This window comes from Coturnix japonica, unplaced genomic scaffold (genome assembly GCF_054131305.1).
Source record: "Coturnix japonica strain WE unplaced genomic scaffold, WE-NBRP24 Scf066, whole genome shotgun sequence".
Taxonomy (NCBI): domain Eukaryota; kingdom Metazoa; phylum Chordata; class Aves; order Galliformes; family Phasianidae; genus Coturnix; species Coturnix japonica.
This window is the reverse complement of record NW_028188969.1, coordinates 434,341-504,849: the sequence shown is the minus strand read 5'-3', so window position 1 is coordinate 504,849 and position 70,509 is coordinate 434,341.

Below are 70,509 nucleotides of genomic sequence, written 5' to 3'. Positions count from 1 at the left end.
TGAAGTGGGTCAAATCAAAGGGGCAGAGCTGCTGTTGGGAACATGTGGGTCAGATCTATGGGGCAGGAGCTGCTGTGGGGCTGATGTTGGTCTGATCTATGGGGCAGGAGCTGCTGCGGGGCTGATTTGGGTCAGATCTATGGGGCAGGAGCTGCTGTGGGGCTGATGTGGGTCAGATCTATGGGGCAGGAGCTGCTGTGGGGCTGATGTTGGTCTGATCTATGGGGCAGGAGCTGCTGTGGGGCTGATGTAGGTCAGATCTATGGGGCAGGAGCTACTGTAGGGCTGATGTTGGTCTGATCTATGGGGCAGGAGCTGCTGCGGGGCTGATTTGGGTCAGATCTATGGGGCAGGAGCTGCTGTGGGGCTGATGTGGGTTAGATCTATGGGGCAGGAGCTGTTGTGGGGCTGATGGGGGTCAGATCTATGGGGCAGGAGCTACTGTGGGTCAGATTTATGAGTCAGGAGCTGCTGTGGGGCTGTCGTGGGTCAGATCTATGGGGCAGGAGCTGCTGTGGTTAAGATCTATTTGGTAGGATCTGCTGTGCGACAGATTTGGGTCAGATCTATGGGGCAGGAGCTGCAGTGGAGATGATGTACGTCAGATCTATGGGGCAGGAGCTGCTGTGGGGCTGCTGTGGGTTAGATCTATGGGGCAGGAGCTGTTGTGGGTCATATCTATTGGGCAGCAGCTGCTTTACATATGATGTGTGTCAGATCTATGGGGCCGGAGCTGCAGTGGGGCTGATGGGGGTCAGATCTATGGGGCAGGAGCTACTGTGGGTCTGAAGTGGGTCAAATCAATGGGGCAGAGCTGCTCTTGGGAACATGTGGGTCAGATCTATGGGGCAGGAGCTGCTGTGGGGCTGATGTGGGTCAGATCTATGGGGCAGGAGCTACTGTGGGTCAGATTTATGAGTCAGGAGCTGCTGTGTGGCTGATGTGGGTCAGATCTATGGGGCAGGAGCTGCTGTGGGGCATATGTGGGTCAGATCTATATGGCAGGAGCTGCTGTGGGGCACATGTGGGTCAGACCTATGGGGCAGGAGTTGCTGTGGGGCAGATGAGGGACATATCTATGGTGCAAAATCTGCTGTTGGACTGATGTGGGTCAGATCTATGAGTTTGGAGCTGCTGTGGGGCACATGTGGGTCAGATCAATGGGCCAGGAGCTGCTGTGGGTCTGATGTGGGACAGATCTATGGGGCAGGAGCTGCTGTGGGGCTGCTGTGGGTTAGATCTATGGGGCAGGAGCTGTTGTGGGTCATATCTATTGGGCAGCAGCTGCTTTACATATGATGTGTGTCAGATCTATGGGGCCGGAGCTGCAGTGGGGCTGATGGGGGTCAGATCTATGGGGCAGGAGCTACTCTGGGGCTGATGTGGGTCAAATCAATGGGGCAGAGCTGCTCTTGGGAACATGTGGGTCAGATCTATGGGGCAGGAGATGCTGTGTGTCAGATCTATGGGGCAGGAACAGATGTGGGCCTGATGTTGGTCAGATTTATGGAGCAGGAGCTGCTGTGTTGCAGATGTGGGTCAGAGCTATGGGGCAGGAGCTGCTGTGGGGCAGAAGTGGGTAAGATCTATGGGGTAGGAGATGGTGTGTGGCAGATGTGGGTCAGATCTATGGTGTAGGAGCTGCTGTGGGGCTGATGTGGGTCAGATCTATGGGGCAGGAGCTGCTGTGGTTAAGATCTATTTGGCAGGATCTGCTGTGGGGCAGATTTGGGTCAGATCTATGGGGCAGGAGCTGCAGTGGAGATGATGTACGTCAGATCTATGGGGCAGGAGCTGCTGTGGGGCTGCTGTGGGTTAGATCTATGGGGCAGGAGCTGTTGTGGGTCATATCTATTGGGCAGCAGCTGCTTTACATATGATGTGTGTCAGATCTATGGGGCCGGAGCTGTAGTGGGGCTGATGGGGGTCAGATCTCTGGGGCAGGAGCTACTGTGGGGGTGATGTGGGTCAAATCAATGGGGCAGAGCTGCTCTAGGGAACATGTGGGTCAGATCTATGGGGCAGGAGCTGCTGTGGGGATGATGTGGGTCAGATCTATAGGGCAGGAGCTGCTGTGCGACAGATGTGGTTCAGATCTATGGGGCAGGAGCTGCTGTGGGGCTGATGTGGGTCAGGTCCTTGGGTCTGAAGCTCCTGTGGGTCATATCTATTGGGCAGCAGCTGCTTTACATATGATGTGTGTCAGATCTATGGGGCAGGAGCTGCTGTGGGGCTGATGTGGGTCAGATCTATGGGGCAGGAGCTGTTGTGGGGCTGATGTGGGTCAGATCTATGGGGCAGGAGCTGCTGTGGGGCTGATGTTGGTCTGATCTTTGGGGCAGGAGCTGCTGCGGGGCTGATGGGGGTCAGATCTATGGGGCAGGAGCTGCTGTGGGGCTGATGTGGGTCAGATCTATGGGGCAGGAGCTGTTGTGGGGCTGATGTGGGTCAGATCTATGGGGCAGGAGATGCTGTGGGTCAGATCTATGGGGCAGGAGCTGCTGTGGGGCTGATGTGGGTCAGATCTATGGGGCAGGAGCTACTGTGGGGCTGATGTTGGTCTGATCTATGGGGCAGGAGCTGCTGCGGGGCTGATTTGGGTCAGATCTATGGGGCAGGAGCTGCTGTGGGGCTGATGTGGGTTAGATCTATGGGGCAGGAGCTGTTGTGGGGCTGATGGGGGTCAGATCTATGGGGCAGGAGCTACTGTGGGTCAGATTTATGAGTCAGGAGCTCCTGTGGGGCTTATGTGGGTTAGATCTATGTGGTAGGAGCAGTTGTGGGGCTGATGGGGTCGGATCTATGGGGCAGGAGCTGCTGCGGGGCTGATTTGGGTAAGATCTATGGGGCAGGAGCTGCTGTGGGGCTGATGTGCGTTAGATCTAAGGGGCAGGAGCTGTTGTGGAGCTGATGGGGGTCAGATCTATGGGGCAGGAGATGCTGTGGGTCAGATCTCTGGGGCAGGAGCTGCTGTGGGGAACATGTGGGTCAGGTCTAAGGGGCAGGAGCTGCTGTGGGGCAGATGTGAGCAGATCTATGGGGCAGAAGCTGCTGTGGGTCAGATCTATGGGGCAGGAACAGATGTGGGCCTGATGTTGGTCAGATTTATGGAGCAGGAGCTGCTGTGTTGCAGATGTGGGTCAGATCTATGGTGCAGGAGCTGCTGTGGGGCAGATGTAGGGCATTTCTATGGGGCAGGAGCTGCTGTGAGGCTGATGGGTGTTAGATCTATTGGGAGGAGCTGCTGTGGTGCAGATGTGGGTCAGAGCTATGGGGCAGGAGCTGCTGTGGGGCAGATGTGGGTCAGATCTATGGTGTAGGATCTGCTGTGGGGCTGATGTGGGTCAGATCTATGGGGCAGGAGCTGCTGTGGTTAAGATCTATTTGGCAGGATCTGCTGTGGGGCAGATTTGGGTCAGATCTATGGGGCAGGAGCTGCAGTGGAGATGATGTACGTCAGATCTATGGGGTAGGAGCTGCTGTGGGGCTGCTGTGGGTTAGATCGATGGGGCAGGAGCTGTTTTGGGTCATATCTATTGGGCAGCAGCTGCTTTACATATGATGTGTGTCAGATCTATGGGGCCGGAGCTGCAGTGGGGCTGATGGGGGTCAGATCTATGGGGAGGAGCTACTGTGGGGCTGATGTGGGTCAAATCAATGGGGCAGAGCTGCTCTTGGGAACATGTGGGTCAGATCTATGGGGCAGGAGCTGCTGTGGGGCTGATGCGGGTCAGATCTATAGGGCAGGAGCTGCTGTGCGACAGATGTGAGTCAGATCTATGGGGCAGGAGCTGCTGTGGGGCTGCTGTGGGTCAGATCCTTGGGGCTGAAGCTGCTGTGGGTCATATCTATTGGGCAGCAGCTGCTTTACATATGATGTGTGTCAGATCTATGGGGCAGGAGCTGCTGTGGGGCTGATGTGGGTTAGATCTATGGGGCAGGAGATGCTGTGGGTCAGATCTATAGGGCAGGAGCTGCTGTGGGGAACATGTGGGTCAGGTCTATGGGGCAGGAGCTGCTGTTGGGCAGATGTGGGTCAGATCTATGCGTCAGCAGCTGCTGTGGGTCTGATGTGGGTCAGATCTATGGGGCAGGATCTGCTGTGGGGCTGATGTGGGTTAGATCTATGGGGCAGGAGCTGTTGTGGGGCTGATGGGGGTCAGATCTATGGGGCAGGAGCTACTGTGGGGCACATGTGGGTCAGACCTATGGGGCAGAAGCTGCAGAGGGGATGATGTAGGTCAGATCTATGGGGCAGGAGTTGCTGTGGGGCAGATGAGGGACATATCTATGGTGCAATATCTGCTGTTGGACTGATGTTGGTCAGATCTATGAGTTTGGAGCTGCTGTGGGGCACATGTGGGTCAGAGCTATGGGGCAGGAGCTGATGTGGGGCAGAAGTGGGTAAGATCTATGGGGTAGGAGATGGTGTGTGGCAGATGTGGGTCAGATCTATGGTGTAGGAGCTGCTGTGGGGCTGATGTGGGTCAGATTTATGGGGCAGGAGCTTCTGTGGTTAAGATCTATTTGGCAAGATCTGCTGTGGGGCAGATTTGGGTCAGATCTATGGGGCAGGAGCTGCTGTGTGGCAAATGTGGGTCAGATCTATGGGGCAGGAGCTGCTGTGGGTCAGATCTCTGGGGCAGGAACAGATGTGGGCCTGATGTTGGTCAGATTTATGGAGCAGGAGCTGCTGTGTTGCAGATGTGGGTCAGATCTATGGTGCAGGAGCTGCTGTGGGGCAGATGTAGGGCTTATCTATGGGGCAGGAGCTGCTGTGAGGCTGATGGGTGTTAGATCTATAGGGAGGAGCTGCTGTGGGGCTGATGTGGGTCAGAGCTATGGGGCAGGAGCTGCTGTGTGGCAGATGTGGGTCAGATCTATGGTGTAGGAGCTGCTGTGGGGCTTATGTGGATCAGATCCTTGGGGCTGAAGCTGCTGTGGGTCATGTCTATTGTGCAGCAGCTGCTTTACATATGATGTGTGACAGATCTATGGGGCAGGAGCTGCTGTGGGGCTGATGTGGGTTAGAGCTATGGGGCAGTAGCTGTTGTGGGGCTGATGGGGGTCAGATCTATGGGGCAGGAGCTACTGTGGGGCACATGTGGGTCAGACCTATGGGGCAGAAGCTGCAGAGGGGATGATGTAGGTCAGATCTATGGGGCAGGAGTTGCTGTGGGGCAGATGAGGGACATATCTATGGTGCAAAATCTGCTGTTGGACTGTAGTGGGTCAGATCTATGAGTTTGGAGCTGCTGTGGGGCACATGTGGGTCAGATCTATGGGCAGGAGCTGCTGTGGGGCGGATTTGGGTCAGATCTATGAGGCAGGAGCTGCTGTGGGGCTGATGTGGGTCAGATCTATGGGGCAGGAGCTGCTGTGGGTCAGATCTATGGGGCAGGAACAGATGTGGGCCTGATGTTGGTCAGATTTATGGAGCAGGAGCTGCTGTGTTGCAGATGTGGGTCAGATCTATGGTGCAGGAGCTGCTGTGGGGCAGATGTAGGGCACATCTATGGGGCAGGAGCTGCTGTGAGGCTGATGGGTGTTAGATCTATGGGGAGGAGCTGCTGTGGTGCAGATGTGGGTCAGAGCTATGGGGCAGGAGCTGCTTTACATATGATGTGTGTCAGATCTATGGGGCAGGAGCTGCTGTAGGGCTGATGTGGGTTAGATCTATGGGGCAGGAGCTGTTGTGGGGCATATGTGGGTCAGATCTCTGGGGCAGGAGCTACTGTGGGGCACATGTGGGTCAGACCTATGGGGCAGAAGATGCAGAGGGGATGATGTAGGTCAGATCTATGGGGCAGGAGTTGCTGTGGGGCAGATGAGGGACATATCTATGGTGCAAAATCTGCTGTTGGACTGATGTGGGTCAGATCTATGAGTTTGGAGCTGCTGTGGGGCTGATGTGGGTCAGATCTATGGGGCAGGAGCTGCTGTGGTTAAGATCTATTTGGCAGGATCTGCTGTGGGGCAGATTTGGGTCAGATCTATGGGGCAGGAGCTGCTGTGTGGCAAATGTTGGTCAGATCTATGGGGCAGGAGCTGCTGTGGGTCAGATCTATGGGGCAGGAACAGATGTGGGCCTGATGTTGGTCAGATTTATGGAGCAGGAGCTGCTGTGTTGCAGATGTGGGTCAGATCTATGGTGCAGGAGCTGCTGTGGGGCAGATGTAGGGCTTATCTATTGGGCAGGAGCTGCTGTGAGGCTGATGGGTGTTAGATCTATGGGGAGGAGCTGCTGTGGTGCAGATGTGGGTAAGAGCTATGGGGCAGGAGCTGCTGTGTGGCAGATGTGGGTCAGATCTATGGTGTAGGAGCTGCTGTGAGGCTGATGTGGGTCAGATCTATGGGGCAGGTGCTGCTGTGCGACAGATGTGGGTCAGATCTATGGGGCAGGAGCTGCTGTGGGGCTGATGTGTGTCAGATCCTTGGGGCTGAAGCTGCTGTGGGTCATATCTATTGGGCAGCAGCTGCTTTACATATGATGTGTGTCAGATCTATGGGGCCGGAGCTGCTGTGGGGCTGATGTGGGTTAGATCTATGGGGCAGGAGCTGTTGTGGGGCTGATGGGGGTCAGATCTATGGGGCAGGAGCTACTGTGGGGCACATGTGGGTCAGACCTATGGGGCAGAAGCTGCAGAGGGGATGATGTAGGTCAGATCTATGGGGCAGGAGTGGTTGTGGGGCAGATGAGGGACATATCTATGGTGCAAAATCTGCTGTTGGACTGATGTGGGTCAGATCTATGAGTTTAGAGCTGCTGTGGGGCACATGTGGGTCAGATCTATGGGCCAGGAGCTGCTGCGGGGCTGATTTGGGTCAGATCTATGGGGCAGGAGCTGCTGTGGGTCAGATCTATGGGGCAGGAACAGATGTGGGCCTGATGTTGGTCAGATTTATGGAGCAGGAGCTGCTGTGTTGCAGATGTGGGTCAGATCTATGGTGCAGGAGCTGCTGTGGGGCAGATGTAGGGCTTATCTATGGGGCAGGAGCTGCTGTGAGGCTGATGGGTGTTAGATCTATGGGGAGGAGCTGCTGTGGTGCAGATGTGGGTCAGAGCTATGGGGCAGGAGCTGCAGTGTGGCAGATGTGGGTCAGATCTATGGTGTAGGAGCTGCTGTGGGGCTGATGTGGGTCAGATCTCTGGGGCAGGAGATGCTTTGGGGCAGATTTTAGTCAGATCTATGGGGCAGGAGTTGCTGTGGGGCACATGTGGGTCAGATCCTTGGGGCTGAAGCTGCTGTGGGTCATATCTATTGGGCAGCAGCTGCTTTACATATGATGTGTGTCAGATCTATGGGGCAGGAGCTGCTGTGTGGCAAATGTGGGTCAGATCTATGGGGCAGGAGCTGCTGTGGGTCAGATCTATGGGGCAGGAACAGATGTGGGCCTGATGTTGGTCAGATTTATGGAGCAGGAGCTGCTGTGTTGCAGATGTGGGTCAGATCTATGGTGCAGGAGCTGCTGTGGGGCAGATATAGGGCATATCTATGGGGCAGGAGCTGCTGTGAGGCTGATGGGTGTTAGATCTATGGGGAGGAGCTGCTGTGGTGCAGATGTGGGTCAGAGCTATGGGGCAGGAGCTGCTGTGTGGCAGATGTGGGTCAGATCTATGTTGTAGGAGCTGCTGTGGGGCTGATGTGGGTCAGATCTATGGGGCAGGAGATGCTAAGGGGCAGTTTTTAGTCAGATCTTTGGGGCAGGAGTTGCTGTGGGTCTGATGTGGGTCACATCCTTGGGGCTGAAGCTGCTGTGGGTCATATCTATTGGGAAGCAGCTGCTTTACATATGATGTGTGTCAGATCTATGGGGCAGGAGCTGCTCGGCGGCGGCTGCTAGAGGTCGCTGCCTATGCGGCTCGCCTAAGTCGGCACGGTCTACCCGGCTCTGGGCGTGCCGTGCTGCTCGGCGGCGGCTGCTAGAGGTCGCTGCCTATGCGGCTCGACTAGGTCGGCACGGTCTACCCGGCTCCGAGCGGGCCGTGGTGCTCGGCGGCGGCTGCTAGATGTCGCTGCCTATGCGGCTCGACTAGGTCGGCACGGTCTACCCGGCTCCGAGCGAACCGTGGTGCTCGGCGGCGGCTGCTAGAGGTCGCTGCCTATGCGGCTCGCCTAGGTCGGCACGGTCTACCCGGCTCAGGGCGTGCCGTGCTGCTCGGCGGCGGCTGCTAGAGGTCGCTGCCTATGCGGCTCGACTAGGTCGGCACGGTCTACCCGGCTCCGAGCGGGCCGTGGTGCTCGGCGGCGGCTGCTTGAGGTCGCTGCCTATGCGGCTCGCCTAGGTCGGCACGGTCTACCCGGCTCAGGGCGTGCCGTGCTGCTCGGCGGCGGCTGCTAGAGGTCGCTGCCTATGCGGCTCGACTAGGTCGGCACGGTCTACCCGGCTCCGAGCGGACCGTGGTGCTCGGCGGCGGCGGCTAGGGGTCGCTGCCTATGCGGCTCGCCTAGGTTGGCACGGTCTACCCGGCTCAGGGCGTGCCGTGGTGCTCGGCGGCGGCTGCTAGATGTCGCTGCCTATGCCGCTCGCCTAGGTCGGCACGGTCTACCCGGCTCCGAGCGGGCCGTGGTGCTCAGCGGCGGCTACCAGAGGTCGCTGCCTATGCGGCTCGACTAGGTCGGCATGGTCTACCCGGCTCCGAGCGAGCCGTGGTGCTCGGCGGTGGCTGCTAGAGGTCGCAGCCTATGCGGCTCGACTAGGTCGGCACGGTCTACCCGGCTTCGAGCGAGCCGTGGTGCTCGGCGACAAATGCTAGAGGTAGCTGCCTATGCGGCTCGACTAGGTCGGCACGGTCTACCCGGCTCAGGGCAGGCCGTGGTGCTCGTCGGCGGCTGCTAGAGGTCACTGCCTATGCGGCTCGACTAGGTCGGCACGGTCTACCCGGCTCCGAGCGGGCCGTGGTGCTTGGCGGCGGCTGCTAGAGGTCGCTGCCTATGCGGCTCGACCAGGTCGTCACGGTCTACCTGGCTCCGAGCGGGCCGTGGTGCTCGGCGGCGGCTGCTAGAGGTCGCTGCCTATGCGGCTCGCCTAGGTCGGCACGGTCTACCCGGCTCCGAGCGGACCGTGGTGCTCGGCGGCGGCGGCTAGGGGTCGCTGCCCGTGCCTCTTGCGTGTAGCTGCCAGGTCTACCCGCTTTCGGCTAGGCTTTGCAGCCCTGTGAGATGGGGGGGCGCTAAAGCTTCGGAGCTTGCTGGGGGGTCGCTGTAGTTTCTTACCTACCGCTACGTCGACGTAGAGCGCCGCTTACCCTCGGCGCCGCTGCCGGTAGTCGGCGCCGTTCTTTTCCGAAGCCGTTTTTTCTTACGCCTTCCGTTTTCGTCTGCAGGAGCGAGCGCGTGCTCGTCTCCAGAGGCGGCAACGAGCGGGCGCAGGCGAGCGCGGTTGAGCGCCGGGCTGTGGATTTTTTCGGTTGCGGCTTCCCGCCGCTCTTTCGCCATCCCTCGCTACGCGGCCTGCCCGCAGTCCGGATTTCCGGCTCGAACGGACCCCGCTCAAGTGCGCCGGCACGGTCCAACCGCTCCCGGCGGGCACCGCTCGGCTCGGACGTTCCTCGGAATCAGCCAAATGTTGCTCCCGTGGCGTCTCCGCAGGCAAAAACGCATAGCCGGCGCCGCAAAGCTCGCGAGCCGCACCGAGCCGGGGAAACCGTGCCGTGGAGCAGCTGTGGGGCTGATGTGGGTGAGATCTATGGGGTAGGAGCTGCTGTGCGGCTGATGTGGGTCAGATCTATGGGCAGGAGCTGATGTAGGGAAGATTTGGGTCTGATCTATGGGTTAGGAACTGCTGTGGTTCAGATCTATGGGGCAGGAGCAGCTGTGGGGCACATGTGGGTCAGATCTATGGGGCAGCAGCTGTTGTGGGGCTGATGGGGGTCAGATCTATGGGGCAGGAGATGCTGTGGGTCAGATCTATGGGGCAGGAGCTGCTGTGGGGCAGATGTGGGTCAGATCTATGGGGCAGGAGCTGCTGTGGGTCAGATCTATGGGGCAGGAACAGATGTGGGCCTGATGTTGGTCAGATTTATGGAGCAGGAGCTGCTGTGTTGCAGATGTGGGTCAGAGCTATGGGGCAGGAGCTGCTGTGGGGCAGAAGTGGGTAAGATCTATGGGGTAGGAGATGGTGTGTGGCAGATGTGGGTCAGATCTATGGTGTAGGAGCTGCTGTGGGGCTGATGTGGGTCAGATCTATGGGGCAGGAGCTGCTGTAGTTAAGATCTATTTGGCAGGATCTGCTGTGGGGCAGATTTGGGTCAGATCTATGGGGCAGGAGCTGCAGTGGAGATGATGTACGTCAGATCTATGGGGCAGGAGCTGCTGTGGGGCTGCTGTGGGTTAGATCGATGGGGCAGGAGCTGTTGTGGGTCATATCTATTGGGCAGCAGCTGCTTTACATATGATGTGTGTCAGATCTATGGGGCCGGAGCTGTAGTGGGGCTGATGGGGGTCAGATCTCTGGGGCAGGAGCTACTGTGGGGCTGATGTGGGTCAAATCAATGGGGCAGAGCTGCTCTTGGGAACATGTGGGTCAGATATATGGGGCAGGAGCTGCTGTGGGGCTGATGTGGGTTAGATCTATGGGGCAGGATCTGCTGTGGGGCTGATGTGGGTTAGATCTATGGGGCAGGAGCTGTTGTGGGTCTGATGGGGGTCAGATCTATGGGGCAGGAGCTACTGTGGGTAAGATTTATGAGTCAGGAGCTGCTGTGTGGCTGATGTGGGTCAGATCTATGGAGCAGGAGCTGCTGTGGGGCATATGTGGGTCAGACCTATGGGGCAGAGCTGCTCTTGGGAACATGTGGGTCATATCTATGGGGCAGGAGCTGCTGTGGGGCTGATGTGGGTCAGATCTATGGGGCAGGAGCTGCTGTGGGGCTGATGTGGGTCAGATCTATGGGGCAGGAGCTGCTGTGGGTCTGATGTGGGTAATATCTATGGGGCAGGAACAGATGTGGGCCTGATGTTGGTCAGATTTATGGAGCAGGAGCTGCTGTGTTGCAGATGTGGGTAAGATCTATGGTGCAGGAGCTGCTGTGAGGCAGATGTGGGTCAGATCTATGGTGTAGGAGCTGCTGTGGGGCTGATGTGGGTCAGATCTATGGGGCAGGAGCTGCTGTGGATAAGATCTATTTGGCAGGATCTGCTGTGGGGAATATTTGGGTCAGATCTATGGGGCAGGAGCTGCTGTGGGTCAGATCTATGGGGCAGGAACAGATGTGGGCCTGATGTTGGTCAGATTTATGGAGCAGGAGCTGCTGTGTTGCAGATGTGGGTCAGATCTATGGTGCAGGAGCTGCTGTGGGGCAGATGTAGGGCTTATCTATGGGGCAGGAGCTGCTGTGAGGCTGATGGGTGTTAGATCTATGGGGAGGAGCTGCTGTGGCGCTGATGTGGGTCAGAGCTATGGGGCCGGAGCTGCAGTGGGGCCGATGGGGGTCAGATCTATGGGGCAGGAGCTACTGTGGGGCTGATGTGGGTCAAATCAATGGGGCAGAGCTGCTCTTGGGAACATGTGGGTCAGATCTATGGGGCAGGAGCTGCTGTGGGGCTGATGTGGGTCATATCCTTGGGGCTGAAGCTGCTGTGGGTCATATCTATTGGGCAGCAGCTGCTTTACATATGATGTGTGTCAGATCAATGGGGCAGGAGCTGTTGTGGGGCTGATGGGGGTCAGATCTATGGGGCAGGAGCTACTGTGGGGCTGATGGGGGTCAGATCTATGGGGCAGGAGCTACTGTGGGGCTGATGTTGGTCTCATCTATGGGGCAGGAGCTGCTGTGCGACAGATGTGTGTCAGATCTATGGGGCAGGATCTGCTGTGGGGCTGATGTGGGAAAGATCTATGAGGAAGGAGATGCTTTGGGGCAGATGTGGGTCAGATCTATGGGGCAGGAGCTGCTGTGGGGCTGATGTGGGTCAGATCCTTGGGGCTGAAGCTGCTGTGGGTCATATCTAATGGGCAGCAGCTGCTTTACATATGATGTGTGTCAGATCTATGGGGCAGGAGCTGCTGTGGGGCTGATGTTGGTCTGATCTATGGGGCAGGAGCTGCTGCGGGGCTGATGGGGGTCAGATCTATGGGGCAGGAGCTGCTGTGGGGCTGATGTGGGTCAGATCTATGGGGCAGGAGCTGTTGTGGGGCTGATGGAGGTCAGATCTATGGGGCAGGAGATGCTGTGGGTCAGATCTATGGGGCAGGAGCTGCTGTGGGGCAGATGTGGGTCAGATCTATGGGGCAGGAGCTGCTGTGGGTCAGATCTATGGGGCAGGAACAGATGTGGGCCTGATGTTGGTCAGATTTATGGAGCAGGAGCTGCTGTGTTGCAGATGTGGGTCAGATCTATGGTGCAGGAGCTGCTGTGGGGCAGATGTAGGGCATATCTATGGGGCAGGAGCTGCTGTGAGGCTGATGGGTGTTAGATCTATGGGGAGGAGCTGCTGTGGTGCAGTTGTGGGTCAGAGCTATGGGGCAGGAGCAGCTGTGGGTCAGAAGTGGGTAAAATCTATGGGGTAGGAGATGGTGTGTGGCAGATGTGGGTCAGATCTATGGTGTAGGAGCTGCTGTGGGGCTGTCGTGGGTCAGATCTATGGGGCAGGAGCTGCTGTGGTTAAGATCTATTTGGTAGGATCTGCTGTGCGACAGATTTGGGTCAGATCTATGGGGCAGGAGCTGCAGTGGAGATGATGTACGTCAGATCTATGGGGCAGGTGCTGCTGTGCGACATATGTGAATCAGATCTATGGGGCAGGATCTGCTGTGGGGCAGATGAGGGACATATCTATGGTGCAAAATCTGCTGTTGGACTGATGTGGGTCAGATCTATGAGTTTGGAGCTGCTGTGGGGCACATGTGGGTCAGATCTATGGGCCAGGAGCTGCTGCGGGCCTGATTTGGGTCAGATCTATGGGGCAGGAGCTGCTGTGGGGCACATGTGGGTCAGAGCTATGGGGCAGGAGCTGCTGTGGGTCAGATCTATAGGGCAGGAACAGATGTGGGCCTGATGTTGGTCAGATTTATGGAGCAGGAGCTGCTGTGTTGCACATGTGGGTCAGATCTATGGTGCAGGAGCTGCTGTGGGGCTGATGTGGTCTAGATCTATGGTGTAGGAGCTGCTGTGCAGCTGATGTGGGTCAGATCTATGGGCAGGAGCTGATGTAGGGAAGATTTGGGTCAGATCTATGGGTTAGGAACTGCTGTGGTTCAGATCTATGGGGCAGGAGCAGCTGTGGGGCACATGTGGGTCAGATCTATGGGTTAGGTGCTGCTTTGGGGAAAATTTGGGTCAGATCTATGGGGCAGGAGCTGCTGTGGGTCAGATTTGGGTCAGATCTATGGGGCAGGAGCTGCTGTGGGGCAGATTTATGAGTCAGGAGCTGCTGTGTGGCTGATGTGTGTCAGATCTATGGGGCAGGAGCTGCTGTGGGGCATATGTGGGTCAGATCTATGGGGCAGGTGCTGCTGTGCGACATTTGTGGGTCAGATCTATGGGGCAGGATATGCTGTGGGGCTGATGTGGGCAAGATCTATGGGGCAGGAGATGGTTTGGGGCAGATGTGGGTCAGATCTATGGGGCAGGAGTTGCTGTGGGGCTGATGTGTGTCAGATCCTTGGGGCTGAAGCTGCTGTGGGTCATATCTATTGGGCAGCAGCTGCTTTACATATGATGTGTGTCAGATCTATGGGGCAGGAGATACTGTGGGGCTGATGTTGGTCTGATCTATGGGGCAGGAGCTGCTGCGGGGCTGATTTGGGTCAGATCTATGGGGCAGGAGCTGCTGTGGGGCTGATGTGGGTTAGATCTATGGGGCAAGAGCTGTTGTGGGGCTGATGGGGGTCAGATCTATGGGGAAGGAGCTACTGTGGGGCTGATGGGGTTCAGGTCTATGGGGCAGGAGCTACTGTGGGGCTGATGTTGGTCTGATCTATGGGGCAGGAGCTGCTGTGCGACAGATGTGGGTCAGATCTATGGGGCAGGTGCTGCTGTGCGACATATGTGGGTCAGATCTATGGGGCAGGATCTGCTGTGGGGCTGATGTGGGAAAGATCTATGGTGCAGGAGCTGTTGTGGGGCTGATGGGGGTCAGATCTATGGGGCAGGAGCTACTGTGGGGCACATGTGGGTCAGACCTATGGGGCAGAAGCTGCAGAGGGGATGATGTGGGTCAGATCTATGGGGCAGGAGTTGCTGTGGGGCAGATGAGGGACATATCTATGGTGCAAAATCTGCTGTTGGACTGATGTGGGTCAGATCTATGAGTTTGGAGCTGCTGTGGGGCACATGTGGGTCAGATCAATGGGCCAGGAGCTGCTGTGGGGCTGATTTGGGTCAGATCTATGAGGCAGGAGCTGCTGTGGTGCTGATTTGGGTCAGATCTATGAGGCAGGAGCTGCTGTGGGGCTGATGTGGGTCAGATCTATGGGGCAGGAGCTGCTGTGGGTCAGATCTATGGGGCAGGAACAGATGTGGGCCTGATGTTGGTCAGATTTATGGAGCAGGAGCTGCTGTGTTGCAGATGTGGGTCAGATCTATGGTGCAGGAGCTGCTGTGGGGCAGATGTGTGTCAGATCTATGGGGCAGGTGCTGCTGTGCGACATATGTGGGTCAGATCTATGGGACAGGAGCTGCTGTGGGGCTGATGTGGGTTAGATCTATGGGGCAGGAGCTGCTGTGGGGCAGAAGTGGGTAAGATCTATGGGGCAGGAGATGCTGTGTGGCAGATGTGGGTCAGATCTATGGGGCAGGAGCTGCTGTGGGTCAGATTTGGGTCAGATCTATGGGGCAGGAGCTGCTGTGGGTCAGATTTGGGTCAGATCTATGGGGCAGGAGCTGTTGTGGGGCTGATGGGGGTCAGATCTATGGGGCAGGATCTTCTGTGGGGCTGCTGTGGGAAAGATCTATGGGGCAGGAGATGGTTTGGGGCAGATGTGGGTCAGATCTATGGGGCAGGAGTTGCTGTGGGGCTGATGTGGGTCAGATCCTTGGGGCTGAAGCTGCTGTGGGTCATATCTATTGGGCAGCAGCTGCTTTACATATGATGTGTGTCAGATCTATGGGGCAGGAGATACTGTGGGGCTGATGTTGGTCTGATCTATGGGGCAGGAGCTGCTGCGGGGCTGATTTGGGTCAGATCTATGGGGCAGGAGCTGCTGTGGGGCTGATGTGGGTTAGATCTATGGGGCAAGAGCTGTTCTGGGGCTGATTGGGGTCAGATCTATGGGGAAGGAGCTACTGTGGGGCTGATGTGGTTCAGGTCTATGGGGCAGGAGCTACTGTGGGGCTGATGTTGGTCTGATCTATGGGGCAGGAGCTGCTGTGCGACAGATGTGGGTCAGATCTATGGGGCAGGTGCTGCTGTGCGACATATGTGGGTCAGATCTATGGGGCAGGAGCTGCTGTAGGGCTGATGTGGTTTAGATCTATTGGGCAGGAGATGCTTTGGGGCAGATGTGGGTCAGATCTATGGGTCAGGAGTTGCTGTGGGGCTGATGTGGGTCAGATCTATGGGGCAGGAGCTGCTGTGGGTCAGATCTATGGGGCAGGAACAGATGTGGGCCTGATGTTGGTCAGATTTATGGAGCAGGAGCTGCTGTGTTGCAGATGTGGGTCAGATCTATGGTGCAGGAGCTGCTGTGGGTTAGATGTAGGGCATATCTATGGGGCAGGAGCTGCTGTGAGGCTGATGGGTGTTAGATCTATGGGGAGGAGCTGCTGTGGTGCAGATGTGGGTCAGAGCTATGGGGCAGGAGCTGCTGTGGGGCAGAAGTGGGTAAGATCTATGGGGTAGGAGATGGTGTGTGGCTGATGTGGGTCAGATCTATGGGGCAGGAGCTGCTGTGGGTCAGATCTATGGGGCAGGAACAGATGTGGGCCTGATGTTGGTCAGATTTATGGAGCAGGAGCTGCTGTGTTGCAGATGTGGGTCAGATCTATGGTGCAGGAGCTGCTGTGGGGCAGATGTAGGGCATATCTATGGGGCAGGAGCTGCTGTGAGGCTGATGGGTGTTAGATCTATGGGGAGGAGCTGCTGTGGTGCAGATGTGGGTCAGATCTATGGGGCAGGAGCTGCTGTGGGTCAGATCTATGGGGCAGGAACAGATGTGGGCCTGATGTTGGTCAGATTTATGGAGCAGGAGCTGCTGTGGGGCAGATGTAGGACTTATCTATGGTGTAGGAGCTGCTGTGGGGCTGATGTGGGTCAGATCTATGGGGCAGGAGATGCTTTGGGGCAGATTTTAGTCAGATCTATGGGGCAGGAGTTGCTGTGGGGCACATGTGGGTCAGATCCTTGGGGCTGAAGCTGCTGTGGGTCATATCTATTGGGCAGCAGCTGCTTTACATATGATGTGTGTCAGATCTATGGGGCAGGAGCTGCTGTGTGGCAAATGTGGGTCAGATCTATGGTGTAGGAGCTGCTGTGAGGCTGATGTGGGTCAGATCTATGGGGCAGGTGCTGCTGTGCGACAGATGTGGGTCAGATCTATGGGGCAGGAGCTGCTGTGGGGCTGATGTGTGTCAGATCCATGGGGCTGAAGCTGCTGTGGGTCATATCTATTGGCAGCAGCTGCTTTACATATGATGTGTGTCAGATCTATGGGGCAGGAGCTGCTGTGGGGCTGATGTGGGTTAGATCTATGGGGCAGGAGCTGTTGTGGGGCTGATGGGGGTCAGATCTATGGGGCAGGAGCTACTGTGGGGCACATGTGGGTCAGACCTATGGGGCAGAAGCTGCAGAGGGGATGATGTAGGTCAGATCTATGGGGCAGGAGTGGTTGTGGGGCAGATGAGGGACATATCTATGGTGCAAAATCTGCTGTTGGACTGATGTGGGTCAGATCTATGAGTTTAGAGCTGCTGTGGGGCACATGTGGGTCAGATCTATGGGCCAGGAGCTGCTGCGGGGCTGATTTGGGTCAGATCTATGGGGCAGGAGCTGCTGTGGGTCAGATCTATGGGGCAGGAACAGATGTGGGCCTGATGTTGGTCAGATTTATTGAGCAGGAGCTGCTGTGTTGCAGATGTGGGTCAGATCTATGGTGCAGGAGCTGCTGTGGGGCAGATGTAGGGCTTATCTATGGGGCAGGAGCTGCTGTGAGGCTGATGGGTGTTAGATCTATGGGGAGGAGCTGCTGTGGTGCAGATGTGGGTCAGAGCTATGGGGCAGGAGCTGCAGTGTGGCAGATGTGGGTCAGATCTATGGTGTAGGAGCTGCTGTGGGGCTGATGTGGGTCAGATCTATGGGGCAGGAGATGCTTTGGGGCAGATTTTAGTCAGATCTATGGGGCAGGAGTTGCTGTGGGGCACATGTGGGTCAGATCCTTGGGGCTGAAGCTGCTGTGGGTCATATCTATTGGGCAGCAGCTGCTTTACATATGATGTGTGTCAGATCTATGGGGCAGGAGCTGCTGTGTGGCAAATGTGGGTCAGATCTATGGGGCAGGAGCTGCTGTGGGTCAGATCTATGGGGCAGGAACAGATGTGGGCCTGATGTTGGTCAGATTTATGGAGCAGGAGCTGCTGTGTTGCAGATGTGGGTCAGATCTATGGTGCAGGAGCTGCTGTGGGGCAGATATAGGGCATATCTATGGGGCAGGAGCTGCTGTGAGGCTGATGGGTGTTAGATCTATGGGGAGGAGCTGCTGTGGTGCAGATGTGGGTCAGAGCTATGGGGCAGGAGCTGCTGTGTGGCAGATGTGGGTCAGATCTATGTTGTAGGAGCTGCTGTGGGGCTGATGTGGGTCAGATCTATGGGGCAGGAGATGCTAAGGGGCATTTTTTTAGTCAGATCTTTGGGGCAGGAGTTGCTGTGGGTCTGATGTGGGTCACATCCTTGGGGCTGAAGCTGCTGTGGGTCATATCTATTGGGAAGCAGCTGCTTTACATATGATGTGTGTCAGATCTATGGGGCAGGAGCTGCTCGGCGGCGGCTGCTAGAGGTCGCTGCCTATGCGGCTCGCCTAGGTCGGCACGGTCTACCCGGCTCTGGGCGTGCCGTGCTGCTCGGCGGCGGCTGCTAGAGGTCGCTGCCTATGCGGCTCGACTAGGTCGGCACGGTCTACCCGGCTCCGAGCGGACCGTGGTGCTCGGCGGCGGCTAGGGGTCGCTGCCCGTGCCTCTTGCGTGTAGCTGCCAGGTCTACCCGCTTTCGGCTAGGCTTTGCAGCCCTGTGAGATGGGGGGGCGCTAAAGCTTCGGAGCTTGCTGGGGGGTCGCTGTAGTTTCTTACCTACCGCTACGTCGACGTAGAGCGCCGCTTACCCTCGGCGCCGCTGCCGGTAGTCGGCGCCGTTCTTTTCCGAAGCCGTTTTTTCTTACGCCTTCTGTTTTCGTCTGCAGGAGCGAGCGCGTGCTCGTCTCCAGAGGCGGCAACGAGCGGGCGCAGGCGAGCGCGGTTGAGCGCCGGGCTGTGGATTTTTTCGGTTGCGGCTTCCCGCCGCTCTTTCGCCATCCCTCGCTACGCGGCCTGCCCGCAGTCCGGATTTCCGGCTCGAACGGACCCCGCTCAAGTGCGCCGGCACGGTCCAACCGCTCCCGGCGGGCACCGCTCGGCTCGGACGTTCCTCGGAATCAGCCAAATGTCGCTCCCGTGGCGTCTCCGCAGGCAAAAACGCATAGCCGGCGCCGCAAAGCTCGCGAGCCGCACCGAGCCGGGGAAACCATGCCGTGGAGCAGCTGTGGGGCTGATGTGGGTGAGATCTATGGGGTAGGAGCTGCTGTGCGGCTGATGTTGGTCAGATCTATGGGCAGGAGTTGCTGTGGGGCTGATGTGGGTCAGATCCTTGGGGCTGAAGCTGCTGTGGGTCATATCTATTGGGCAGCAGCTGCTTTACATATGATGTGTGTCAGATCTATGGGGCAGGAGATACTGTGGGGCTGATGTTGGTCTGATCTATGGGGCAGGAGCTGCTGCGGGGCTGATTTGGGTCAGATCTATGGGGAAGGAGCTGCTGAGGGTCAGATTTATGAGTCAGGAGCTGCTGTGTGGCTGATGTGGGTCAGAACTATGGGGCAGGAGCTGCTGTGGGGCATATGTGGGTAAGATCTATATGGCAGGAGCTGCTGTGGGGCACATGTGGGTCAGACCTATGGGGCAGAAGCTGCAGAGGGGATGATGTAGGTCAGATCTATGGGGCAGGAGTTGCTGTGGGGCAGATGAGGGACATATCTATGGTGCAAAATCTGCTGTTGGACTGATGAGGGTCAGATCTATGAGTTTGGAGCTGCTGTGGGGCACATGTGGGTCAGATCTACAGGGCAGGAGCTGCTGTGGTTAAGATCTATTTGGCAGGATCTGCTGTGGGGCAGATTTGGGTCAGATCTATGGGGCAGGAGCTGCTGTGGGGTTGATGTGGGTCAGATCTATGGGGCAGGTGCTGCTGTGCGACATATGTGGGTCAGATCTATGGGGCAGGATCTGCTGTGGGGCTGATGTGGGAAAGATCTATGGGGCAGGAGATACTTTGGGGCAGATGTGGGTCAGATCTATGGGGCAGGAGTTGCTGTGGGGCTGATGTGTGTCAGATCCTTGGGGCTGAAGCTGCTGTGGGTCATATCTATTGGGCAGCAGCTGCTTTACATATGATGTGTGTCAGATCTATGGGGCAGGAGCTGCTGTGGGGGTGATGTGGGTTAGATCTATGGGGCAGGAGCTGTTGTGGGGTATATGTGGGTCAGATCTATGGGCCAAGAGCTGCTGCGGGGCTGATTTGGGTCAGATCTATGGGGCAGGAGCTGCTGTGGGGCTGATGTGGGTTAGATCTATGGGGCAAGAGCTGTTGTGGGGCTGATGGGGGTCAGATCTATGGGGAAGGAGCTACTGTGGGGCTGATGGGGTTCAGGTCTATGGAGCAGGAGCTGCTGTGTTGCAGATGTGGGTCAGATCTATGGTGCAGGAGCTGCTGTGGGGCAGATATAGGGCATATCTATGGGGCAGGAGCTGCTGTGAGGCTGATGGGTGTTAGATCTATGGGGAGGAGCTGCTGTGGTGCAGATGTGGGTCAGAGCTATGGGGCAGGAGCTGTTGTGGGGCAGAAGTGGGTAAGATCTATGGAACAGGAGCTGCTGTGTGGCCGATGTGGGTCAGATCTATGGGGCAGGAGCTGCTGTGGCTCAGATTTGGGACAGATCTATGGGGCAGGAGCTGCTGTGTGGCAAATGTGGGTCAGATCTATGGGGCAGGAGCTGCTGTGGGTCAGATCTATGGGGCAGGAACAGATGTGGGCCTGATGTTGGTCAGATTTATGGAGCAGGAGCTGCTGTGTTGCAGATGTGGGTCAGATCTATGGTGCAGGAGCTGCTGTGGGGCAGATGTAGGGCATATCTATGGGGCAGGAGCTGCTGTGAGGCTGATGGGTGTTAGATCTATGGGGAGGAGCTGCTGTGGTGCAGATGTGGGTCAGAGCTATGGGGCAGGAGCTGCTGTGGGGCAGATGTAGGGCTTATCTATGGGGCAGGAGCTGCTGTGGGGCTGATGTGGGTTAGATCTATGGTGCAGGAGCTGTTGTGGGGCTGATGGGGGTCAGATCTATGGGGCAGGAGCTACTGTGGGGCTGATGGGGGTCAGATCTATGGGGCAGGAGCTACTGTGGGGCTGATGTTGGTCTCATCTATGGGGCAGGAGCTGCTGTGCGACAGATGTGTGTCATATCTATGGGGCAGGTGCTGCTGTGCGACATATGTGTGTCAGATCTATGGGGCAGGATCTGCTGTGGGGCTGATGTGGGAAAGATCTATGGGGCAGGAGATGCTTTGGGGCAGATGTGGGTCAGATCTATGGGGCAGGAGCTGCTGTGGGGCTGATGTGGGTCAGATCCTTGGGGCTGAAGCTGCTGTGGGTCATATCTAATGGGCAGCAGCTGCTTTACATATGATGTGTGTCAGATCTATGCGGCAGGAGCTGCTGTGGGGCTGATGTTGGTCTGATCTATGGGGCAGGAGCTGCTGCGGGGCTGATGGGGGTCAGATCTATGGGGCAGGAGCTGCTGTGGGTCTGATGTGGGTCAGATCTATGGGGCAGGAACTGTTGTGGGGCTGATGGGGGTCAGATCTATGGGGCAGGAGATGCTGTGTGTCAGATCTATGGGGCAGGAGCTGCTGTGGGGCAGATGTGGGTCAGATCTATGGGGCAGGAGCTGCTGTGGGTCAGATCTATGGGGCAGGAACAGATGTGGGCCTGATGTTGGTCAGATTTATGGAGCAGGAGCTGCTGTGTTGCAGATGTGGGTCAGATCTATGGTGCAGGAGCTGCTGTGGGGCAGATGTAGGGCATATCTATGGGGCAGGATCTGCTGCGGGGCTGATTTGGGTCAGATCTATGGTTCAGCAGCTGCTGTGGGGCACATGTGGGTCAGATCTATGGGGCAGAAGCTGCTGTGGGGCTGATGTGGGTCAGATCTATGGGGCAGGAGCTGCTGTGGGTCAGATCTATGGGGCAGGAACAGATGTGGGCCTGATGTTGGTCTGATCTATGGGGCAGGAGCTGCTGTGTTGCAGATGTGGGTCAGATCTATGGTGCAGGAGCTGCTGTGGGGCAGATCTAGGGCATATCTATGGGGCAGGAGCTGCTGTGAGGCTGATGGGTGTTAGATCTATGGTGAGGAGCTGCTGTGGTGCAGATGTGGGTCAGAGCTATGGGGCAGGAGCTACTGTGGTTAAGATCTATTTGGCAGGATCTGCTGTGGGGCAGATTAGGGTGAGATCTATGGGGCAGGAGCTGCAGTGGAGATGATGTACGTCAGATCTATGGGGCAGGAGCTGCTGTGGGGCTGCTGTGGGTCAAATCAATGGGGCAGAGCTGCTCTTGGGAACATGTGGGTCAGATCTATGGGGCAGGAGCTGCTGTGGGGCTGATGTGGGTCAGATCTATAGGGCAGGAGCTGCTGTGCGACAGATGTGGTTCAGATCTATGGGGCAGGAGCTGCTGTGGGGCTGATGTGGGTCAGGTCCTTGGGGCTGAAGCTGCTGTGGGTCATATCTATTGGGCAGCAGCTGCTTTACATATGATGTGTGTCAGATCTATGGGGCAGGAGCTGCTGTGGGCCTGATGTGCGTTAGATCTACGGGGCAGGAGCTGTTGTGGGGCTGAAGGGGGTCAGATCTATAGGGCAGGAGCTACTGTGGGGCTGATGGGGGTCAGATCTATGGGGCAGGAGCTACTGTGGGGCTGATGTTGGTCTCATCTATGGGGCAGGAGCTGCTGTGCGACAGATGTGTGTCAGATCTATGGGGCAGGAGCTGCTGTGCGACATATGTGTGTCAGATCTATGGGGCAGGAGCTGCTGTGGGGCTGATGTGGGAAAGATCTATGGGGCAGGAGATGCTTTGGGGCAGATGTGGGTCAGATCTATGGGGCAGGAGCTGCTGTGGGGCTGATGTGGGTCAGATCCTTGGGGCTGAAGCTGCTGTGGGTCATATCTAATGGGCAGCAGCTGCTTTACATATGATGTGTGTCAGATCTATGGGGCAGGAACTGCTGTGGGGCTGATGTTGGTCTGATCTATGGGGCAGGAGCTGCTGCGGGGCTGATGGGGGTCAGATCTATGGGGCAGGAGCTGCTGCGGGGCTGATTTGGGTCAGATCTATGGGTCAGGAGCTGCTGTGGGGCTGATGTGGGTCAGATCTATGGGGCAGGAGCTGCTGTGGGTCAGATCTATGGGGCAGGAACAGATGTGGGCCTGATATTGGTCAGATTTATGGAGCAGGAGCTGCTGTGTTGCAGATGTGGGTCAGATCTATGGTGCAGGAGCTGCTGTGGGGCAGATGTAGGGCTTATCTATGGGGCAGGAGCTGCTGTGAGGCTGATGGGTGTTAGATCTATGGGGAGGAGCTGCTGTATTGCAGATGTGGGTCAGAGCTATGGGGCAGGAGCTGCTGTGTGGCAGATGTGGGTCAGATCTATGGTGTAGGAGCTGCTGTGGGGCTGATGTGGGTCAGATCTACGGGGCAGGAGATGCTTTGGCGCAGATTTTAGTCAGATCTATGGGGCAGGAGTTGCTGTGGGTCTGATGTGGGTCAGATCCTTGGGGCTGATGCTGCTGTGGGTCATATCTATTGGGCAGCAGCTGCTTTACATGTGATGTGTGTCAGATCTATGGGGCAGGAGCTGCTGTGGGCCTGATGTGCGTTAGATCTACGGGGCAGGAGCTGTTGTGGGGCTGATGGGGGTCAGATCTATGGGGCAGGTGCTGCTGTGCGACATATGTGTGTTAGATCTATGGGGCAGGATCTGCTGTGGGGCTGATGTGGGAAAGATCTATGGGGCAGAAGATGCTTTGGGGCAGATGTGGGTCAGATCTATGGGGCAGGAGCTGCTGTGGGGCTGATGTGGGTCAGATCCTTGGGGCTGAAGCTGCTGAGGGTCATATCTAATGGGCAGCAGCTGCTTTACATATGATGTGTGTCAGATCTATGGGGCAGGAGCTGCTGTGGGGCTGATGTTGGTCTGATCTATGGGGCAGGAGCTGCTGTGGGGCTTATGTGGGTCAGATTTTTGGGGCAGGAGCTGTTGTGGGGCTAATGGGGGTCAGATCTATGGGCCAGGAGCTGCTGTGGGTCAGATCTATGGGGCAGGATCTGCTGTGGGGCAGATGTGGGTCAGATCTATGGGGCAGGAGCTGCTGTGGGTCAGATCTATGGGGCAGGAACAGATGTGGGCCTGATGTTGGTCAGATTTATGGAGCAGGATCTGCTGTGTTGCAGATGTGGGTCAGATCTATGGTGCAGGAGCTGCTGTGGGGCAGATGTAGGGCATATCTATGGGGCAGGAGCTGCTATGAGGCTGATGGTTGTTAGATCTATGGGGAGGAGCTGCTGTGGTGCAGATGTGGGTCAGAGCTATGGGGCAGGAGCAGCTGTGGGTCAGAAGTGGGTAAAATCTATGGGGTAGGAGATGGTGTGTGGCAGATGTGGGTCAGATCTATGGTGTAGGAGCTGCTGTGGGGCTGACGTGGGTCAGATCTATGGGGCAGGAGCTGCTGTGGTTAAGATCTATTTGGCAGGATCTGCTGTGCGACAGATTTGGTCAGATCTATGGGGCAGGAGCTGCAGTGGAGATGATGTACGTCAGATCTATGGGGCAGGAGCTGCTGTGGGGCTGCTGTGGGTTAGATCTATGGGGCAGGAGCTGTTGTGGGTCATATCTACTGGGCAGCAGCTGCTTTACATATGATGTGTGTCAGATCTATGGGGCCGGAGCTGCTGTGGGGCTGATGTTGGTCTGATCTATGGGGCAGGAGCTGCTGCGGGGCTGATTTGGGTCAGATCTATGGGGCAGGTGCTGCTGTGGGGCTGATGTGGGTCAGATCTATGGGGCAGGAGCTGCTGTGGGGCTGATGTTGTCTGATCTATGGGGCAGGAGCAGCTCTGGGGCTGATGTGGGTCAGATCTATGGGGCAGGAGCTACTGTGGGGCTGATGTTGGTCTGATCTATGGGGCAGGAGCTGCTGCGGGGCTGATTTGGGTCAGATCTATGGGGCAGGAGCTGCTGTGGGGCTGATGTGGGTTAGATCTATGAGGCAGGAGCTGTTGTGGGGCTGATGGGGGTCAGATCTATGGGGCAGGAGCTACTGTGGGTCAGATTTATGAGTCAGGAGCTGCTGTGTGGCTGATGTGGGTCAGATCTATGGGGCAGGAGCTGCTGTGGGGCATATGTGGGTCAGATCTATATGGCAGGAGCTGCTGTGGGGCACATGTGGGTCAGACCTATGGGGCAGGAGTTGCTGTGGGGCAGATGAGGGACATATCTAAGGTGCAAAATCTGCTGTTGGACTGATGTGGGTCAGATCTATGAGTTTGGAGCTGCTGTGGGGCACATGTGGGTCAGATCAATGGGCCAGGAGCTGCTGTGGGTCTGATGTGGGACAGATCTATGGGGCAGGAGCTGCTGTGGGTCAGATCTATGGGGCAGGAACAGATGTGGGCCTGATGTTGGTCAGATTTATGGAGCAGGAGCTGCTGTGTTGCAGATGTGGGTCAGATCTATGGTGCAGGAGCTGCTGTGGGGAAGATGTAGGGCATATCTATGGGGCAGGAGCTGCTGTGAGGCTGATGGGTGTTAGATCTATGGGGAGGAGCTGCTGTGGGGCTGATGTGGGTCAGAGCTATGGGGCAGGAGCTGCTGTGGGGCAGAAGTGGGTAAGATCTATGGGGTAGGAGATGGTGTGTGGCAGATGTGGGTCAGATCTATGGTGTAGGAGCTGCTGTGGGGCTGATGTGGGTCAGATCTATGGGGCAGGAGCTGCTGCGGTTAAGATCTATTTGGCAGGATCTGCTGTGGGGCAGATTTGAGTCAGATCTATGGGGCAGGAGCTGCTGCGGGGCATATGTGGGTCAGATCTATATGGCAGGAGCTGCTGTGGGGAACATGTGGGTCAGACCTATGGGGCAGGAGCAGCTCTTGGGAACATGTGGGTCAGATCTATGGGGCAGGAGCTGCTGTGGGGCTGATGTGGGTCAGATCTTTGGGGCTGAAGCTGCTGTGGGTCATATCTATTGGGCAGCAGCTGCTTTACATATGATGTGTGTCAGATCTATGGGGCAGGAGCTGCTGTGGGGCTGATGTGGGTCAGATCTATGGGGCAGGAGCTGTTGTGGGGCTGATGGGGGTCAGATCTATGGGGCAGGAGCTACTGTGGGTCTGTTGGGGGTCAGATCTATGGGGCAGGAGCTACTGTTGCGCTGATGTTGGTCTCATCTATGGGGCAGGAGCTGCTGTGCGACAGATGTGGGTCAGATCTATGGGGCAGGAGCTGCTGTGCGACATATGTGGGTCAGATCTATGGGGCAGGATCTGCTGTGGGGCTGATGTGGGTTAGATCTATGGGGCAGGAGATGCTTTGGGGCAGATGTGGGTCAGATCTATGAGGCAGGAGTTGCTGTGGGGCTGATGTGGGTCAGATCTATGGGGCAGGAGCTGCTGTGGGGCTGATGTGGGTTAGATCTATGGGGCAGGAGCTGTTGTGGGGCTGATGGGGTCAGATCTAAGAGGGCAGGAGCTACTGTGGGGCTGATGTTGGTCTGATCTATAAGGCAGGAGCTGCTGCGGGGCTGATTTGGGTCAAATCTATGGGGCAGGAGCTGCTGTGGGGCTGATATGGGTTAGATCTAGGGGGCAGGAGCTGTTGTGGTGCTGATGGGGGTCAGATCTATGGGGCAGGAGATGCTGTGGGTCAAATCTATGGGGTCGGAGCTGCTGTGGGGAACATGTGGGTCAGGTCTATGGGGCAGGAGCTGCTGTGGGGCAGATGTGGGTCAGATCTATGGGTCAGCAGCTACTGTGGGTCTGATGTGGGTCAGATCTATGGGGCAGGAGCTGCTGTGGGGCTGATGTGGGTCATATCTATGGAACAGGAACAGATGTGGGCCTGATGTTGGTCAGATTTATGGAGCAGGATCTGCTGTGGGGCTGATCTGGGAAAGATCTATGGGGCAGGAGATGCTTTGGGGCAGATGTGGGTCAGATCTATGGGGCAGGAGCTACTGTGGGGCTGATGTTGGTCTGTTCTATGGGGCAGGAGCTGCTGCGGGGCGGATGTGGGTCAGATCTATGGTGTAGGAGCTGATGTGGGGCTGATGTGGGTCAGATCTATGGGGCAGGAGCTGCTGTGGTTAAGATCTATTTGGCAGGATCTGCTGTGGGGAATATTTGGGTCAGATCTATGGGGCAGGAGCTGCTGTGTGGCAAATGTGGGTCAGATCTATGGGGCAGGAGCTGCTGTGGGTCAGATCTATGGGGCAGGAACAGATGTGGGCCTGATGTTGGTCAGATTTATGGAGCAGGAGCTGCTGTGTTGCAGATGTGGGTCAGATCTATGGTGCAGGAGCTGCTGTGGGGCAGATGTAGGGCTTATCTATGGGGCAGGAGCTGCTGTGAGGCTGATGGGTGTTAGATCTATGGGGAGGAGCTGCTGTGGCGCTGATGTGGGTCAGAGCTATGGGGCCGGAGCTGCAGTGGGGCCAATGGGGGTCAGATCTATGGGGCAGGAGCTACTGTGGGGCTGATGTGGGTCAAATCAATGGGGCAGAGCTGCTCTTGGGAACATGTGGGTCAGATCTATGGGGCAGGAGCTGCTGTGGGGCTGATGTGGGTCAGATCTATAGGGCAGGAGCTGCTGTGCGACAGATGTGGGTCAGATCTATGGGGCAGGAGCTACTGTGGGTCTGATGGGGGTCAGATCTATGGGGCAGGATCTGCTGTGGGGCTGATGTTGGTCTGATCTATGGGGAAGGAGATGCTTTGGGGCAGATGTGTGTCAGATCTATGGGGCAGGAGCTGCTGTGGGGCAGATGTGGGTTAGATCTATGGGGCAGGAGATGTTGTGGGGCTGATGGGGTCAGATCTATGGGGCAGGAGCTACTGTGGGGCTGATGTTGGTGTGATCTATGGGGCAGGAGCTGCTGTGGGGCAGATGTGGGTTAGATCTATTCGGCAGGAGCTGTTGTGGGGCTGATGGGGGTCAGATCTATGGGGCAGCAGATGCTGTGTGTCAGATCTATGGGGCAGGAGCTGCTGTGGGGAACATGTGGGTCAGGTCTATGGGGCAGGAGCTGATGTGGGGCAGATGTGGGTCAGTTCTATGGGTCAGCAGCTTCTGTGGGTCTGATGTGGGTCAGATCTATGGGGCAGGAGCTGCTGTGGGTCTGTTGTGGGTCAGATCTATGGGGCAGGAGCTGCTGTGGGTCAGATCTATGGGGCAGGAACAGATGTGGGCCTGATGTTGGTCAGATTTATGGAGCAGGAGCTGCTGTGTTGTAGATGTGGGCAGATCTATGGGGCCGGAGCTGCAGTGGGGCTGATGGGGGTCAGATCTATGGGGCAGGATCTGCTGTGGGGCTGATGTGGGACAGATCTATGGGTAAGCAGCTGCTGTGGGTCTGATGTGGGTCAGATCTATAGGGCAGGAGCTGCTGTGGGGCAGATATGGGTCAGATCTATGGGGCAGGATCTGCTGTGGGGCCGATTTGGGTCAGATCTATGGGGCAGGAGCTGCTGTGGGGCTGATGTAGGTCAGATCTATGCGGCAGGAGCTGCAGTGGAGATGATGTACGTCAGATCTATGGGGCAGGAGCTGCTGTGGGGCTGCTGTGGGTTAGATCTATGGGGCAGGAGCTGTTGTTGGTCATATCTATTGGGCAGCAGCTGCTTTACATATGATGTGTGTCAGATCTATGGGGCCGGAGCTGCAGTGGGGCTGATGGGGGTCAGATCTATGGGGCAGGAGCTACTGTGCGGCTGATGTGGGTCAAATCAATGGGGCAGAGCTGCTCTTGGGAACATGTGGGTCAGATCTATGGGGCAGGTGATGCTGTGGGTCAGATCTATTGGGCAGGAGCTGCTGTGGCGAACATGTGGGTCAGGTCTATGGGGCAGGAGCTGCTGTGGGTCAGATCTATGAGGCAGAAACAGATGTGGGCCTGATGTTGGTCAGATTTATGGAGCAGGAGCTGCTGTGTTGCAGATGTGGGTCAGATCTATGGTGCAGGAGCTGCTGTGGGGCAGATGTAGGGCATATCTATGGGGCAGGAGCTGCTGTGAGGCTGATGGGTGTTAGATCTATGGGGAGGAGCTGCTATGGTGCAGATGTGGGTCAGAGCTATGGGGCAGGAGCTGCTGTGTGGCAGATGTGGGTCAGATCTATGGTGTAGGAGCTGCTGTGGGGCTGATGTGGGAAAGATCTATGGGGCAGGAGATGCTTTGGGGCAGATGTGGGTCAGATCTATGGGGCAGGAGTTGCTGTGGGGCTGATGTGTGTCAGATCCTTGGGGCTGAAGCTGCTGTGGGTCATATCTATTGGGCAGCAGCTGCTTTACATATGATGTGTGACAGATCTATGGGGCAGGAGCTGCTGTGGGGCTGATGTGGGTTAGATCTATGGGGCGGGAGCTGTTGTGGGGCTGATGGGAGTCAGATCTATGGGGCAGGAGCTACTGTGGGGCTGATGGGGGGTCAGATCTATGGGGCAGGAGCTACTGTGGGGCTGATGTTGGTCTCATCTATGGGGCAGGATCTGCTGTGCGACAGATGTGGGTCAGATCTATGGGGCAGGTACTGCTGTGCGACATATGTGGGTCAGATCTATGGGGCAGGATCTGCTGTGGGGCTGATGTGGGAAAGATCTATCTGGCAGGAGATGCTTTGGGGCAGATGTGGGTCAGATCTATGGGGCAGGAGCTGCTGTGGGGCTGATGCGGGTCAGATCCTAGGGGCTGAAGCTGCTGTGGGTCATATCTAATGGGCAGCAGCTGCTTTACATATGATGTGTGTCAGATCTATGGGGCAGGAGCTGCTGTGTGGCTGATGTGGGTCAGATCTATGGGGCAGGAGCTGTTGTGGGGCTGATGGGGGTCAGATCTATGGGGCAGGAGATGCTGTGGGTCAGATCTATGGGGCAGGAGCTGCTGTGGGGCAGATGTGGGTCAGATCTATGGGGCAGGAGCTGCTGTGGGTCAGATCTATGGTGCAGGAACAGATGTGGGCCTGATGTTGGTCAGATTTATTGAGCAGGATCTGCTGTGTTGCAGATGTGGGTCAGATCTATGGTGCAGGAGCTGCTGTGGGGCAGATGTAGGGCATATCTATGGGGCAGGAGCTGCTGTGAGGCTGATGGGTGTTAGATCTATGGGGAGGAGCTGCTGTGGTGCAGATGTGGGTCAGACCTATGGAGCAGGAGCTGCTCTTGGGAACATGTGGGTCAGATCTATGGGGCAGGAGCTGCTGTGGGGCTGATGTGGGTCAGATCCTTGGGGCAGGAGCTGCTGTGGGGCTGATGTGGGTCAGATCTATGGGGCAGGAGCTGCTGTGGGGCTGATGTTGGTCAGATCTATGGGTCAGCAGCTCCTGTGGGTCTGATGTGGGTCAGGTCTATGGGGCAGAAGCTGCTGTGGGTCTGTTGTGGGTCAGATCTATGGGGCAGGAGCTGCTGTGGGGCTGATGTGGGTCAGATCTATGGATCAGCAGCTGCTGTGGGGCAGATGTGGGTCAGATCTATGGGGCAGGAGCTGCTGTGGGTCTGATGTGGGTCAGATCTATGGGGCAGGAGCTGCTGTGGGTCTGATGTGGGTCAGATCTATGGGGCAGGAGCTGCTGTGGGGCTGCTGTGGGTCATATCTCTGGGGCAGGAACAGATGTGGGCCTGATGTTGGTCAGATTTATGGAGCAGGAGCTGCTGTGTTGCAGATGTGGGTCAGATCTATGGGGCCGGAGCTGCAGTGGTGCTGATGGGGGTCAGATCTATGGGGCAGGAGATACTCTGGGGCTGATGTGGGTCAAATCAATGGGGCAGAGCTGCTCTTGGGAACATGTGGGTCAGATCTATGGGGCAGGAGCTGCTGTGCGACAGATGTGGGTCAGATCTATGGGGCAGGATCTGCTGTGGGGCTGATGTGGGACAGATCTATGGGTCAGCAGCTGCTGTGGGTCTGATGTGGGTCAGATCTATGGGGCAGGAGCTGCTGTGGGGCAGATATGGGTCAGATCTATGGGGCAGGATCTGCTGTGGGGCAGATTTGGGTCAGATCTATGGGGCAGGAGCTGCTGTGGGGCTGATGTGGGTCAGATCTATGGGGCAGGAGCTGCTGTGTGGCAAATGTGGGTCAGATCTATGGGGCAGGAGCTGCTGTGGGTCAGATCTATGGGGCAGGAACAGATGTGGGCCTGATGTTGGTCAGATTTATGGTGCAGGAGCTGCTGTGTTGCAGATGTGGGTCAGATCTATGGTGCAGGAGCTGCTGTGGGGCAGATGTAGGGCTTATCTATGGGGCAGGAGCTGCTGTGAGGCTGATGGGTGTTAGATCTATGGGGAGGAGCTGCTGTGGTGTAGATGTGGGTCAGATCTATGGGGCAGGAGCTGCTGTGGGGCTGATGTGGGTTAGTTCTATGGGGCAGGAGCTGCTGTGTGGCAGATGTGGGTCAGATCTATGGGGCAGGAGCTGCTGTGGGGCTGATGTGGGAAAGATCTATGGGGCAGGAGCTACTGTGAGGCTGATGTGGGTCAGATCTATGGGGCAGGAGCTGTTGTGGGGCTGATGTGGGTTAGATCTATGGGGCAGGAGCTGCTGTGGGGCTGATGTGGGAAAGATCTATGGGGCAGGAGATGCTTTGGGGCAGATGTGGGTCAGATTGATGGGGCAGGAGCTGCTGTGGGGCTGTTGTGGGTCAGATCCTTGGGGCTGAAGCTGCTGTGGGTCATATCTATTGGGCAGCAGCTGCTTTACATATGATGTGTGTCACATCTATGGGGCAGGAGCTGCTGTGGGGCGTATGTGGGTCAGATCTATGGGGCAGGAGCTGTTGTGGGGCTGATGGGGTCAGATCTATGGGGCAGGAGCTACTGTGGGGCTGATGTTGGTCTGATCTATGGGGCAGGATCTGCTGTGGGGAACATGTGGGTCAGGTCTATGGGGCAGGAGCTGCTGTGTAGCAGATGTGGGTACGATCTATGGGTCAGCAGCTGCCGTGGGTCTGATATGGGTCAGATCTATGGGGCAGGAGTTGCTGTGGGGCTGATGTGGGTCAGATCTATGGGGCAGGAGCTGCTGTGGGTTAGATCTATGGGGCAGGAACAGATGTGGGCCTGATGTTGGTCAGATTTATGGAGCAGGAGATGCTGTGTTGCAGATGTGGGTCAGATCTATGGTGCAGGAGCTGCTGTGGGGCCAATGTAGGGCATATCTATGGGGCAGGAGCTGCTGTGAGGCTGATGGGTGTTAAATCTATGGGGAGGAGCTGCTGTGGTGCAGATGTGGGTCAGAGCTATGAGGCAGGAGCTGCTGTGGGGCAGAAGTGGGTAAGATCTATGGGGTAGGAGATGGTGTGTGGCAGATGTGGGTCAGATCTATGGTGTAGGAGCTGCTGTGGGGCTGATGTGGTCGAGATCTATGGTGTAGGAGCTGCTGTGCAGCTGATGTGGGTCAGATCTATGGGCAGGAGCTGATGTAGGGAAGATTTGGGTCTGATCTATGGGTTAGGAACTGCTGTGGTTCAGATCTATGGGGCAGGAGCAGCTGTGGGGCACATGTGGGTCAGATCTATGGGTTAGGTGCTGCTTTGGGGAAAATGTGGGTCAGATCTATGGGGCAGGAGCTGCTGTGGGTCAGATTTGGGTCAGATCTATGGGGCAGGAGCTGCTGTGTGTCAGATTTATGAGTCAGGAGCTGCTGTGTGGCTGATGTGGGTCTGATCTATGGGGCAGGAGCTGCTGTGGGGCATATGTGGGTCAGATCTATGGGGCAGGAGCTGCTGTGTGGCAAATGTGGGTCAGATCTATGGGACAGGAGCTGCTGTGGGTTAGATCTATGGGGCAGGAACAGATGTGGGCCTGATGTTGGTCAGATTTATGGAGCAGGAGCTGCTGTGTTGCAGATGTGGGTCAGATCTATGGTGCAGGAGCTGCTGTGGGGCAGATGTAGGGCTTATCTATGGGGCAGGAGCTGCTGTGAGGCTGATGGGTGTTAGATCTATGGGGAGGAGCTGCTGTGGTACAGATGTGGGTCAGAGCTATGGGGAAGGAGCTGCTGTGTGGCAGATGTGGGTCAGATCTATGGTGTAGGAGCTGCTGTGGGGCTGATGTGGGTCAGATCTATGGGGCAGGTGCTGCTGTGTGACATATGTGGGTCAGATCTATGGGGCAGGATCTGCTGTGGGGCTGAAGTGGGAAAGATCTATGGGGCAGGAGATGGTTTGGGGCAGATGTGGGTCAGATCTATGGGGCAGGAGTTGCTGTGGGGCTGATGTGGGTCAGATCCTTGGGGCTGAAGCTGCTGTGGGTCATATCTATTGGGCAGCAGCTGCTTTACATATGATGTGTGTCAGATCTATGGGGCCGGAGCTGCAGTGGGGCTGATGGGGGTCAGATCTATAGGGCAGGAGCTACTGTGGGGCTGATGTGGGTCAAATCAATGGGGCAGAGCTGCTCTTGGGAACATGTGGGTCAGATCTATGGGGCAGGAGCTGCTGTGGGGCTGATGCGGGTATGATCTATAGGGCAGGAGCTGCTGTGCGACAGATGTGGGTCAGATCTATGGGGCAGGAGCTGCTGTGGGGCTGATGTGGGTCAGATCCTTGGGGCTGAAGCTGCTGTGGGTCATATCTATTGGGCAGCAGCTGCTTTACATATGATGTGTGTCAGATCTATGGGGCAGGAGCTGCTGTGGGGCTGATGTGGGTTAGATCTATGGGGCAGGAGATGCTGTGGGTCAGATCTATAGGACAGGAGCTGCTGTGGGGAACATGTGGGTCAGGTCTATGGGGCAGGAGCTGCTGTTGGGCAGATGTGGGTCAGATCTATGCGTCAGCAGCTGCTGTGGGTCTGATATGGGTCAGATCTATGGGGCAGGAGCTGCTGTGGGGCTGATGTGGGTAATATCTATGGGGCAGGAACAGATGTGGGCCTGATGTTGGTCAGATTTATGGAGCAGGAGCTGCTGTGTTGCAGATGTGGGTCAGAGCTATGGGGCAGGAGCTGCTGTGGGGCAGAAGTGGGTAAGATCTATGGGGTAGGAGATGGTGTGTGGCAGATGTGGGTCAGATCTATGGTATAGGAGCTGCTGTGGCGCTGATGTGGGTCAGATTTATGGTGCAGGAGCTGCTGTGGTTAAGATCTATTTGGCAGGATCTGCTGTGGTGCAGATTTGGGTCAGATCTATGGGGCAGGAGCTGCTGTGTGGAAAATGTGGGTCAGATCTATGGGGCAGGAGCTGCTGTGGGTCAGTCCTATGGGGCAGGAACAGGTTTGGGCCTGATGTTGGTCAGATTTATGGAGCAGGAGCTGCTGTGTTGCAGATGAGGGTCAGATCTATGGTGCAGGAGCTGCTGTGGGGCAGATGTAGGGCTTATCTATGGGGCAGGAGCTGCTGTGAGGCTGATGGGTGTTAGATCTATGGGGCAGGTGCTGCTGTGCGACATATGTGGGTCAGATCTATGGGGCAGGATCTGCTGTGGGGCTGATGTGGGAAAGATCTATGGGGCAGGAGATGCTTTGGGGCAGATGTGGGTCAGATCTATGGGGCAGGAGTTGCTGTGGGGCTGATGTGGGTCAGATCCTTGGGGCTGAAGCTGCTGTGGGTCATATCTATTGGGCAGCAGCTGCTTTACATATGATGTGTGTCAGATCTATGGGGCAGGAGCTGCTGTGGGGAAGATATAGGGCATATCTATGGGGCAGGAGCTGCTGTGAGGCTGATGGGTGTTAGATCTATGGGGAGGAGCTGCTGTGGTGCAGATGTGGGTGAGTGCTATGGGGCAGGAGCTGCTGTGGGGCAGAAGTGGGTAAGATCTATGGTGTAGGAGATGGTGTGTGGCAGATGTGGGTCAGATCTATGGTGTAGGAGCTGCTGTGCAGCTGATGGTGGTCAGATCTATGGGCAGGAGCTGATGTAGGGAAGATTTGGGTCTGATCTATGGGTTTGGAACTGCTGTGGTTCAGATCTATGGGGCAGGAGCAGCTGTGGGGCACATGTGGGTCAGATCTATGGGTTAGGTGCTGCTTTGGGGAAAATGTGGGTCAGATCTATGGGGCAGGAGCTGCTGTGGGTCAGATTTGGGTCAGATCTATGGGGCAGGAGCTGCTGTGGGTCAGATTTATGAGTCAGGAGATGCTGTGTGGCTGATGTGGGTCAGATCTATGGGGCAGGAGCTGCTGTGGGGCATATGTGGGTCAGATCTATGGGGCAGGTGCTGCTGTGCGACATATGTGGGTCAGATCTATGGGGCAGGATCAGCTGTGGGGCTGATGTGGGTCAGATCTATGGGGCAAAAGCTGCTGTGGTTAAGATCTATTTGGCAGGATCTGCTGTGGGGCAGATTTGGATCAGATCTATGGGGCAGGAGCTGCTGTGTGGCAAATGTGGGTCAGATCTATGGGGCAGGAGCTGCTGTGGGTTAGATCTATGGGGCAGGAGCTGCAGTGGGGCAGATATAGGGCTTATCTATGGGGCAGGAGCTGCTGTGAGGCTGATGGGTGTTAGATCTATGGGGAGGAGCTGCTGTGGTACAGATGTGGGTCAGAGCTATGGGGCAGGAGCTGCTGTGTGGCAGATGTGGGTCAGATCTATGGTGTAGGAGCTGCTGTGGGGCTGATGTGGGTCAGATCTATGGGGCAGGTGCTGCTGTGCGACATATGTGGGTCAGATCTATGGGGCAGGATCTGCTGTGGGGCTGATGTGGGAAAGATCTATGGGGCAGGAGATGGTTTGGGGCAGATGTGGGTCAGATCTATGGGGCAGGAGTTGCTGTGAGGCTGATGTGGGTCAGATCCTTGGGGCTGAAGCTGCTGTGGGTCATATCTATTGGGCAGCAGCTGCTTTACATATGATGTGTGTCAGATCTATGGGGCCGGAGCTGCAGTGGGGCTGATGGGGGTCAGATCTATGGGGCAGGAGCTACTGTGGGGCTGATGTGGGTCAAATCAATGGGGCAGAGCTGCTCTTGGGAACATGTGGGTCAGATCTATGGGGCAGGAGCTGCTGTGGGGCTGATGCGGGTCAGATATATAGGGCAGGAGCTGCTGTGCGACAGATGTGGGTCAGATCTATGGGGCAGGAGATGCTGTGGGGCTGATGTGGGTCAGATCCTTGGGGCTGAAGCTGCTGTGGGTCATATCTATTGGGCAGCAGCTGCTTTACATAAGATGTGTGTCAGATCTATGGGGCAGGAGCTGCTGTGGGGCTGATGTGGGTTAGATCTATGGGGCAGGAGATGCTGTGCGTCAGGTCTATGGGGCAGGAGCTGCTGTGGGGAACATGTGGGTCAGGTCTATGGGGCAGGAGCTGCTGTTGGGCAGATGTGGGTCAGATCTATGCGTCAGCAGCTGCTGTGGGTCTGATGTGGGTCAGATCTATGGGGCAGGAGCTGCTGTGGGGCTGATGTGGGTAATATCTATGGGGCAGGAACAGATGTGGGCCTGATGTTGGTCAGATTTATGGAGCAGGGGCTGCTGTGTTGCAGATGTTGGTCAGATCTATGGTGCAGGGGCTGCTGTGGGGCAGATGTAGGGCTTATCTATGGGGCAGGAGCTGCTGTGAGGCTGATGGGTGTTAGATCTATGGGGAGGAGCTGCTGTGGTGCAGATGTGGGTCAGAGCTATGGGGCAGGAGCTGCTGTGCGACAGATGTGGGTCAGATCTATGGGGCAGGTGCTGCTGTGCGACATATGTGGGTCAGATCTATGGGGCAGGATCTGCTGTGGGGCTGATGTGGGAAAGATCTATGGGGCAGGAGATGCTTTGGGGCAGATGTGGGTCAGATCTATGGGGCAGGAGTTGCTGTGGGGCTGATGTGTGTCAGATCCTTGGGGCTGAAGCTGCTGTGGGTCATATCTATTGGGCAGCAGCTGCTTTACATATGATGTGTGTCAGATCTATGGGGCAGGAGCTGCTGTGGGCCTGATGTGGGTTAGATCTATGGGGCAGGAGCTGTTGTGGGGCTGATGGGGGTCAGATCTATGGGGCAGGAGCTACTGTGGGGCACATGTGGGTCAGACCTATGGGGCAGAAGCTGAAGAGGGGATGATGTAGGTCAGATCTATGGGGCAGGAGTTGCTGTGGGGCAGATGAGGGACATATCTATGGTGCAAAATCTGCTGTTGGACTGATGTGGGTCAGATCTATGAGTTTGGAGCTGCTGTGGGGCACATGTGGGTCAGATCTATGGGCCAGGATCTGCTGCGGGGCTGATTTGGGTCAGATCTATAAGGCAGGAGCTGCTGTGGGGCACATGTGGGTCAGATCTATGGGGCAGGAGCTGCTGTGGGTCAGATCTATGGGGCAGGAACAGATGTGGGCCTGATGTTGGTCAGATTTATGGAGCAGGAGCTGCTGTGTTGCAGATGTGGGTCAGATCTATGGTGCAGGAGCTGCTGTGGGGCAGATATAGGGCATATCTATGGGGCAGGAGCTGCTATGAGGCTGATGGGTGTTAGATCTATGGGGAGGTGCTGCTGTGGTGCAGATGTGGGTCAGAGCTATGGGGCAGGAGGTGCTGTGGGGCAGGAGTGGGTAAGATCTATCGGGTAGGAGATGGTGTGTGGCAGATGTGGGTCAGATCTATGGTGTAGGAGCTGCTGTGGGGCTGATGTGGGTCAGATCTGTGGGGCAGGAGCTGCTGTGGTTAAGATCTATTTGGCAGGATCTGGTGTGGGGCAGATTTGGGTCAGATCTATGGGGCAGGAGCTGCTGTGTGGCAAATGTGGGTCAGATCTATGGGGCAGGAGCTGCTGTGGGGCAGATGTAGGGCTTATCTATGGGGCAGGAGCTGCTGTGAGGCTGATGGGTGTTAGATCCATGGGGAGGAGCTGCTGTGATGCAGATGTGGGTAGAGCTATGGGGCAGGAGCTGCTGTGTGGCAGATGTGGGTCAGATCTATGGTGTAGGAGCTGCTGTGGGGCTGATGTGGGTCAGATCTATGGTGCAGGAGCTGCTGTGGTTAAGATCTATTTGGCAGGATCTGCTGTGGGGCAGATTTGGGTGAGATCTATGGGGCAGGAGCTGCAGTGGAGATGATGTACGTCAGATCTATGGGGCAGGAGCTGCTGTGGGGCTGCTGTGGGTCAAATCAATGGGGCCGAGCTGCTCTTGGGAATATGTGGGTCAGATCTATGGGGCAGGAGCTGCTGTGGGGCTGATGTGGGTCAGATCTATGGGGCAGGAGCTGCTGTGGGGCTGATGTGGGTCAGGTCCTTGGGGTTGAAGCTGCTGTGGGTCATATCTATTGGGCAGCAGCTGCTTTACATATGATGTGTGTCAGATCTATGGGGCAGGAGCTGCTGTGGGCCTGATGTGCGTTAGATCTACGGGGCAGGAGCTGTTGTGGAGCTGATGGGGGTCAGATCTATGGGGCAGGAGCTACTGTGGGGCTGATGGGGGTCAGATCTATGGGGCAGGAGCTACTGTGGGGCTGATGTTGGTCTAATCTATGGGGCAGGATCTGCTGTGCGACAGATGTGTGTCAGATCTATGGGGCAGGTGCTGCTGTGTGACATATGTGGGTCAGATCTATGGGGCAGGATCTGCTGTGGGGCTGATGTGGGAAAGATCTATGGGGCAGGAGATGCTTTGGGGCAGATGTGGGTCAGATCTATGGGGCAGGAGCTGCTGTGGGGCTGATGTGGGTCAGATCCTTGGGGCTGAAGCTGCTGTGGGTCATATCTAATGGGCAGCAGCTGCTTTACATATGATGTGTGTCAGATCTATGGGGCAGGAGCTGCTGTGGGGCTGATGTTGGTCTGATCTATGGGGCAGGAGCTGCTGCGGGGCTGATGGGGGTCAGATCTATGGGGCAGGAGCTGCTGTGGGGCTGATGTGGGTCATATCGATGGGGCAGGAGCTGTTGTGTTGCTAATGGGGGTCAGATCTATGGGCCAGGAGCTGCTGTGGGTCAGATCTATGGGGCAGTAGCTGCTGTGGGGCAGATGTGGGTCAGATCTATGGGGCAGGAGCTGCTGTGGGTCAGATCCATGGGGCAGGAACAGATGTGGGCCTGATGTTGGTCAGATTTATGGAGCAGGATCTGCTGTGTTGCAGATGTGGGTCAGATCTCCGGTGCAGGATCTGCTGTGGGGCAGATGTAGGGCATATCTATGGGGCAGGAGCTGCTGTGAGGCTGATGGGTGTTAGATCTATGGGGAGGAGCTGCTGTGGTTCAGATGTGGGTCAGAGCTATGGGGCAGGAGCAGCTGTGGGTCAGAAGTGGGTAAGATCTATGGGGTAGGAGATGGTGTGTGGCAGATGTGGGTCAGATCTATGGTGTAGGAGCTGCTGTGGGGCTGACGTGGGTCAGATCTATGGGGCAGGAGCTGCTGTGGTTAAGATCTATTTGGCAGGATCTGCTGTGCGACAAATTTGGGTCAGATCTATGGGGCAGGAGCTGCAGTGGAGATGATGTACGTCAGATCTATGGGGCAGGAGCTGCTGTGGGGCTGCTGTGGGTTAGATCTATGGGGCAGGAGCTGTTGTGGGTCATATCTATTGGGCAGCAGCTGCTTTACATATGATGTGTGTCAGATCTATGGGGCCGGAGCTGCAGTGGGGCTGATGGGGGTCAGACCTATGGGGCAAGAGCTACTGTGGGTCTGAAGTGGGTCAAATCAATGGGGCAGAGCTGCTCTTGGGAACATGTGGGTCAGATCTATGGGGCAGGAGCTGCTGTGGGGCTGATGTGGGTCAGATCTATGGGGCAGGAGCTACTGTGGGGCTGATGTTGGTCTGATCTATTGGGCAGGAGCTGCTGCGGGGCTGATGTGGGTTAGATCTATGAGGCAGGAGCTGTTGTGGGGCTGATTTGGGTCAGATCTATGGGGCAGGAGCTGCTGTGGGGCTGATGTGGGTTAGATCTATGAGGCAGGAGCTGTTGTGGGGCTGATTTGGGTCAAATCTATGGGGCAGGAGCTACTGTGGGTCAGATTTATGAGTCAGGAGCTGCTGTGTGGCTGATGTGGGTCAGATCTTTGGGGCAGGAGCTGCTGTGGGGCATATGTGGGTCAGATCTATATGGCAGGAGCTGATGTGGGGCACATGTGGGTCAGACCTATGGGGCAGGAGTTGCTGTGGGGCAGATGAGGGACATATCTAAGGTGCAAAATCTGCTGTTGGACTGATGTGGGTCAGATCTATGAGTTTGGAGCTGCTGTGGGGCACATGTGGGTCAGATCAATGGGCCAGGAGCTGCTGTGGGTCTGATGTGGGACAGATCTATGGGGCAGGAGCTGCTGTGGGGCTGCTGTGGGTTAGATCTATGGGGCAGGAGCTGCTGTGGGTCATATCTATTGGGCAGCAGCTGCTTTACATATGATGTGTGTCAGATCTATGGGGCCGGAGCTGCAGTGGGGCTGATGGGGGTCAGATCTATGGGGCAGGAGCTACTCTGGGGCTGATGTGGGTCAAATCAATGGGGCAGAGCTGCTCTTGGGAACATGTGGGTCAGATCTATGGAGCAGGAGCTGCTGTGGGGCTGATGTGGGTTAGATCTATGGGGCAGGTACTGCTGTGCGACATATGTGGGTCAGATCTATGGGGCAGGATCTGCTGTGGGGCTGATGTGGGAAAGATCTATGGGGCAGGAGATGCTTTGGGGCAGATGTGGGTCAGATCTATGGGGCAGGAGCTGCTGTGGGGCTGATGTGTGTCAGATCCTTGGGGCGGAAGCTGCTGTGGGTCATATCTATTGGGCAGCAGCTGCTTTACATATGATGTGTGTCAGATCTATGGGGCAGGAGCTGCTGTGGGGCTGATGTGGGTTAGATCTATGGGGCAGGAGCTGTTGTGGGGCTGATGGGGTCAGATCTATGGGGCAGAAGCTACTGTGGGGCTGATGTTGGTCTGTTCTATGGGGCAGGAGCTGCTGCGGGGCTGATTTGGGTAAGATCTATGGGGCAGGAGCTGCTGTGGGGCTGATGTGCGTTAGATCTAAGGGGTAGGAGCTGTTGTGGGGCTGATGGGGGTCAGATCTATGGGGCAGGAGATGCTGTGTGTCAGATCTATGGGGCAGGAGCTGCTGTGGGGAACATGTGGGTCAGGTCTATGGGGCAGGAGCTGCTGTTGGGCAGATGTGGGTCAGATCTATGCGTCAGCAGCTGCTGTGGGTCTGATGTGGGTCAGATCTATGGGGCAGGAGCTGCTGTGGGGCTGATGTGGGTAATATCTATGGGGCAGGAACAGATGTGGGCCTGATGTTGGTCAGATTTATGGAGCAGGAGCTGCTGTGTTGCAGATGTGGGTAAGATCTATGGTGCAGGAGCTGCTGTGGGGCAGATGTGGGTCAGATCTATGGTGTAGGAGCTGCTGTGGGGCTGATGTGGGTCAGATCTATGGTGTAGGAGCTGCTGTGGTTAAGATCTATTTGGCAGGATCTGCTGTGGGGAATATTTGGGTCAGATCTATGGGGCAGGAGCTGCTGTGTGGCAAATGTGGGTCAGATCTATGGGGCAGGAGCTGCTGTGTTGCAGATGTGGGTCAGATCTATGGTGCAGGAGCTGCTGTGGGGCAGATGTAGGGCTTATCTATGGGGCAGGAGCTGCTGTGAGGCTGATGGGTGTTAGATCTATGGGGAGGAGCTGCTGTGGGGTAGATGTGGGTCAGAGCTATGGGGCCGGAGCTGCTGTGGGGCCGATGGGGGTCAGATCTATGGGGCAGGAGCTACTGTGGGGCTGATGTGGGTCAAATCAATGGGGCAGAGCTGCTCTTGGGAACATGTGGGTCAGATCTATGGGGCAGGAGCTGCTGTGCAACAGATGTGGGTCAGATCTATGTGGCAGGAGCTGCTGTGGGGCTGATGTGGGTCAGATCTATGGGGCAGGAGCTGCTGTGGTTAAGATCTATTTGGCAGGATCTGCTGTGGGGCAGATTTGGGTCAGATCTATGGGGCAGGAGCTGCAGTGGAGATGATGTACGTCAGATCTATGGGGTAGGAGCTGCTGTGGGGCTGCTGTGGGTCAGATCTATGGGGCAGGAGCTGCTGTGGGTCATATCTATTGGGCAGCAGCTGCTTTACATATGATGTGTGTCAGATCTATGGGGCCGGAGCTGCAGTGGGGCTGATGGGGGTCAGATCTATGGGGCAGGAGCTACTGTGCGACAGATGTGGGTCAGATCTATGGGGCAGGATCTGCTGTGGGGCTGATGTGGGAAAGATCTATGGGGCAGGAGATGCTTTGGGGCAGACGTGGGTCAGATCTATGGGGCAGGAGTTGCTGTGGGGCTGATGTGTGTCAGATCCTTGGGGCTGAAGCTGCTGTGGGTCATATCTATTGGGCAGCAGCTGCTTTACATATGATGTGTGTCAGATCTATGGGGCAGGAGCTGCTGTGGGTCAGATCCATGGGGCAGGAACAGATGTGGGCCTGATGTTGGTCAGATTTATGGAGCAGGAGCTGCTGTGTTGCAGATGTGGGTCAGATCTATTGTGCAGGAGCTGCTGTGGGGCAGATGTAGGGCTTATCTATGGGGCAGGAGCTACTGTGAGGCTGATGGGTGTTAGATCTATGGGGAGGAGATGCTGTGGTGCAGATGTGGGTCAGAGCTATGGGGCAGGAGCTGCTGTGGGGCTGATGTGGGTCAGATCTATGGGGCAGGTGCTGCTGTGCGACATATGTGGGTCAGACCTATGGGGCAGGAGATGCTTTGGGGCAGATGTGGGTCAGATCTATGGGGCAGGAGCTGCTGTGGGGCTGCTGTGGGTCAGATCTATGGGGCAGGAGCTGTTGTGGGTCATATCTATTGGGCAGCAGCTGCTTTACATATGATGTGTGTCAGATCTATGGGGCAGGAGCTGCTGTGGGGCTGATGTGGGTTAGATCAATGGGGCAGGAGCTGTTGTGGGGCTGATGGGGTCAGATCTATGGGGCAGGAGCTACTGTGGGGCTGATGTTGGTCTGTTCTATGGGGCAGGAGCTGCTGCGGGGCTGATTTGGGTAAGATCTATGGGGCAGGAGCTGCTGTGGGGCTGATGTGCGTTAGATCTAAGGGGCAGGAGCTGTTGTTTTGCTGATGGGGGTCAGATCTATGGGGCAGGAGATGCTGTGGGTCTGATGTGGGTAATATCTATGGGGCAGGAACCGATGTGGGCCTGATGTTGGTCAGATTTATGGAGCAGGAGCTGCTGTGTTGCAGATGTGGGTAAGATCTATGGTGCAGGAGCTTCTGTGGGGCAGATGTGGGTCAGATCTATGGTGTAGGAGCTGCTGTGGGGCTGATGTGGGTCAGATCTATGGGGCAGGAGCTGCTGTGGTTAAGATCTATTTGGCAGGATCTGCTGTGGGGAATATTTGGGTCAGATCTATGGGGCAGGATCTGCTGTGTGGCAAATGTGGGTCAGATCTATGGGGCAGGAGCTGCTGTGGGTCAGATCTATGGGGCAGGAACAGATGTGGGCCTGATGTTGGTCAGATTTATGGAGCAGGAGCTGCTGTGTTGCAGATGTGGGTCAGATCTATGGTGCAGGAGCTGCTGTGGGGCAGATGTAGGGCTTATCTATGGGGCAGGAGCTGCTGTGAGGCTGATGGGTGATAGATCTATGGGGAGGAGCTGCTGTGGGGCTGATGTGGGTCAGATCTATAGGGCAGGAGCTGCTGTGGTTAAGATCTATTTGGCAGGATCTGCTGTGCGACAGATTTGGTCAGATCTATGGGGCAGGAGCTGCAGTGGAGATGATGTACGTCAGATCTATGGGGCAGGAGCTGCTGTGGGGCTGCTGTGGGTTAGATCTATGGGGCAGGAGCTGTTGTGTGTCATATCTATTGGGCAGCAGCTGCTTTACATATGATGTGTGTCAGATCTATGGGGCCGGAGCTGCAGTGGGGCTGATGGGGGTCAGATCTATGGGGCAGGAGCTACTGTGGGTCTGAAGTGGGTCAAATCAATGGGGCAGAGATGCTCTTGGGAACATGTGGGTCAGATCTATGGGGCAGGAGCTGCTGTGGGGCTGATGTGGGTCAGATCTATGGGGCAGGAGCTACTGTGGGGCTGACGTTGGTCTGATCTATGGGGAAGGAGCTGCTGCGGGGCTGATTTGGGTCAGATCTATGGGGCAGGAGCTGCTGTGGGGCTGATGTGGGTTAGATCTATGGGGCAGGAGCTGTTGTGGGGCTGATGGGGGTCAGATCTATGAGCCAGGAGCTGCTGTGGGGCATATGTGGGTCAGACCTATGGGGCAGGAGTTGCTGTGGGGCAGATGAGGGACATATCTATGGTGCAAAATCTGCTGTTGGACTGATGTGGGTCAGATCTATGAGTTTGGAGCTGCTGTGGGGCACATGTGGGTCAGATCTATTGGCCAGGAGCTGCTGTGGGTCTGATGTGGGACAGATCTATGTGGCAGGAGCTGCTGTGGGGCTGCTGTGGGTTAGATCTATGGGGCAGGAGCTGCTGTGGGTCATATCTATTGGGCAGCAGCTGCTTTACATATGATGTGTGTCAGATCTATGGGGCCGGAGCTGCAGTGGGGCCGATGGGGGTCAGATCTATGGGGCAGGAGCTACTCTGGGGCTGATGTGGGTCAAATCAATGGGGCAGAGCTGCTCTTGGGAACATGTGGGTCAGATCTATGGGGCAGAAGATGCTGTGGGTCAGATCCATGGGGCAGGAGCTGCTGTGGGGAACATGTGGGTCAGGTCTATGTGGCAGGAGCTGCTGTGGGGCAGATGTGGGTCAGATCTATGGGTCAGCAGCTGCTGTGGGTCTGCTGTGGGTCAGATCTATGGGGCAGGAACAGATGTGGGCCTGATGTTGGTCAGATTTATGGAGCAGGAGCTGCTGTGTTGCAGATGTGGGTCAGATCTATGGTGCAGGAGCTGCTGTGGGGCAGATGTAGGGCTTATCTATGGGGCAGGAGCTGATGTGAGGCTGATGGGTGTTAGATCTATGGGGAGGAGCTGCTGTGGTTCAGATGTGGGTCAGAGCTATGGGACAGGAGCTGCTGTGGGGCAGAAGTGGGTAAGATCTATGGGGTAGGAGATGGTGTGTGGCACATGTGGGTCAGATCTATGGTGTAGGAGCTGCTGTGGGGCTGATGTGGGTCAGATCTATGGGGCAGGATCTGCTGTGGTTAAGATCTATTTGGCAGGATCTGCTGTGGGGAATATTTGGGTCAGATCTATGGGGCAGGAGCTGCTGTGTGGCAAATGTGGGTCAGATCTATGGGGCAGGAGCTGCTGTGGGGCTGATGGGGGTCAGATCTATGGGGCAGGAGATGCTGTGTGTCAGATCTATGGGGCAGGAGCTGCTGTGGGGAACATGTGGGTCAGGTCTATGGGGCAGGAGCTGCTGTGCGACATATGTGGGTCAGATCTATGGGGCAGGATCTGCTGTGGGGCTGATGTGGGACAGATCTATGGGTCAGCAGCTGCTGTGGGTCTGATGTGGGTCAGATCTATGGGGCAGGAGCTGCTGTGGGGCAGATATGGGTCAGATCTATGGGGCAGGAGCTGCTGTGGGGCTGATGTGAGTCAGATCTATGGGGCAGGAGCTGCTGTGTGGCAAATGTGGGTCAGATCTATGGGGCAGGAGCTGCTGTGGGTCAGATCTATGGGGCAGGAACAGATGTGGGCCTGATGTTGGTCAGATTTATGGAGCAGGAGCTGCTGTGTTGCAGATGTGGGTCAGATCTATGGTGCAGGAGCTGCTGTGGGGCAGATGTAGGGCTTATCTATGGGGCAGGAGCTGCTGTGAGGCTGATGGGTGTTTGATCTATGGGGAGGAGCTGCTGTAGGGCTGATGTGGGTCATATCTATTGGGCAGCAGCTGCTTTACATATGATGTGTGTCAGATCTATGGGGCAGGAGCTGCAGTGGGGCTAATGGGGGTCAGATCTATGGGGCAGGAGCTACTGTGGGGATGATGTGGGTCAAATCAATGGGGCAGAGCTGCTCTTGGGAACATGTGGGTCAGATCTATGAGGCAGGAGCTGCTGTAGGGCTGATGTGGGTCAGATCTATAGGGCAGGAGCTGCTGTGGGTCATATCTATTGGGCAGCAGCTGCTTTACATATGATGTGTGTCAGATCTATGGGGCAGGAGCTGCTGTGGGGCTGATGTGGGTTAGATCTATGGGGCAGGAGCTGTTGTGGGGCTGATGGGGGTCAGATCTATGGGGCAGGAGCTACTGTGGGGCTGATGGGGGTCAGATCTATTGGGCAGGAGCTACTGTGGGGCTGATGTTGGTCTGATCTATGGGGCAGGAGCTGCTGTGCGACAGATGTGGGTCAGATATATGGGGCAGGAGCTGCTTTGCGACAGATGTGGGTCAGATCTATGGGGCAGGTGCTGCTGTGCCACATATGTGGGTCAGATCTATGGGGCAGGAGCTGCTGTGCGACAGATGTGGGTCAGATCTATGGGTCAGCAGCTGCTGCGGGTCTGATGTGGGTCAGATCTATGGGGCAGGAGCTGCTGTGGGGCTGATGTGGGTCAGATCTATGGGTCAGGAGCTGCTGTGGGTCAGATCTATGGGGCAGGAACAGATGTGGGCTTGATGTTGGTCAGATTTATGGAGCAGGAGCTGCTGTGTTGCAGATGTGGGTCAGATCTATGGTGCAGGAGCTGCTGTGGGGCAGATGTAGGGCTTATCTATGGGGCAGGAGCTGCTGTGAGGCTGTTGGGTGTTAGATCTATGGGGAGGAGCTGCTGTAGTGCAGATGTGGGTCAGAGCTATGGGGCAGGAGCTGCTTTGGGGCAGAAGTGGGTAAGATCTCTGGGGTAGGAGATGGTGTGTGGCAGATGTGGGTCAGATCTATGGGGCAGGAGCTGCTGTGGGGCTGATGTGGGTCAGATCTGTGGGGCAGGAGCTGCTGTGGTTAAGATCTATTTGGCAGGATCTGCTGTGGGGCAGATTTGGGTCAGATCTATGGGGCAGGAGCTGCAGTGGAGATGATGTACGTCAGATCTATGGGGCAGGAGCTGCTGTGGGGCTGCTGTGGGTTAGATCTATGGGGCAGGAGCTGTTGTGGGTCATATCTATTGGGCAGCAGCTGCTTTACATATGATTTGTGTCAGATCTATGGGGCAGGAGCTGCAGTGGGGCTGATGAGTGTCAGATCTATGGGGCAGGAGCTACTGTGGGGCTGGTGTGGGTCAAATCAATGGGGCAGAGCTGCTCTTGGAAACTTTTGGGTCAGATCTCTGAGGCAGGAGCTGCTATGGGGCTGATGTGGGTCAGATCTATGGGGCAGGAGCTGCTGTGGGGCTGATGTGGGTCTGGTCCTTGGGGCTGAAGCTGCTGTGGGTCATATCTATTGGGCAGCAGCTGCTTTACATATGATGTGTGTCAGATCTATGGGTCAGCAGCTGCTGTGTGTCTGATGTGGGTCAGATCTATAGGGCAGGAGCTGCTGTGGGGCTGATGTGGGTCAGATCTATGGGGCAGGAGCTGCTGTGGGTCAGATCTATGGGGCAGGAACAGATGTGGGCCTGATGTTGGTCAGATTTATGGAGCAGGAGCTGCTGTGTTGCAGATGTGGGTCAGATCTATGGTGCAGGAGCTGCTGTGGGGCAGATATAGGGCATATCTATGGGGCAGGACCTGCTGTGAGGCTGATGGGTGTTAGATCTATGGGGAGGAGCTGCTGTGGTGCAGATGTGTGTCAGATTTATGGGGCAGGAGCTGTTGTGGGGCTGATGGGGGTCAGATCTATGGGGCAGGAGCTGCTGTGCGACAGATGTGGGTCAGATCTATGGGGCAGGTGCTGCTGTGCGACATATGTGGGTCAGATCTATGGGGCAGGATCCGCTGTGGGGCTGATGTGGGAAAGATCTATGGGGCAGGAGATGCATTGGGGCAGATGTGGGTCAGATCTATGGGGCAGGAGTTGCTGTGGGGCTGATGTGGGTCAGATCCTTGGGGCTGAAGCTGCTGTGGGTCATATCTATTGGGCAGCAGCTGCTTTACATATGATGTGTGTCAGATCTATGGGGCAGGAGATACTGTGGGGCTGATGTTGGTCTGATCTATGGGGCAGGAGCTGCTTCGGGGCTGATTTGGGTCAGATCTATGGGGAAGGAGCTACTGTGGGGCAGATGGGGTTCAGGTCTTTGGGGCAGGAGCTACTGTGGGGCTGATGTTGGTCTGATCTATGGGGCAGGAGCTGCTGTGCGACAGATGTGGGTCAGATCTATGGGGCAGGTGCTGCTGTGCGACATATGTGGGTCAGATCTATGGGGCAGGATCTGCTGTGGGGCTGATGTGGGAAAGATCTATGGGGCAGGAGATGCTTTGGGGCAGATGTGGGTCAGATCTATGGGGCAGGAGTTGCTGTGGGGCTGATGTGTGTCAGATCCTTGGGGCTGAAGCTGCTGTGGGTCATATCTATTGGGCAGCAGCTGCTATAAATATGATGTGTGTCAGATCTATGGGGCAGGAGCTGCTGTGGGCCTGATGTGGGTTAGATCTATGGGGCAGGAGCTGTTGTGGGGCTGATGTGGGTCAGATCTATGGGGCAGGAGCTACTGTGTGGCACATGTTGGTCTGACCTATGGGGAGAAGCTGCAGAGGGGATGATGCAGGTCAGATCTATGGGGCAGGAGTTGCTGTGGGGCAGATTAGGGACATATCTATGGTGCAAAATCTGCTGTTGGACTGATGTGGGTCAGATCTATGAGTTTGGAGCTGCTGTGGGGCACATGTGGGTCAGATCTATGGGGCAGGAGCTGCTGTGGTTAAGATCTATTTGGCAGGATCTGCTGTGGGGCAGATTTGGGTCAGATCTATGGGGCAGGAGCTGCTGTGTGGCAAATGTGGGTCAGATCTATGGGGCAGGAGCTGCTGTGGGTCAGATCTATGGGGCAGGAACAGATGTGGGCCTGATGTTGGTCAGATTTATGGAGCAGGAGCTGCTGTGTTGAAGATGTGGGTCAGATCTATGGTGCAGGAGCTGCTGTGGGGCAGATGTAGGGCTTATCTATGGGGCAGGAGCTGCTGTGAGGCTGATGGGTGTTAGATCTATGGGGAGGAGCTGCTGTGGTGCAGATGTGGGTCAGAGCAATGGGGCAGGAGCTGCTGTGTGGCAGAGGTGGGTCAGATTTATGGTGTAGGAGCTGCTGTGGGGCTGATGTGGGTCAGATCTATGGGGCAGGTGCTGCTGTGCGACATATGTGGGTCAGATCTATGGGGCAGGATCTGCTGTGGGGCTGATGTGGGAAAGATCTATGGGGCAGGAGATACTTTGGGGCAGATGTGGGTCAGATCTATGGGGCAGGAGTTGCTGTGGGGCTGATGTGTGTCAGATCCTTGGGGCTTAAGCTGCTGTGGGTCATATCTATTGGGCAGCAGCTGCTTTACATATGATGTGTGTCAGATCTATGGGGCAGGAGCTGCTGTGGGGCTGATGTGGGTTAGATCTATGGAACAGGAGCTGTTGTGGGGCATATGTGGGTCAGATCTATGGGGCAGGAGCTACTGTGGGGCACATGTGGGTCAGATCTATGGGCCAGGAGCTGCTGCGGGGCTGATTTGGGTCAGACCTATGGGGCAGGAGCTGCTGTGGGGCTGATGTGGGTCAGATCTATGGGGCAGGATCTGCTGTGGGTCAGATCTATGGGGCAGGAACAGATGTGGGCCTGATGTTGGTCAGATTTATGGAGCAGGAGCTGCTGTGTTGCAGATGTGGGTCAGATCTATGGTGCAGGAGCTGCTGTGGGGCAGATATAGGGCATATCTATGGGGCAGGAGCTGCTGTGAGGCTGATGGGTGTTAGATCTATGGGGCAGGAGCTGCAGTGGTGCAGATGTGGGTCAGATCTATGGGGCAGGAGCTGCTGTGGGTCAGATTTGGGTCAGATCTATGGGGCAGGAGCTGCTGTGGGGCTGATGTGGGTTAGATCTATGGGGCAGGAGCTGTTGTGGGGCTGATGGGGGTCAGATCTATGGGGCAGGAGCTACTGTGGGGCAGATGGGGTTCAGGTCTATGGGGCAGGAGCTACTGTGGGGCTGATGTTGGTCTGATCTATGGGGCAGGAGCTGCTGTGCGACAGATGTGGGTCAGATCTATAGGGCAGGTGCTGCTGTGCGACATATGTGGGTCAGATCTATGGGGCAGGTGCTGCTGTGCGACATATGTGGGTCAGATCTATGGGGCAGGATCTGCTGTGGGGCTGATGTGGGAAAGATCTATGGGGCAGGAGATGCTTTGGGGCAGATGTGGGTCAGATCTATGGGGCAGGAGCTGCTGTGCGACATATGTGGGTCAGATCTATGGGGCAGGATCTGCTGTGGGGCTGATGTGGGAAAGATCTATGGGGCAGGAGATACTTTGGGGCAGATGTGGGTCAGATCTATGGGGCAGGAGTTGCTGTGGGGCTGATGTGTGTCAGATCCTTGTGGCTGAAGCTGCTGTGGGTCATATCTATTGGGCAGCAGCTGCTTTACATATGATGTGTGACAGATCTATGGGGCAGGAGCTGCTGTGGGGGTGATGTTGGTCTGATCTATGGGGCAGGAGCTGTTGTGGGGCTGATGGGGGTCAGATCTATGGGCCAGGAACTGCTGTGGGTCAGATCTATGGGGCAGGAACAGATGTGGGCCTGATGTTGGTCAGATTTATGGAGCAGGAGCTGCTGTGTTGCAGATGTGGGTCAGATCTATGGTGCAGGAGCTGCTGTGGGGCAGATGTAGGGCATATCTATGGGGCAGGAGCTGCTGTGAGGCTGATGGGTGTTAGATCTATGGGGAGGAGCTGCTGTGGCGCTGATGTGGGTCAGAGCTATGGGGCCGGAGCTGCAGTGGGGCCGATGGGGGTCAGATCTATGGGGCAGGAGCTACTGTGGGGCTGATGTGGGTCAAATCAATGGGGCAGAGCTGCTCTTGGGAACATGTGGGTCAGATCTATGGGGCAGGAGCTGCTGTGGGGCTGATGTGGGTCAGATCTATAGGGCAGGAGCTGCTGTGCGAAAGATGTGGGACAGATCTATGGGGCAGGAGCTACTGTGGGTCTGATGGGGGTCAGATCTATGGGGCAGGATCTGCTGTGGGGCAGATGTGGGTTAGATCTATGGGGCAGGAGATGTTGTGGGGCTGATGGGGTCAGATCTATGGGGCAGGAGCTACTGTGGGGCTGATGTTGGTGTGATCTATGGGGCAGGAGCTGCTGTGGGGCAGATGTGGGTTAGATCTATGGGGCAAGAGCTGTTGTGGGGCTGATGGGGGTCAGATCTATGGGGCAGCAGATGCTGTGTGTCAGATCTATGGGGCAGGAGCTGCTGTGGGGAACATGTGGGTCAGGTCTATGGGGCAGGAGCTGCTGTGGGGCAGATGTGGGTCAGTTCTATGGGTCAGCAGCTTCTGTGGGTCTGATGTGGGTCAGATCTATGGGGCAGGAGCTGCTGTGGGTCTGTTGTGGGTCAGATCTATGGGGCAGGAGCTGCTGTGTGTCAGATCTATGGGGCAGGAACAGATCTGGGCCTGATGTTGGTCAGATTTATGGAGCAGGAGCTGCTGTGTTGCAGATGTGGGCAGATCTATGGGGCCGGAGCTGCAGTGGGGCTGATGGGGGTCAGATCTGTGGGGCAGGATCTGCTGTGGGGCTGATGTGGGACAGATCTATGGGTCAGCAGCTGCTGTGGGTCTGATGTGGGTCAGATCTATAGGGCAGGAGCTGCTGTGGGGCAGATATGGGTCAGATCTATGGGGCAGGATCTGCTGTGGGGCAGATTTGGGTCAGATCTATGGGGCAGGAGCTGCTGTGGGGCTGATGTGGGTCAGATCTATGCGGCAGGAGCTGCTGTGTGGCAGATGTGTGTCAGATCTATGGGGCAGGAGCTGCTGTGGGGCTGATGTGGGTTAGATCTATGGGGCAGGATCTGCTGTGGGGCTGATGTGGGTCAGATCTATGGGGCAGGAGCTACTTTGAGGCTGATGTGGGTCAGATCTATGGGGCAGGAGCTGTTGTGGGGCTGATGTGGGTTAGATCTATGGGGCAGGAGCTGCTGTGGGGCTGATGTGGGAAAGATCTATGGGGCAGGAGATGCTTTGGGGCAGATGTGGGTCAGATCTATGGGGCAGGAGCTGCTGTGGGGCTGTAGTGGGTCAGATCCTTGGGGCTGAAGCTGCTGTGGGTCATATCTATTGGGCAGCAGCTGCTTTACACATGATGTGTGTCAGATCTATGGGGCAGGAGCTGCTGTGGGGCGTATGTGGGTCAGATCTATGGGGCAGGAGCTGTTGTGGGGCTGATGGGGTCAGATCTATGGGGCAGGAGCTACTGTGGGGCTGATGTTGGTCTGATCTATGGGGCAGGAGCTGCTGTGGGGAACATGTGGGTCATGTCTATGGGGCAGGAGCTGCTGTGGGGCAGATGTGGGTACGATCTATGGGTCAGCAGCTGCCGTGGGTCTGATGTGGGTCAGATCTATGGTGCAGGAGCTGCTGTGGGGCAGATGTGGGTCAGATCTATCGGGCAGGAGCTGCTGTGGTTAAGATCTATTTGGCAGGATCTGCTGTGGGGCAGATTTGGGTCAGATCTATGGGGCAGGAGCTGCTGTGGGGCTGCTGTGGGTTAGATCTATGGGGCAGGAGCTGTTGTGGGTCATATCTATTGGGCAGCAGCTGCTTTACATATGATGTGTGTCAGATCTATGGGGCCGGAGCTGCAGAGGGGCTGATGGGGGTCAGATCTATGGGGCAGGAGCTACTGTGCGGCTGATGTGGGTCAGATCTATGGTGCAGGAGCTGCTGTGGGGCAGATGTGGGTCAGATCTATCGGGCAGGAGCTGCTGTGGTTAAGATCTATTTGGCAGGATCTGCTGTGGGGCAGATTTGGGTCAGATCTATGGGGCAGGAGCTGCAGTGGAGATGATGTACGTCAGATCTATGGGGCAGGAGCTGCTGTGGGGCTTCTGTGGGTTAGATCTATGGGGCAGGAGCTGTTGTGGGTCATATCTATTGGGCAGCAGCTGCTTTACATATGATGTGTGTCAGATCTATGGGGCCGGAGCTGCAGTGGGGCTGATGGGGGTCAGATCTATGGGGCAGGAGCTACTGTGCGGCTGATGTGGGTCAAATCAATGGGGCAGAGCTGCTCTTGGGAACATGTGGGTCAGATCTATGGGGCAGGAGCTGCTGTGGGGCTGATGCGGGTCAGATCTATAGGGCAGGAGCTGCTGTGCGACAGATGTGGGTCAGATCTATGGGGCAGGAGCTGCTGTGGGGCTGATGTGGGTCAGATCCTTGGGGCTGAAGCTGCTGTGGGTCATATCTATTGGGCAGCAGCTGCTTTACATATGATGTGTGTCAGATCTATGGGGCAGGAGCTGCTGTGGGGCTGATGTGGGTTAGATCTATGGGGCAGGAGATGCTGTGGGTCAGATCTATAGGGCAGGAGCTGCTGTGGGGAACATGTGGGTCAGGTCTATGGGGCAGGAGCTGCTGTTGGGCAGATGTGGGTCAGATCTATGCGTCAGCAGCTGCTGTGGGTCTGATGTGGGTCAGATCTATGGGGCAGGAGCTGCTGTGGGTCAGATCTATGGGGCAGGAACAGATGTGGGCCTGATGTTGGTCAGATTTATGGAGCAGGAGCTGCTGTGTTGCAGATGTGGGTCAGATCTATGGTGCAGGAGCTGCTGTGGGGCAGATGTAGGGCATATCTATGGGGCAGGAGCTGCTGTGAGGCTGATGGGTGTTAGATCTATGGGGAGGAGCTGCTGTGGTGCAGATGTGGGTCAGAGCTATGGGGCAGGAGCTGCTGTGGGGCAGAAGTGGGTAAGATCTATGGGGTAGGAGATGGTGTGGGTCAGATCTATGGGGCAGGAACAGATGTGGGCCTGATGTTGGTCATATTTTTGGAGCAGGAGCTGCTGTGTTGCAGATGTGGGTCAGATCTATGGTGCAGGAGCTGCTGTGGTGCAGATACAGGGCATATCTATGGGGCAGGAGCTGCTGTGAGGCTGATGGGTGTTAGATCTATGGGGAGGAGCTGCTGTGGTGCAGATGTGGGTCAGAGCTATGGGGCAGGAGCTGCTTTACATATGATGTGTGTCAGATCTATGGGGCAGGAGCTGCTGTAGGGCTGATGTGGGTTAGATCTATGGGGCAGGAGCTGTTGTGGGGCATATGTGGGTCAGATCTATGGGGCAGGAGCTACTGTGGGGCACATGTGGGTCAGACCTATGGGGCAGAAGCTGCAGAGGGGATGATGTAGGTCAGATCTATGGGGCAGGAGATGCTGTGGGGCAGATGAGGGACATATCTATGGTGCAAAATCTGCTGTTGGACTGATGTGGGTCAGATCTATGAGTTTGGAGCTGCTGTGGGGCACATGTGGGTCAGATCTATGGGCCAGGAGCTGCTGCGGGGCTGATTTGGGTAAGATCTATGGTTCAGCAGCTGCTGTGGGGCACATGTGGGTCAGAGCTATGGGGCAGGAGCTGCTGTGTGGCAGAAGTGGGTAAGATCTATGGGGCAGGAGCTGCTGTGTGGCAGATGTGGGTCAGATCTATGGGGCAGGAGCTGCTGTGGGGCAGATACAGGGCATATCTATGGGGCAGGAGCTGCTGTGAGGCTGATGGGTGTTAGATCTATGGGGAGGAGCTGCTGTGGTGCAGATGTGGGTCAGAGCTATGGGGCAGGAGCTGCTGTGCGACAGATGTGGGTCAGATCTATGGGGCAGGTGCTGCTGTGCGACATATGTGGGTCAGATCTATGGGGCAGGATCTGCTGTGGGGCTGGTGTGGGAAAGATCTATGGGGCAGGAGATTATTTGGGGCAGATGTTGGTCAGACCTATGGGGCAGAAACTGCAGAGGGGATGATGTAGGTCAGATCTATGGGGCAGGAGTTGCTGTGGGGCAGATGAGGGACAGATCTATGGTGCAAAATCTGCTGTTGGACTGATGTGGGTCAGATCTATGAGTTTGGAGCTGCTGTGGGGCACATGTGGGTCAGATCTATGGGGCAGGAGCTGCTGTGGTTAAGATCTATTTGGCAGGATCTGCTGTGGGGCAGATTTGGGTCAGATCTATGGGGCAGGAGCTGCTGTGTGGAAAATGTGGGTCAGATCTATGGGGCAGGAGCTGCTGTGGGTCAGATCTATGGGGCAGGAACAGATGTGGGCCTGATGTTGGTCAGATTTATGGTGCAGGAGCTGCTGTGGGGCAGATGTAGGGCTTATCTATGGGGCAGGAGCTGCTGTGAGGCTGATGGGTGTTAGATCTATGGGGAGGAGCTACTGTGGTGCAGATGTGTGTCAGAGCAATGGGGCAGGAGCTGCTGTGTGGCAGATGTGGGTCAGATCTATGGTGTAGGAGCTGCTGTGGGGCTGATGTGGGTCAGATCTATGGGGCAGGTGCTGCTGTGCGACAGATGTGGGTCAGATCTATGGGGCAGGAGCTGCTGTGGGGCTGATGTGTGTCAGATCCTTGGGGCTGAAGCTGCTGTGGGTCATATCTATTGGGCAGCAGCTGCTTTACATATGATGTGTGTCAGATCTATGGGGCAGGAGCTGCTGTGGGGCTGATGTGGGTTAGATCTATGGGGCAGGAGCTGTTGTGGGGCTGATGGGGGTCAGATCTCTGGGGCAGGAGCTACTGTGGGGCACATGTGGGTCAGACCTATGGGGCAGAAGCTGCAGAGGGGATGATGTAGGTCAGATCTATGGGGCAGGAGTGGTTGTGGGGCAGATGAGGGACATATCTATGGTGCAAAATCTGCTGTTGGACTGATGTGGGTCAGATCTATGAGTTTAGAGCTGCTGTGGGGCACATGTGGGTCAGATCTATGGGCCAGGAGCTGCTGCGGGGCTGATTTGGGTCAGATCTATGGGGCAGGAGCTGCTGTGGGTCAGATCTATGGGGCAGGAACAGATGTGGGCCTGATGTTGGTCAGATTTATGGAGCAGGAGCTGCTGTGTTGCAGATGTGGGTCAGATCTATGGTGCAGGAGCTGCTGTGGGGCAGATGTAGGGCTTATCTATGGGGCAGGAGCTGCTGTGAGGCTGATGGGTGTTAGATCTATGGGGAGGAGCTGCTGTGGTGCAGATGTGGGTCAGAGCTATGGGGCAGGAGCTGCAGTGTGGCAGATGTGGGTCAGATCTATGGTGTAGGAGCTGCTGTGGGGCTGATGTGGGTCAGATCTATGGGGCAGGAGATGCTTTGGGGCAGATTTTAGTCAGATCTATGGGGCAGGAGTTGCTGTGGGTCTGATGTGGGTCAGATCCTTGGGGCTGAAGCTGCTGTGGGTCATATCTATTGGGCAGCAGCTGCTTTACATATGATGTGTGTCAGATCTATGGGGCAGGAGCTGCTGTGGTTAAGATCTATTTGGCAGGATCTGCTGTGGGGCAGATTTGGGTCAGATCTATGGGGCAGGAGCTGCTGTGTGGCAAATGTGGGTCAGATCTATGGGGCAGGAGCTGCTGTGGGTCAGATCTATGGGGCAGGAACAGATGTGGGCCTGATGTTGGTCAGATTTATGGAGCAGGAGCTGCTGTGTTGAAGATGTGGGTCAGATCTATGGTGCAGGAGCTGCTGTGGGGCAGATGTAGGGCTTATCTATGGGGCAGGAGCTGCTGTGAGGCTGATGGGTGTTAGATCTATGGGGAGGAGCTGCTGTGGTGCAGATGTGGGTCAGAGCAATGGGGCAGGAGCTGCTGTGTGGCAGAGGTGGGTCAGATTTATGGTGTAGGAGCTGCTGTGGGGCTGATGTGGGTCAGATCTATGGGGCAGGTGCTGCTGTGCGACATATGTGGGTCAGATCTATGGGGCAGGATCTGCTGTGGGGCTGATGTGGGAAAGATCTATGGGGCAGGAGATACTTTGGGGCAGATGTGGGTCAGATCTATGGGGCAGGAGTTGCTGTGGGGCTGATGTGTGTCAGATCCTTGGGGCTGAAGCTGCTGTGGGTCATATCTATTGGGCAGCAGCTGCTTTACATATGATGTGTGTCAGATCTATGGGGCAGGAGCTGCTGTGGGGCTGATGTGGGTTAGATCTATGGAACAGGAGCTGTTGTGGGGCATATGTGGGTCAGATCTATGGGGCAGGAGCTACTGTGGGGCACATGTGGGTCAGATCTATGGGCCAGGAGCTGCTGCGGGGCTGATTTGGGTCAGACCTATGGGGCAGGAGCTGCTGTGGGGCTGATGTGGGTCAGATCTATGGGGCAGGATCTGCTGTGGGTCAGATCTATGGGGCAGGAACAGATGTGGGCCTGATGTTGGTCAGATTTATGGAGCAGGAGCTGCTGTGTTGCAGATGTGGGTCAGATCTATGGTGCAGGAGCTGCTGTGGGGCAGATATAGGGCATATCTATGGGGCAGGAGCTGCTGTGAGGCTGATGGGTGTTAGATCTATGGGGCAGGAGCTGCAGTGGTGCAGATGTGGGTCAGATCTATGGGGCAGGAGCTGCTGTGGGTCAGATTTGGGTCAGATCTATGGGGCAGGAGCTGCTGTGGGGCTGATGTGGGTTAGATCTATGGGGCAGGAGCTGTTGTGGGGCTGATGGGGGTCAGATCTATGGGGCAGGAGCTACTGTGGGGCAGATGGGGTTCAGGTCTATGGGGCAGGAGCTACTGTGGGGCTGATGTTGGTCTGATCTATGGGGCAGGAGCTGCTGTGCGACAGATGTGGGTCAGATCTATAGGGCAGGTGCTGCTGTGCGACATATGTGGGTCAGATCTATGGGGCAGGTGCTGCTGTGCGACATATGTGGGTCAGATCTATGGGGCAGGATCTGCTGTGGGGCTGATGTGGGAAAGATCTATGGGGCAGGAGATGCTTTGGGGCAGATGTGGGTCAGATCTATGGGGCAGGAGCTGCTGTGCGACATATGTGGGTCAGATCTATGGGGCAGGATCTGCTGTGGGGCTGATGTGGGTCAGATCTATGGGGCAGGAGTTGCTGTGGGGCTGATGTGTGTCAGATCCTTGTGGCTGAAGCTGCTGTGGGTCATATCTATTGGGCAGCAGCTGCTTTACATATGATGTGTGACAGATCTATGGGGCAGGAGCTGCTGTGGGGGTGATGTTGGTCTGATCTATGGGGCAGGAGCTGTTGTGGGGCTGATGGGGGTCAGATCTATGGGCCAGGAACTGCTGTGGGTCAGATCTATGGGGCAGGAACAGATGTGGGCCTGATGTTGGTCAGATTTATGGAGCAGGAGCTGCTGTGTTGCAGATGTGGGTCAGATCTATGGTGCAGGAGCTGCTGTGGGGCAGATGTAGGGCATATCTATGGGGCAGGAGCTGCTGTGAGGCTGATGGGTGTTAGATCTATGGGGAGGAGCTGCTGTGGCGCTGATGTGGGTCAGAGCTATGGGGCCGGAGCTGCAGTGGGGCCGATGGGGGTCAGATCTATGGGGCAGGAGCTACTGTGGGGCTGATGTGGGTCAAATCAATGGGGCAGAGCTGCTCTTGGGAACATGTGGGTCAGATCTATGGGGCAGGAGCTGCTGTGGGGCTGATGTGGGTCAGATCTATAGGGCAGGAGCTGCTGTGCGACAGATGTGGGTCAGATCTATGGGGCAGGAGCTACTGTGGGTCTGATGGGGGTCAGATCTATGGGGCAGGATCTGCTGTGGGGCAGATGTGGGTTAGATCTATGGGTCAGGAGATGTTGTGGGGCTGATGGGGTCAGATCTATGGGGCAGGAGCTACTGTGGGGCTGATGTTGGTGTGATCTATGGGGCAGGAGCTGCTGTGGGGCAGATGTGGGTTAGATCTATGGGGCAGGAGCTGTTGTGGGGCTGATGGGGGTCAGATCTATGGGGCAGCAGATGCTGTGTGTCAGATCTATGGGGCAGGAGCTGCTGTGGGGAACATGTGGGTCAGGTCTATGGGGCAGGAGCTGCTGTGGGGCAGATGTGGGTCAGTTCTATGGGTCAGCAGCTTCTGTGGGTCTGATGTGGGTCAGATCTATGGGGCAGGAGCTGCTGTGGGTCTGTTGTGGGTCAGATCTATGGGGCAGGAGCTGCTGTGTGTCAGATCTATGGGGCAGGAACAGATCTGGGCCTGATGTTGGTCAGATATATGGAGCAGGAGCTGCTGTGTTGCAGATGTGGGCAGATCTATGGGGCCGGAGCTGCAGTGGGGCTGATGGGGGTCAGATCTGTGGGGCAGGATCTGCTGTGGGGCTGATGTGGGACAGATCTATGGGTCAGCAGCTGCTGTGGGTCTGATGTGGGTCAGATCTATAGGGCAGGAGCTGCTGTGGGGCAGATATGGGTCAGATCTATGGGGCAGGATCTGCTGTGGGGCAGATTTGGGTCAGATCTATGGGGCAGGAGCTGCTGTGGGGCTGATGTGGGTCAGATCTATGCGGCAGGAGCTGCTGTGTGGCAGATGTGTGTCAGATCTATGGGGCAGGAGCTGCTGTGGGGCTGATGTGGGTTAGATCTATGGGGCAGGATCTGCTGTGGGGCTGATGTGGGTCAGATCTATGGGGCAGGAGCTACTTTGAGGCTGATGTGGGTCAGATCTATGGGGCAGGAGCTGTTGTGGGGCTGATGTGGGTTAGATCTATGGGGCAGGAGCTGCTGTGGGGCTGATGTGGGAAAGATCTATGGGGCAGGAGATGCTTTGGGGCAGATGTGGGTCAGATCTATGGGGCAGGAGCTGCTGTGGGGCTGTAGTGGGTCAGATCCTTGGGGCTGAAGCTGCTGTGGGTCATATCTATTGGGCAGCAGCTGCTTTACACATGATGTGTGTCAGATCTATGGGGCAGGAGCTGCTGTGGGGCGTATGTGGGTCAGATCTATGGGGCAGGAGCTGTTGTGGGGCTGATGGGGTCAGATCTATGGGGCAGGAGCTACTGTGGGGCTGATGTTGGTCTGATCTATGGGGCAGGAGCTGCTGTGGGGAACATGTGGGTCATGTCTATGGGGCAGGAGCTGCTGTGGGGCAGATGTGGGTACGATCTATGGGTCAGCAGCTGCCGTGGGTCTGATGTGGGTCAGATCTATGGTGCAGGAGCTGCTGTGGGGCAGATGTGGGTCAGATCTATCGGGCAGGAGCTGCTGTGGTTAAGATCTATTTGGCAGGATCTGCTGTGGGGCAGATTTGGGTCAGATCTATGGGGCAGGAGCTGCAGTGGAGATGATGTACGTCAGATCTATGGGGCAGGAGCTGCTGTGGGGCTGCTGTGGGTTAGATCTATGGGGCAGGAGCTGTTGTGGGTCATATCTATTGGGCAGCAGCTGCTTTACATATGATGTGTGTCAGATCTATGGGGCCGGAGCTGCAGAGGGGCTGATGGGGGTCAGATCTATGGGGCAGGAGCTACTGTGCGGCTGATGTGGGTCAGATCTATGGTGCAGGAGCTGCTGTGGGGCAGATGTGGGTCAGATCTATCGGGCAGGAGCTGCTGTGGTTAAGATCTATTTGGCAGGATCTGCTGTGGGGCAGATTTGGGTCAGATCTATGGGGCAGGAGCTGCAGTGGAGATGATGTACGTCAGATCTATGGGGCAGGAGCTGCTGTGGGGCTGCTGTGGGTTAGATCTATGGGGCAGGAGCTGTTGTGGGTCATATCTATTGGGCAGCAGCTGCTTTACATATGATGTGTGTCAGATCTATGGGGCCGGAGCTGCAGTGGGGCTGATGGGGGTCAGATCTATGGGGCAGGAGCTACTGTGCGGCTGATGTGGGTCAAATCAATGGGGCAGAGCTGCTCTTGGGAACATGTGGGTCAGATCTATGGGGCAGGAGCTGCTGTGGGGCTGATGCGGGTCAGATCTATAGGGCAGGAGCTGCTGTGCGACAGATGTGGGTCAGATCTATGGGGCAGGAGCTGCTGTGGGGCTGATGTGGGTCAGATCCTTGGGGCTGAAGCTGCTGTGGGTCATATCTATTGGGCAGCAGCTGCTTTACATATGATGTGTGTCAGATCTATGGGGCAGGAGCTGCTGTGGGGCTGATGTGGGTTAGATCTATGGGGCAGGAGATGCTGTGGGTCAGATCTATAGGGCAGGAGCTGCTGTGGGGAACATGTGGGTCAGGTCTATGGGGCAGGAGCTGCTGTTGGGCAGATGTGGGTCAGATCTATGCGTCAGCAGCTGCTGTGGGTCTGATGTGGGTCAGATCTATGGGGCAGGAGCTGCTGTGGGTCAGATGTATGGGGCAGGAACAGATGTGGGCCTGATGTTGGTCAGATTTATGGAGCAGGAGCTGCTGTGTTGCAGATGTGGGTCAGATCTATGGTGCAGGAGCTGCTGTGGGGCAGATGTAGGGCATATCTATGGGGCAGGAGCTGCTGTGAGGCTGATGGGTGTTAGATCTATGGGGAGGAGCTGCTGTGGTGCAGATGTGGGTCAGAGCTATGGGGCAGGAGCTGCTGTGGGGCAGAAGTGGGTAAGATCTATGGGGTAGGAGATGGTGTGGGTCAGATCTATGGGGCAGGAACAGATGTGGGCCTGATGTTGGTCATATTTTTGGAGCAGGAGCTGCTGTGTTGCAGATGTGGGTCAGATCTATGGTGCAGGAGCTGCTGTGGGGCAGATATAGGGCATATCTATGGGGCAGGAGCTGCTGTGAGGCTGATGGGTGTTAGATCTATGGGGAGGAGCTGCTGTGGTGCAGATGTGGGTCAGAGCTATGGGGCAGGAGCTGCTTTACATATGATGTGTGTCAGATCTATGGGGCAGGAGCTGCTGTGGGGCTGATGTGGGTTAGATCTATGGGGCAGGAGCTGTTGTGGGGCTGATGTGGGTCAGATCTATGGGGCAGGAGCTACTGTGGGGCACATGTGGGTCAGACCTATGGGGCAGAAGCTGCAGAGGGGATGATGTAGGTCAGATCTATGGGACAGGAGATGCTGTGGGGCAGATGAGGGACATATCTATGGTGCAAAATCTGCTGTTGGACTGATGTGGGTCAGATCTACGAGTTTGGAGCTGCTGTGGGGCACATGTGGGTCAGATCTATGGGCCAGGAGCTGCTGCGGGGCTGATTTGGGTAAGATCTATGGTTCAGCAGCTGCTGTGGGGCACATGTGGGTCAGAGCTATGGGGCAGGAGCTGCTGTGTGGCAGAAGTGGGTAAGATCTATGGGGCAGGAGCTGCTGTGTGGCAGATGTGGGTCAGATCTATGGGGCAGGAGCTGCTGTGGGGCTGATGTGGGTTAGATCTATGAGGCAGGAGCTGTTGTGGGGCTGATGGGGGTCAGATCTATGGGGCAGGAGCTACTGTGGGGCTGATGGAGGTCTGATCTATGGGGCAGGAGCTGCTGTGCGACAGATGTGGGTCAGATCTATGGGGCAGGTGCTGCTGTGCGACATATGTGGGTCAGATCTATGGGGCAGGATCTGCTGTGGGGCTGGTGTGGGAAAGATCTATGGGGCAGGAGATTATTTGGGGCAGATGTGGGTCAGACCTATGGGGCAGAAACTGCAGAGGGGATGATGTAGGTCAGATCTATGGGGCAGGAGTTGCTGTGGGGCAGATGAGGGACATATCTATGGTGCAAAATCTGCTGTTGGACTGATGTGGGTCAGATCTATGAGTTTGGAGCTGCTGTGGGGCACATGTGGGTCAGATCTATGGGGCAGGAGCTGCTGTGGTTAAGATCTATTTGGCAGGATCTGCTGTGGGGCAGATTTGGGTCAGATCTATGGGGCAGGAGCTGCTGTGTGGAAAATGTGGGTCAGATCTATGGGGCAGGAGCTGCTGTGGGTCAGATCTATGGGGCAGGAACAGATGTGGGCCTGATGTTGGTCAGATTTATGGAGCAGGAGCTGCTGTGTTGCAGATGTGGGTCAGATCTATGGTGCAGGAGCTGCTGTGGGGCAGATGTAGGGCTTATCTATGGGGCAGGAGCTGCTGTGAGGCTGATGGGTGTTAGATCTATGGGGAGGAGCTGCTGTGGTGCAGATGTGGGTCAGAGCAATGGGGCAGGAGCTGCTGTGTGGCAGATGTGGGTCAGATCTATGGTGTAGGAGCTGCTGTGGGGCTGATGTGGGTCAGATCTATGGGGCAGGTGCTGCTGTGCGACAGATGTGGGTCAGATCTATGGGGCAGGAGCTGCTGTGGGGCTGATGTGTGTCAGATCCTTGGGGCTGAAGCTGCTGTGGGTCATATCTATTGGGCAGCAGCTGCTTTACATATGATGTGTGTCAGATCTATGGGGCAGGAGCTGCTGTGGGGCTGATGTGGGTTAGATCTATGGGGCAGGAGCTGTTGTGGGGCTGATGGGGGTCAGATCTATGGGGCAGGAGCTACTGTGGGGCACATGTGGGTCAGACCTATGGGGCAGAAGCTGCAGAGGGGATGATGTAGGTCAGATCTATGGGGCAGGAGTGGTTGTGGGGCAGATGAGGGACATATCTATGGTGCAAAATCTGCTGTTGGACTGATGTGGGTCAGATCTATGAGTTTAGAGCTGCTGTGGGGCACATGTGGGTCAGATCTATGGGCCAGGAGCTGCTGCGGGGCTGATTTGGGTCAGATCTATGGGGCAGGAGCTGCTGTGGGTCAGATCTATGGGGCAGGAACAGATGTGGGCCTGATGTTGGTCAGATTTATGGAGCAGGAGCTGCTGTGTTGCAGATGTGGGTCAGATCTATGGTGCAGGAGCTGCTGTGGGGCAGATGTAGGGCTTATCTATGGGGCAGGAGCTGCTGTGAGGCTGATGGGTGTTAGATCTATGGGGAGGAGCTGCTGTGGTGCAGATGTGGGTCAGAGCTATGGGGCAGGAGCTGCAGTGTGGCAGATGTGGGTCAGATCTATGGTGTAGGAGCTGCTGTGGGGCTGATGTGGGTCAGATCTATGGGGCAGGAGATGCTTTTGGGCAGATTTTAGTCAGATCTATGGGGCAGGAGTTGCTGTGGGTCTGATGTGGGTCAGATCCTTGGGGCTGAAGCTGCTGTGGGTCATATCTATTGGGCAGCAGCTGCTTTACATATGATGTGTGTCAGATCTATGGGGCAGGAGCTGCTGTGTGGCAAATGTGGATCAGATCTATGGGGCAGGAGCTGCTGTGGGTCAGATCTATGGGGCAGGAACAGATGTGGGCCTGATGTTGGTCAGATTTATGGAGCAGGAGCTGCTGTGTTGCAGATGTGGGTCAGATCTATGGTGCAGGAGCTGCTGTGGGGCAGATATAGGGCATATCTATGGGGCAGGAGCTGCTGTGAGGCTGCTGGGTGTTAGATCTATGGGGAGGAGCTGCTGTGGTGCAGATGTGGGTCAGAGCTATGGGGCAGGAGCTGCTGTGTGGCAGATGTGGGTCAGATCTATGGTGTAGGAGTTGCTGTGGGGCTGATGTGGGTCAGATCTATGGGGCAGGAGATGCTAAGGGGCAGTTTTTAGTCAGATCTTTGGGGCAGGAGTTGCTGTGGGTCTGATGTGGGTCACATCCTTGGGGCTGAAGCTGCTGTGGGTCATATCTATTGGGAAGCAGCTGCTTTACATATGATGTGTGTCAGATCTATGGGGCAGGAGCTGCTCAGCGGCGGCTGCTAGAGGTCGCTGCCTATGCGGGTCGCCTAGGTCGGCACGGTCTACCCGGCTCAGGGCATGCCGTGCTGCTCGGCGGCGGCTACTAGAGGTCGCTGCCTATGCGGCTTGACTAGGTCGGCATGCTGTGGTGCAGATGTGGGTCAGAGCTATGGGGCAGGAGCTGCTGTGTGGCAGATGTGGGTCAGATCTATGGTGTAGGAGCTGCTGTGGGGCTGATGTGGGTCAGATCTATGGGGCAGGAGATGCTAAGGGGAAGTTTTTAGTCAGATCATTGGGGCAGGAGTTGCTGTGGGTCTGATGTGGGTCACATCCTTGGGGCTGAAGCTGCTGTGGGTCATATCTATTGGGAAGCAGCTGCTTTACATATGATGTGTGTCAGATCTATGGGGCAGGAGCTGCTCAGCGGCGGCTGCTAGAGGTCGCTGCCTATGCGGGTCGCCTAGGTCGGCACGGTCTACCCGGCTCAGGGCATGCCGTGCTGCTCGGCGGCGGCTACTAGAGGTCGCTGCCTATGCGGCTCGACTAGGTCGGCATGGTCTACCCGGCTCCGAGCGAGCCGTGGTGCTCGGCGGCGGCTGCTAGAGGTCGCTGCCTATGCGGCTCGACTAGGTCGGCACGGTCTACCCGGCTCCGAGCGAGCCGTGGTGCTCGGCGGCAAATGCTAGAGGTCGCTGCCTATTCGGCTCGACTAGGTCGGCACGGTCTACCCAGCTCAGGGCAGGCCGTGGTGCTCGTCGGCGGCTGCTAGAGGTCGCTGCCTATGCGGCTCGACTAGGTCGGCACGGTCTACCCGGCTCCGAGCGGGCCGTGGTGCTCGGCGGCGGGTGCTAGAGGTCACTGCCTATGCGGCTCGACTAGGTCGGCACGGTCTACCCGGCTCCGAGCGGGCCGTGGTGCTCGGCGGCGGCTGCTAGAGGTCGCTGCCTATGCGGCTCGACTAGGTCGGCACGGTCTACCCGGCTCCGAGCGGGCCGTGGTGCTCGGCGGCGGCTGCTAGAGGTCGCTGCCTATGCGGCTCGCCTAGGTCGGCACGGTCTACCCGGCTCAGGGCGTGCCGTGCTGCTCGGCGGCGGCTGCTAGAGGTCGTTGCCTATGCGGCTCGACTAGGTCGGCACGGTCTACCCGGCTCCGAGCGGGCCGTGGTGCTCGGCGGCGGCTGCTAAAGGTCGCTGCCTATGCGGCTCGACTAGGTCGGCACGGTCTACCCGGCTCCGAGCGGGCCGTGGTGTTCGGCGGCGGCTGCTAGAGGTCGATGCCTATGCGGCTCGCCTAGGTAGGCACGGTCTACCCGGCTCAGGGCGTGCCGTGCTGCTCGGCGGCGGCTGCTAGAGGTCGCTGCCTATGCGGCTCGACTAGGTCGGCACGGTCTAACCCGGCTCCGAGCGGGCCGTTGTGCTCGGCGGCGGCTGCTAGATGTCGCTGCCTATGCGGCTCGACTAGGTCGGCACGGTCTACCCGGCTCAGGGCGTGCCGTGGTGCTCGGTGGCGGCGGCTAGGGGTCGCTGCCCGTGCCTCTTGCGTGTAGCTGCCAGGTCTACCCGCTTTCGGCTAGGCTTTGCAGCCCTGTGAGATGGGGGGGCGCTAAAGCTTCGGAGCTTGCTGGGGGGTCGCTGTAGTTTCTTACCTACCGCTACGTCGACGTAGAGCGCCGCTTACCCTCGGCGCCGCTGCCGGTAGTCGGCGCCGTTCTTATCCGAAGCCGTTTTTTCTTACGCCTTCCGTTTTCGTCTGCAGGAGCGAGCGCGTGCTCGTCTCCAGAGGCGGCAACGAGCGGGCGCAGGCGAGCGCGGTTGAGCGCCAGGCTGTGGATTTTTTCGGTTGCGGCTTCCCGCCGCTCTTTCGCCATCTATGGGCAGGAGCTGATGTAGGGAAGATTTGGGTCTGATCTATGAGTTAGGAACTGCTGTGGTTCAGATCTATGGGGCAGGAGCTGCTGTGGGGCACATGTGGGTCAGATCTATGGGTTAGGTGCTGCTTTGGGGAAAATGTGGGTCAGATCTATGGGGCAGGAGCTGCTGTGGGTCAGATTTTGGTCAGATCTATGGGGCAGGAGCTGCTGTGGGTCAGATTTATGAGTCAGGAGCTGCTGTGTGGCAGATGTGGGTCAGATCTATGGGGCAGGAGCTGCTGTGGGTCAGATTTGGGTCAGATCTATGGGGCAGGAGCTGCTGTGGGGCTGATGTGGGTTAGATCTATGGGGCAGGAGCTGTTGTGGGGCTGATGGGGGTCAGATCTATGGGGCAGGATCTGCTGTGGGGCTGATGTGGGAAAGATCTATGGGGCAGGAGATGGTTTGGGGCAGATGTGGGTCAGATCTATGGGGCAGGAGTTGCTGTAGGGCTGATGTGGGTCAGATCCTTGGGGCTGAAGCTGCTGTGGGTCATATCTATTGGGCAGCAGCTGCTTTACATATGATGTGTGTCAGATCTATGGGGCAGGAGATACTGTGGGGCTGATGTTGGTCTGATCTATGGGGCAGGAGCTGCTGCGGGGTTGATTTGGGTCAGATCTATGGGGAAGGAGCTACTGTGGGGCAGATGGGGTTCAGGTCTATGGGGCAGGAGCTACTGTGGGGCTGATGTTGGTCTGATCTATGGGGCAGGAGCTGCTGTGCGACAGATGTGGGTCAGATCTATGGGGCAGGTGCTGCTGTGCGACATATGTGGGTCAGATCTATGGGGCAGGAGCTGCTGTGGGGCTGATGTGGGTCAGATCTATGGGGCAGGAGCTGCTGTGGGTCAGATCTATGGGGCAGGAACAGATGTGGGCCTGATGTTGGTCAGATTTATGGAGCAGGAGCTGCTGTGTTGCAGATGTGGGTCAGATCTATGGTGCAGGAGCTGCTGTGGGGCAGATGTAGGGCATATCTATGGGGCAGGAGCTGCTGTGAGGCTGATGGGTGTTAGATCTATGGGGAGGAGCTGCTGTGGTGCAGATGTGTGTCAGAGCTACGGGGCAGGAGCTGCTGTGGGGCAGAAGTGGGTAAGATCTATGGGGTAGGAGATGGTGTGTGGCAGATGTGGGTCAGATCTATGGTGTAGGAGCTGCTGTGGGGCTGATGTGGGTCAGATCTATGGGGCAGGAGCTGCTGTGGTTAAGATCTATTTGGCAGGATCTGCTGTGGGGCAGATATGGGTCAGATCTATGGGGCAGGATCTGCTGTGGGGCAAATGTGGGTCAGATCTATGGGGCAGGAGCTGCTGTGGGTCAGATCTATGGGGCAGGAACAGATGTGGGCCTGATGTTGGTCAGATTTATGGAGCAGGAGCTGCTGTGTTGCAGATGTGGGTCAGATCTATGGTGCAGGAGCTGCTGTGGGGCAGATGTAGGGCTTATCTATGGGGCAGGAGCTGCTGTGAGGCTGATGGGTGTTAGATCTATGGGGAGGAGCTGCTGTGGTGCAGATGTGGGTCAGAGCTATGGGGCAGGATCTGCTGTGGTGCAGATGTAGGGCTTATCTATGGGGCAGGAGCTGCTGTGGGGCTGATGTGGGTTAGATCTATGGGGCAGGAGCTGTTGTGGGGATGATGGGGGTCAGATCTATGGGGCAGGAGCTACTGTGGGGCACATGTGGGTCAGACCTATGGGGCAGAAGCTGCAGAGGGGATGATGTAGGTCAGATCTATGGGGCAGGAGTTGCTGTGGGGCAGATGAGGGACATATCTATGTTGCAAAATATGCTGTTGGACTGATGTGGGTCAGATCTATGAGTTTGGAGCTGCTGTGGGGCACATGTGGGTCAGACCTATGGGCCAGGAGCTGCTGCGGGGCTGATTTGGGTCAGATCTATGGGTCAGGAGCTGCTGTGGGGCTGATGTGGGTCAGATCTATGGGGCAGGAGCTGCTGTGGGTCAGATCTATGGGGCAGGAACAGATGTGGGCCTGATGTTGGTCAGATTTATGGAGCAGGAGCTGCTGTGTTGCAGATGTGGGTCAGATCTATGGTGCAGGAGCTGCTGTGGGGCAGATGTAGGGCTTATGTATGGGGCAGGAGCTGCTGTGAGGCTGATGGGTGTTAGATCTATGGGGAGGAGCTGCTGTGGTGCAGATGTGGGTCAGAGCAATGGGGCAGGAGCTGCTGTGGGGCAGATGTGGGTCAGATCAATGGTGTAGGAGCTGCTGTGGGGCTGATGTGGGTCAGATCTAAGGGGCAGGAGATGCTTTGGGGCAGATTTTAGTCAGATCTATGGGGCAGGAGTTGCTGTGGGTCTGATGTGGGTCAGATCTATGGGGCAGGAGCTGCTGTGGGGCTGATGTGGGTCAGATCTATGGGGCAGCAGCTGCTGTGGGGCAGATGTGGGTCAGATCTATGGGGCAGGAGCTGCTGTGGGGCTGCTGAGGGTCAAATCAATGGGGCAGAGCTGCTCTTGGGAACATGTGGGTCTGATCTATGGGGCAGGAGCTGCTGTGGGGCTGATGTGGGTCAGATCTATGGGGCAGGAGCTGCTGTGCGACATATGTGGGTCAGATCTATATGGCAGGATCTGCTGTGGGGCTGTTGTGGGACAGATCTATGGGTCAGCAGCTGCTGTGGGGCAGATATGGGTCAGATCTCTGGTGCAGGATCTGCTGTGGGGCAGATTTGGGTCAGATCTATGGGGCAGGAGCTGCTGTGGGGCTGATGTGGGTCAGATCTATGGGGCAGGAGCTGCTGTGTGGCAAATGTGGGTCAGATCTATGGGGCAGGAGCTGCTGTGGGTCAGATCTATGGTGCAGGAACAGATGTGGGCCTGATGTTGGTCAGATTTATAGAGCAGGAGCTTCTGTGTTTCAGATGTGGGTCAGATCTATGGGGCAGCAGCTGCTGTGGGGCAGATGTGAGTCAGATCTATGGGTCAGCAGCTGCTGTGGGTCTGATGTGGGTCAGATCTATGGGGCAGGTGCTGCTGTGCGACATATGTGGGTCAGATCTATGGGGCAGGAGCTGCTGTGGGGCTGATGTGGGTCAGATCTATGGGGCAGGAGCTTCTGTGGGTCAGATCTATGGGGCAGGTACAGATGTGGGCCTGATGTTGGTCAGATTTATGGAGCAGGAGCTGCTGTGTTGCAGATGTGGGTCAGATCTATGGTGCAGGAGCTGCTGTGGGGCAGATGTAGGGCATATCTATGGGGCAGGAGCTGCTGTGAGGCTGATGGGTGTTAGATCTATGGGGAGGAGCTGCTGTGGTGCAGATGTGTGTCAGAGCTATGGGGCAGGAGCTGTTGTGGGGCAGAAGTGGGTAAGATCTATGGGGTAGGAGATGGTGTGTGGCAGATGTGGGTCAGATCTATGGTGTAGGAGCTGCTGTGGGGCTGATGTGGGTCAGATCTATGGGGCAGGAGCTGCTGTGGTTAAGATCTATTTGGCAGGATCTGCTGTGGGGCAGATATGGGTCAGATCTATGGGGCAGGATCTGCTGTGGGGCAAATGTGGGTCAGATCTATGGGGCAGGAGCTGCTGTGGGTCAGATCTATGGGGCAGGAACAGATGTGGGCCTGATGTTGGTCAGATTTATGGAGCAGGAGCTGCTGTGTTGCAGATGTGGGTCAGATCTATGGTGCAGGAGCTGCTGTGGGGCAGATGTAGGGCTTATCTATGGGGCAGGAGCTGCTCTGAGGCTGATGGGTGTTAGATCTATGGGGAGGAGCTGCTGTGGTGCAGATGTGGGTCAGAGCTATGGGGCAGGAGCTGCTGTGGTGCAGATGTAGGGCTTATCTATGGGGCAGGAGCTGCTGTGGGGCTGATGTGGGTTAGATCTATGGGGCAGGAGCTGTTGTGGGGATGATGGGGGTCAGATCTATGGGGCAGGAGCTACTGTGGGGCACATGTGGGTCAGACCTATGGGGCAGAAGCTGCAGAGGGGATGATGTAGGTCAGATCTATGGGGCAGGAGTTGCTGTGGGGCAGATGAGGGACATATCTATGTTGCAAAATATGCTGTTGGACTGATGTGGGTCAGATCTATGAGTTTGGAGCTGCTGTGGGGCACATGTGGGTCAGACCTATGGGCCAGGAGCTGCTGCGGGGCTGATTTGGGTCAGATCTATGGGTCAGGAGCTGCTGTGGGGCTGATGTGGGTCAGATCTATGGGGCAGGAGCTGCTGTGGGTCAGATCTATGGGGCAGGAACAGATGTGGGCCTGATGTTGGTCAGATTTATGGAGCAGGAGCTGCTGTGTTGCAGATGTGGGTCAGATCTATGGTGCAGGAGCTGCTGTGGGGCAGATGTAGGGCTTATGTATGGGGCAGGAGCTGCTGTGAGGCTGATGGGTGTTAGATCTATGGGGAGGAGCTGCTGTGGTGCAGATGTGGGTCAGAGCAATGGGGCAGGAGCTGCTGTGGGGCAGATGTGGGTCAGATCTATGGTGTAGGAGCTGCTGTGGGGCTGATGTGGGTCAGATCTAAGGGGCAGGAGATGCTTTGGGGCAGATTTTAGTCAGATCTATGGGGCAGGAGTTGCTGTGGGTCTGATGTGGGTCAGATCTATGGGGCAGGAGCTGCTGTGGGGCTGATGTGGGTCAGATCTATGGGGCAGCAGCTGCTGTGGGGCAGATGTGAGTCAGATCTATGGGTCAGCAGCTGCTGTGGGTCTGATGTGGGTCAGATCTATGGGGCAGGAGCTGCTGTGGGGCTGCTGAGGGTCAAATCAATGGGGCAGAGCTGCTCTTGGGAACATGTGGGTCTGATC